The sequence below is a fragment of the Diospyros lotus genome, chromosome 6 (genome assembly GCF_014633365.1).
Source record: "Diospyros lotus cultivar Yz01 chromosome 6, ASM1463336v1, whole genome shotgun sequence".
In the NCBI taxonomy this organism is placed as follows: Eukaryota; Viridiplantae; Streptophyta; class Magnoliopsida; order Ericales; family Ebenaceae; genus Diospyros; species Diospyros lotus.
The window spans coordinates 37357455-37429543 of record NC_068343.1 but is presented as its reverse complement, the minus strand read 5'-3'; the positions used below and the strand labels follow the sequence as shown (position 1 = coordinate 37429543).

At 38.4% G+C, this 72089-nt stretch overlaps 2 protein-coding genes across 13 annotated transcripts; one reads left to right on the top strand and one right to left on the bottom strand.

Annotated features, from left to right (window-relative positions):
* Positions 1-29067: 29067 nt before the first annotated feature.
* Positions 29068-29568, bottom strand: LOC127804504 (uncharacterized). Its single transcript, XM_052341375.1, has one exon. The coding sequence runs from the start codon at positions 29566-29568 to the stop codon at positions 29068-29070; it is 501 nt and encodes a 166-aa protein (XP_052197335.1).
* An 8111-nt stretch (positions 29569-37679) lies between these two features.
* Positions 37680-68526, top strand: LOC127803862 (putative pentatricopeptide repeat-containing protein At4g17915). Of its 12 annotated transcripts, none has more exons than XR_008023588.1 (5): positions 37680-38238; positions 45993-46096; positions 46189-46239; positions 46331-46426; positions 67853-68525. XR_008023588.1 is itself a non-coding variant. In XM_052340442.1 (4 exons), the coding sequence occupies exons 1-4, from the start codon at positions 41767-41769 to the stop codon at positions 67880-67882; spliced, it is 240 nt and encodes a 79-aa protein (XP_052196402.1). In that variant the 5' UTR covers positions 41510-41766; the 3' UTR covers positions 67883-68526. The 12 variants fall into 12 exon arrangements, 3 of the variants coding, with proteins under 3 accessions (XP_052196401.1, XP_052196402.1, XP_052196403.1); XR_008023590.1 differs by lacking the exon at positions 37680-38238 and adding an exon at positions 40332-40457; XR_008023587.1 differs by having other exon boundaries at positions 45993-46239; positions 67853-68526.
* Positions 68527-72089: the final 3563 nt, after the last annotated feature.

The window sequence follows — 72089 nt, the reverse complement described above, 5'->3', positions numbered from 1 at the left end:
AAGCCTAAATTCATTTAAACATTCTTAACTACAATTATTAAGAGGGTCCAAATCCCAAAACGCTCGTTATCCTACCCAAAATGGGCTCACAAGTTATGAGAGTATAGGAGCCCTAATTCCTTTGCTGATTTGGATTCTTTGTTGGGAGATATTTTAAAGTCTTGATCCAAGCTCAAGAGGGGGGACGCCCAGGAAGAAAAAGAGGCAGAGAAGCACATCCAAGAGGGGGAAGAAGTATCCTTTTCATATTTTCTCTTCTTTTTGTGTTCTTTCTCTCATTATGTGTGGCTAAAACTTTGGTTTTTCGATAGAAGGATATTTTGAAGCCATGGTGAAGAACACTGTGAGATCTTTTTGCGTTTATTTGCAATCTGATTTTCTCTTGAATATTCATGTATCTTCTGATTTTAATGTTTATGATTGTGTGTTTTGATTGCATAGACGACCGCTATTCAATTCTTGATGCATGATCTATTGCTAGCTTGAATACCAAATCCGTAATTGTTTGGTCTTTCTTGCATAAGTAGCAACTAGGCTTGATGATTATGGATAAGTTTTCATTCAATTCCTAGGGAGTACATGTGTTGAATTAAATAAACCGAGTTTGTGTGTTTATTGTTCAGATTTGGTCTTGTTTCCATAAAGTTTAATGTTGCCATTGAATTAAATTCTAGAGAGCTTGTTCTAGGGTTGTTTGAAGGTAAGGGTTAATTGAAGAGTTTGTTTTAATTAATTAAAAAGTATGGGAAACATTGAATGAACAAAGCTTGTTGTTCTTTCTAAGGTCAAGTATTCAAGGAAAATTAGTGACTTTGGCATCAATGATCAGTGTTATAACCATTGGTGGATCAATCCTTTCTATCGGAAGCGTTTCTATTAATTACTTTAATTTTGTTACATTATGATTTATCTTATTAATTTAGAATAATATTTTATTTTTAATTGTTTAAATTTCAAAAGACAAACCCCCCAATCATTTCTTCTATTTACTCTAATTTTTCAAAGGAATAGATCTAACCAATCCCTGTGGAAACCATCTTGCTCATCACTATCACAATTCATATTTTTAAGAGCTAGAATTTATTATTTGTTGGATTTGAAACCCATCAGTGTCCGTTATTTTCTGTTGAGTTGTTGTTTAAGCAAGTTTATATATGAGGCGGTAGTTTCCTTTATCGGTTATAAGGATGTATACATATACAGCTTATGTTATGTTCTCAGTGTGTTGTTTTCACAATTAATAAACTTCAGCGCATAAGTTTCTCTCTCTATCTTTGTTTCTTAAGATTCTATGCCCTAGTCCCTAAAATTCTCCTTATATGCTAATACCTTAGGTGGAAACCTCAAAACTTGGAGGAAAACCACAAAACTTACACAGTGATCTGAAGTTTCTACACTATAAGACAACTTTAAAGGTCAATCAAATCCCCACTACCTACACTAGTTATTTATCAAATCTTCTATCACCCTTTTTCATGCAAGGCTAACTGGTAGTGAGTCCACAACACATAAGCAAACTAACTACTGGCTTTATTTTTTGATTTGCCATCATACTATTTTTTGTACTTGTTTCTGTCTTGATACCTCCACATAAAGTAACCATCATAACTTCTTATACCTAAGGTCATAACTCTCTTGGGATGGGGATGTGGGCACACCTACAAATTCAATCAACAATCATAAACAAGCAAGACTCTAAAATAAAGGCCCAACACAAAATAATAGACTCTAAGATAACTAAAAAACTGCATTTTAGTATGAAAGGAAAATTCAAATGGCAAAAAAACATAATCGATGGTTGCAAAGCAACTCATTGCATTCATCTTATCGAGCTCCCCCAAAAGCATATATTATGGGCTGAAATCAGAGTCCGTAAGCGAATTCTATTCCCATTTCTTCGAAGATGCACAATCAAGTTTATACCCTCGTTTGCATCAGGTTTATTGAGTTTATAATTGACTTTGTTTTGTCTTACACTTTCAATGGCCTATTATGCATAGTAGGTTTAACTATTTAACTATTGTTGTTTAAAAATGTTTTAGAATCAGAGCTTGGTTGCCATTACAAACCAGTTTAATTGTCCATAATGTGAAACCAAACCTTCTGGAGGGTTTGATTACATACAAAACAACAAAAATAAATGTTTCATTATGGGATCAGGCTGGGCTAGTTGTGTGCAGCATTTCCCCTTCTATTTTTTAATGTTATCTTGTTGTTCTATTCTTCTATTTTGGGGATTGAAGCACAAAATAGGAACACGTTGCTCGCCTTAAGGTGGCATTGTGGAAGGCCAAGGAACACGTTGCTGGCCCTAAGCTTGATGGGTGTGTTTTATTATTTCAGGTATAACAAGATTCAAAGGTAGAGCTTCCCTTTTGGCTTGCCCATGAGCTGCACCTAAGACAAGCAACCATGAACTTGCCCAACTAACCAGTTGCATTCTCCTAACACGCTCTGAATTGGGACAAAAAGGGGCAACTATTTCAGGTAGTTGCTTTAACATTTTGATTTCTGGATTTAATAATTTCTCTTGTTCCACTATTCTAATTTCAATTTTTACTCTCTGGAATTATGTAGAATCGTCATCAGGATTTCCATTTCATGTTAGAGGAAATGTTCTTGGACGGTTATCAGAAATTCCCAAAGAACAATTTAGAAAGCTTTTACAACAGGCATGTCTTGTTTGTTGGCTTCATATGCTCCTTGTCTGTTTTTTCCCCTTCCCCTACATGAAAAGGAAATAAGGCTTGATACATATTGCCACTGTTGATATGTGATATTGTATTTGATGTTCCCATAGTATTTCTCCTCTTTTATGTGCTCACAGTGATTTTACCTCTACATCCTCTATTTGGGGTATATTTCCTCTTCAGGACCTTAAAAGTAAATGGGACAAACATGTTTGTAGATGCTGAAGAAACTCTGGAATTTGAATTTGAACTACTATTGAAGTTCTTGCTGATCATTTATTATCTAGCCATTTTATAGCGTTGGCAGAAAAAATGGAAAAAAGATCAGTGGATAGTGTTTCCTTGCGTTTCCCCCTCTTTCAAATTTTGTAAATACATTGTGTTTCCTATGAAGCTTTGAGGTGCCATCTTCCAATTATCTGTAGTGGTTAAATATTGAGGATTGCTATTGTGAATAGTACCAGCAATGTCCCTTCTTATATGTATCTTTTGGCACTCATCTGATGTATGATACCTTGAAAGTTATCATCCATAAAAATTCTTCAATTTAGCTCATACCTACTAGAGGAAGTCTCCTGCACAAAGTTAAAAATAAGAAACAATAATTTTTGAAAATTTTGCTACTAGTAGTGTAACTTCTTCTGATATAGCTTTATCTTGAGAGGCAAAATGTTGTTTTATACTAATGCATGTTTCCTTTTAATGGATAGAGTGGGAGATAAAACCATTGCATTGCTACTCTTAGTTGCATTTAGGATCTAAAATAAGGAAGTCCTGATCAGGGTGCAAACTACAGCGTTGGTAGTGGCATGCATGAGTAACAGAGGAAGAGAAGAAAATAAACACTTGAAGATAAATTTTTATATTACGTTAATTTTTAACTATTTTCATTTTAGGATTTATTATTACTATCATTACATATATTGGTATTATGTACTAGTCACATTCAAAACAGTTAGAGATTATGGTTGACATTAGTTTTATTTTATGTGATTAATTGAAAATTTTTAAAGTTATATATTGTGTTTTAAATTTCATCTAAATTGTAAGGGTTGGTGTAGGTTTAGAGAAAAATATTATTCCCAAAAAAGGGGATTTTTTTTTTTTTTTTGCTACGAAATTGAATTTAGTGATATCGTAGTGGTTTATTAGTTGCATATAAAATTAATTATGAAAATTTAATTTTTGATTACAAATATATTGATAGAGAAAATTAATTTGCTATGAAAATTGTTTTGTGAAAATTAATTTACTACGAAAATTTACTACAAAAATTGGTATGTGAATCAATTTGCTACGAAAATTGGTATGATTAGCTATGATTTGATGTAGTTAAAAATAAGTGCTTTCTCTACAATTTGATATTCGTAGAAAAAGTTGTGTTATTTGCTACGAAAATTGCAACCATCAACTATGAAAATTAGTATCATCACCTACGAAAATCAATATAATTAGCTACAATATATGTCGTAGTAAAAAATCAATGCTTTCTCTACGTTTCTTTGATCGTAGCAAAAAGTGTATTATTCTCTATGAAACCTTAAATCATAGCTAAATACTATTAGCTACGAGCCTTTAGCTACGAATAAAATTTCGTAGTTAATTATTTTTTACTACGAAAATTGGATTTTTAACTACGAAGAATTTCATAGATAAAACCAAAATTTGTTGTAGTGTGTTGGCCTTTGATGAACAAAGAGAGGCAGAACAACTATGAAACAATCTAGATTTGATTGACAAGCTCAAGGGATAGGCGTGTATCCTACAGAGGCTGCAAGGGGAAACTATTGCCAAGACCTATAATGAAATGCAGCTGAGGCATTGTTTTTCTTCTTTTTCTATGTAAACTATACTACGCTTGCAGTGTAAGTCCCCCAGAAAAATGCATATATGCGTCCTGTATTCTCGTGGATGTAGGCTAAATGAGCCAAGCCACGTAAAAAGTCTTGGTATATCCTATCATATAGCAACTAGGGGTGCATGCATATACTAACAATTTATCTACTCTACTTACTTGCCCTACTTTGTAGGAAATATGATGAAGGAAGCTACGACACACACCTTGTGCCACAAAGGCCCATGTCCTTTCCACCCAGTCAAATCTTACTCACACATATGGCCCGTCGGGCATATGCCCGTAAGAACAAACACAAAAAGCCCAAGGGTGGCGCCCCCTCCTAATTTTTGTTCTCCTACCCTATGAAACATATATCGGTGGAATGAGTGGGGTGCAAAGAGTAGCGGCTATCATACACCAACATAACCACAACAAACTAGGTACAACACTATACTAATAATTTCTTTATGCATGATGTGTAGGCTCGTAGGTAGTGAGGTGGTATTCAACTCCTACACTGTACTAGGGAGCCTAATAGGCAAGTCCTGTACTTCTCTGTTGGCTTGACCTTAATAAAACCTTAGGGGTCACAGTGTCCTCCTTCCCGTATTCCCACAAACCATGCTTTGGATGGATAATACCCATTACTCCTTCGCGACCACACAAAAGTTCCCTACAACTAAATAACCAGGGCATGTGGCAACATTCTTCAGGCTTCAATAGGATTTGTGAGTATAGGCAACCTAGGATGTCGGGACATGACTCATAACCCTCACCGCGATGAAGGCAGTGATACCATTTGTTGGCCTCATGACGTGGACACTTAACAAGATTCTTCATCTTATAGTACATTCAACAAGTACATTTATTAAAATTATCGTTCATAGAATTATTCCATACTTATGAAAATTTTCATATACAACTGTTTTACGCCTCAAAATTTTGGGCAAGTTGGCATCCCCAAGATAGATAAAATGGGGAGTCAAGTTTTATTTATATATGCACGTAGGTACTCGTAAAACATAAATGTTCCATTTAGGGAAGTCAAGTGCTGCACGGATCCTCATACAGGTAATTATCAATAACCAGGTATTGCTTTTAACAAGCACTTGGTTTCTTTATGTAATCTATTACATCATTTTACTTTTATACATATACAAATGTGCAAAGTGCATACATGCATTCCAAGCTAACCTGGGATTCTAGACAGATGGTCAGCTACAACATTTTCTACTCCCTTTTTGTCCTTAATTTCGATGTGAAACTCTTAGAGGAGCAGAATCCACCTAATGAGACGTGGTTTAGTGTTTTGCTTGGTGAGCAGGTATTTCAAAGTAGCGTGATCTGTGTACACAATCACCTTTGATCCTACCAGGTATGACCTAAACTTATCCAACGCAAATACCACAGCCAACAATTCTTTTTCTGTGGTAGTGTAATTTCTCTGAGCTTCATTTAAGGTTCTGCTAGCATAGTAAATGACATGGGGCTTCTTCTCTTTACTCTATCCTAACACGGGCCCTATGGCATAATCACTTGCATCACACATTAGTTCAAAAGGTAAAGTCCAGTCAGGAGGTTGTATGATGGGTGCAGAGATAAGTGCATGTTTCAACTTCTCAAAGGCACTTTAACAATTTGAAGTCCATTCGAATGGAACGTCCTGAGATAACAGACAACACAAAGGTCTTGCTATTATGCTAAATGAGGCGATAAATCTCCTGCAAAAACCAGCATGACCAAGGAAAGATCTAATGTCCTTGACATTTCTAGGAGCTGGAAGCTTCTGAATGGCTTCAACTTTGGCTTTATCTACTTCTAGACCCCTAGATGAGACTATGTGTCCTAAGACAATGCCCTGGTTAACCATGAAGTGGCATTTTTCCCAATTGAGCACAAGATGAGTCTCCTCACATCGAATTAAAACTTTCTCCAGATTCCTTAAACACTAGTCAAAACTACTTCCATAGACAGAGAAGTCATCCATAAACACCTCCACAATATGTTCAGCCATTTCACTAAAGATGCTTATCATGCACCTTTGAAAGGTGGCATGAGCATTGCACAATCCAAATAGTATACGTTTGTATGAAAATATCCCAAAAGGGCACGTGAAGGTGGTTTTCTCTTGATCTTCTAATGCTACATCAATCTGATTATACCCTGAATATCCATCCAAAAAGCAGTAGTATGCTTGACCTGCTATCCTTTCAAGTGTTTGATCCAGAAATGGGAGAGGAAAATGGTCCTTCCTAATCATGGAATTGAGTTTTCTATAGTCTATACACACACGCCAACCTGTTTGGAGGCGAATTAAGACTAACTCATTTTTCTCATTTTTCACCACAGTAACTCCAGGCCGTTTAGGAATGACCTGAGTTGGACTAACCCATTTTGAATTAGATATTGAATAAATAATACTTGCATCCAGTAATTTGAGCACTTCTTTCCTAACCATTTCTTTCATGTTGGGATTTAGTCTTCTCTACATTTGCCTCACTGGTTTTGCATTTTCTTCTAAGAAAATCCTATGGGTGCAAATTAGAGGGTTAATTCCATGCAAGTCTGATATGGTCCATCCTAAAGCCTTCTTGTGTGCTCTCAATACTTCTATCAATTGCACTTCTTGTTGGGTGGTTAGGCTAGAAGAAATGACTACTAGGTATGTCTCTTCTTCACCTAAAAAGGCATACTTCAGCTCACTTGGTAATGGTCTCCTTTCAGGAATAGGTGGATGACTCATAGAGGTTGATGGTTCTTTATGCAAAGACTCCACAGGTTCTAGCTTAGGGATCCATTGAGTCATGGGCATCTCACTTTCCTTTCTGCTATTCTCCAAATTATTATCTTTTTCCACAGTTCCTCTCACAAATTCTTTCTCAAAATACTCTTCAGACAGAGTTTGAATCAAATCTACCTCTTCTATCTCACTTTCAGTGTTCTGTTGTTTGGAAATTCTGAAAATATTCATCTCCACAGTCATATTTCCAAACGACAGTTTTAAAACTCTATTCCTACAATTAATTATTGCTTTGGAAGTTGCTAGGAATGGTCTACCAGGAATGATTGGGACAAGAGGTTGGGGACCATGGTAGGGTTGAGTGTTTAAAACTATGAAGTCTACTAGAAAGTAGAATTTATCCACCTGAACTAAGACATCTTCCACAATGCCCCTTGGGACTTTGACTGATCTGTCTGCCAGTTGCAGAGTGACTCTGGTAGATTTAAGTTCTCCTAAGCCCAATTGTTGATAAACACTGTAAGGCAATAGATTTATGCTTGCTCCTAAATCTAAGAGTGCTTGATCAACTTTCTAGCTTCCTATTATGCATGAGATGGTTGGACAGCATGGATCCTTGTATTTGGGAGGAGTCTTAAATTGCAAAATGGAACTCACTTGTTCAGTCAAAAATGCCTTTCCATGCACATTTACTTTTCTCTTTACAGTGCAAAGATCTTTCAGGAATTTTGCATATGAGGGTGTTTGTTTGATTGCATCCAAGAGTGGAATGTTGATCCTTACTTGTTTAAACACCTCATATATATCAGCATTTTGTTGTTCTTTTTTTGTAACACTTAGTCTTTGAGGAAAATGAGGTTTAGGATGATATTGACTTTCTCTTTCAATGTTCTTACCTTTTCCACCTTCTTTTTGTTTTTGCTTGATTTTTTCTTCCTTTTCATTATTTTCATTTCTTTCTATGATTGGCTCACGATCTTCTGTTTTCTCTTTCTCATCAACAGTTTGACTTATCCTAAGATTATTTGGTTTTTCAATTATCTTTCCACTTCTTAGGATAGTCACTGATTGTACTTGTTCATGTGTATTATTTTCACCACTAGAAGATTCCACCTGATTTGTTTACCTAACTGGGTTAGGGTTAGTTTGAGAAGGAAACCTTCCAGGTTCTCTCACACTTAGTGTCTGGGTCAACTTTGTTATCTGGCTTCTCATATCTTCCATGGCTCTATTTGTTTGCTCTTGATTTTTTATAAGCTGGGCAACCTAGTTGTTGATGCCTATTTGATTTTGAATGAACTGATGCAAGGTATCTTCCAAAGATCTTCTATGAGGAGGTTGGTAAGTATTGGATGAAGAACCTTGATTTTGTTGGAATGATTGTTGATGTGCAGGAAAGGGAGGTTGAGAATGATTTCCAGAATCATTTCTCCAAGAAAATGGGGTGATTCCTATTATTGGGATGGTATGAATTGTAGTATTGATTGTTCTCGTAATAGGTTCCACTTTGATTTTGATTTGTCTCCCCTCAAAATTGTGTGAATGATTGTTATTAGTCTGCCCATATAATACCTCCTTGAAAACAGGTAGAGTAGGCCATTTTTCAGTTATATGATCTGTTGTATCACACACGACACACTTTACTTCCACTTGATAAACAGTTTGTACCTTTTTGGGCTCCATGTTTTCAACTTTTTTTGTTAAGGCAGTTAATCTTGCATTTAAATTATCATTCTCACTCAACTAGTATCTCCCTCTAGGTTGCGGATTTTCTCTTGAATTAAGAGAAGATGTTGGACCAACTTCCCAGTTTCTTGTATTCTTAGCCAGTGTGTCAAAGAAGTGAAAGGATTCTTCTGGAGTTTTCTCATAGAATTCTCCATTGCACATTGTAGAAAATAGCATTTTCAATTGGGGCGTGAGTGAGTCATAAAAGAAACTGAATACTCTCCATTGCTCAAAAGCATGGTGTGGAAAAGTGTGAAGAAGGTCTTTAAACCTTTCCCATGCTTGAGCAAAGCTTTCATTTGATTTACAGGCAAAGTTCATGATTTGTCTTTGAAGAGTAGCAGTTCTATTGGTAGGGAAGTATGTTTTTAAGAAAGTTGCTTGAATCTCTCTCCAAGTTCCTATAGATCTAGGCGGAAGAGTACCTAACCACATTTTTGCCTTATCTTTCAGTGAGAATGGGAAGAGTTTTAACCTTATAACTTCCTCATTTACTGTATGGTCCATGTAAGTGCTACATACTTCCTCGAATTATTTCATATGAATATATGGATTTTCAGAATCCATGCCATGGAATGTTGGTAACAATTGGATTGTGCCAGGTTTGAAATTGAACTATGGTGATTGATGGGAAGGATGATACACGAGGGTGTTGTCTATCTTAGAGGGTGAAGGTACTCTCTAAGAGGTCTAATCAATTCCTGATCAACAGGATCAGGATCACCATGGTCACTCCCATACTCAGACATGTTATTTGGTTAAGCCATAAATGAGTGCGACAATGACAACTCAAAATTAGATGGAGTATTTTCTGAATGCAACACTCTACCAGATCTAAGTCTCATACACCAAGCCAAACTAATAGAGAGAAGAAACTAAAGAACAGAAATAAAAAACGAACTAGGGATGATTATTTGGCTTACCTCAATCTCCCCGGCAACGAGACCAAAATTTGTTACATCACTCACCCTGCATTTATCACTTTTTATATTCTTTTTGGATTAACTCAACTTATTTAGTAGCTATTTATGTCCACAGAAAGGGTGAGGCGTTTAAACTCGCCCGTGCACGAGTGTGATTGTATAAAAAAAAATTATATATTTTTCTGGGCAAGACCGGGTCGATTCACAGGGAGATTACTCATGGAAGGAGATAACCACACCAGTTCTCTTGATTAATAAGACAATAAGATGAGATCAAACTAAGTGCAATATAACTATAATCTGGATATGGGGAGGTATTGGGTTAAGACAAATTTGGTGCCAAACCCAACTGATTCACCATATGGCTTTCTTTGATGTAACTAAAAGTTCAAATAGCTTGGATATTAACCATAAAATATACTACTGAGATGATGATAACTCTTTGTTCAAGGAACCTCCATACATGGCATGGAGACTCTATGTTAAGTAGCTATCATAAATCAATGTATAAATAAGGTTTTAACAAAATAGTCACTCGGGGCTTGGGTATGAGAACGTTTCCAGGTCAAGCAATTCCTATACGTGGCATGGAAACTCTAAGTTTGGCATACGAACCAATCCAAGCCTGAGATTTTCATTAAGAACATTTCTCAAACTATTTTTTGCTTCTATTACTTGAACATCTGAGATTCTGCTATCTTGTTTCATCAGTGGCTTTGGGCACCGTCCTTGCCTTAACGTAAGAATTGAATTAGCCACACATCTTTATGGGAACTGCATGACTAAAACTAATCTCAATAGATGATTATAGAGAGAATAAACAGGACCAAACAATAAGAACTAGATAAACTACTGTTGTATTGATTACTGAAACGAACTACAACTTGAAAAGAAAATAAATGGACTTGTAATATATTTGGAGCAAAAGCTCAGAACTAGGAACGAAGAACAATAACTGAAGTGCCACAAGTTTAAAATACAAACAAGAACTAAAACAAGCAAAATAGAATAAATACTTTTTAACTTTCCACTGATCCTCTTCCTTTTGTATTTTTCTGAGTACTTTGCTCTCTACCCACACTTGATTCCAAAGAATGTTGGTTCCTTTTCAACCTCTCAATACATTGCCAAAGTATTGCCTTGGCAATGTATTTGGAGGTTGAAGAATCCCGAATGGTCAGCGCAATCACTCATTGTTTGTTGATGAACCTGCTCTAGTATTCGAGAAGCCCGAGGAAAGCGATCTATTTCCTTGGCTTCTACTTCAGTTCATTGAGGAATAACGTCTTCAAGGTGATCTCCAACGTCTTCAACACTAACCTTATTTGTCGTCTTCCAGAATTCTCGCTTGTGTTCTTCTCAAACGTGATGAGAGCCATATTTATATAGCAGTATTTCCTATCTGTGCTAACATTGGGAAGTACAAAGGATAAATATTTAATTTCTTCATTAATCATTTAAGTATCGGTGTCGACATATCGATTAAGTTACTGATATATTCGCATCGATAGTAACATGTACAAAGGATGTCGATTAAACTTATCGGTTGTATCCGATACATTTTAACCGATAACTCTTGGAGACATTGTCAAGTGAACCGTTTTAATCTCTTGGAGACATTGGAAAGTAAATCGATAGTAACATGTACGAAGGATGTCAGTTAAACCATATCGGTTTATCATAGATACATGTTGCCGACATCATTCTATATTGTCATATCGATGATCGATATTTATAGAGCAATCTTTTCCTATCAGTACTGACATTGGGAAGTGCAACGGACAAATACTTAATTTTTCGTCATTAACTATTTAAATATCGGTGTCTACATATCGGTTATGTAACTGATATATTCGCACTGATAGTAACATGTACGAACATAATAACCGATATACATCATATAACGAATGATATATTGATATACTTGTATTGGTTTATATCGGATACAAATTTAATGTATGCCGATACATATTAATCGATATACATCCTATAACAAATACTATATCTATATAACTATATTGGTTGTAATTTTACGTAAATTGATATATAATAACGAACATATCCTTGCGTGATTGATATTATGAAACCGATATAACATGATATAACCGATAACTTTTTTTACTTATGTAACATCCCAGATTTTGAACTCAAATATGATGTAATACCTGAGGTTATTAGGTCCTAATACTTGAGGAAATAGGTCATTTCGAAGGATTATAGAAGTCTTGAGGCAAAGGTTCAGTTTCTGAACTAGTGGCAAAATCGTAAATATTGAAGTTCGGGTAAAAGTGTAATTTACCTAAAATCTTGGGGTGCTAAGTGTAATTTATCCAATTTTCAGGGACCAAAAAGTGTAATTAAAAATGGACCATGGACTAAGTTACAAGGGCCTAAGTGCAAATTACCTGAAAAGTTTGGGCCAAGGTGTAGTTCTTGAAACCTTAAAAATATCTCTTCAAGGTATCATGGATTTCAAATTCAAATCAAATGGAGCTTTGGATTCCAAACTCTATTAAATTCAAATAAGAGATGAGTGGTGCATTTGGGTTGGATGCACATGGGAGAAATAATGAAGCCTTATCTTCAATGACACATGGCAATCAACCATTGGCCACTTAGAAGATAAGATAAGGTCACATGATGTCTCATAATGACCATTTGAGGTGGCATTGCGTGATTGGCTAAGGAAAAGCTTACTTAGCTTCCAAGTTTGCAAAAGTCTCCAAACCTTATCCCTAAGGACATGTGGAAAGCATTCATTGGCCACTTGGAGATAGGATTTGAAGTGTAATGATGAGAAATGTGAAAAATGCAATTAACTGTGTGGGATGTAGTTGTAATGATGGGAAATGTAGAAAATGTAATTTACCATGTAGGATGTAATGATGGGGAATCTTGAAAATCTAATTAAACATGTGGAGGCACAAATCCCTAGGGACACATGGCATATTTTAATTGGATGCTCATGGATGGAATGATGACACGACACGTGGCGCGATTTGGTTCGCTGAAGTTTCCTATAAATAAGGGCTTTGGGGTTATTCATTTTGGGCACCAAGTAAGGAGGAAAAGGAAGGGAGTTTGAGAGAGGAAATGCTGTCAAAAAGAAGGGAGAAAGTCGAGGGAGAATAAGCCTTGACAGAATTTTGAGGTCTTTCTCGAAGTTCGTGCCAAGTAGTAAGAAAACTACGAGAAAACCCATTCCGCTTTTTGTAAACCGTGCTTCCTAAGGTAACCGATCAAGGTGAGTGATTCCTGCATGTTTTGTGACACTTTGAGCATTTGTTGCATCACTTGTGTGTGGATGATGGATTGCATATCATGCCTTCGTGGCTTACATGTCATATTTTCCCTTGGCTATGCATATTCCTTCTGTTTTGTCATATATCATGTTTGTGTTGGTGACTATGGCTAGTTGTTGGGCAATCATGGAAGAACTCGTGCTCTTGCGGTGAGCTAAGGAGTGACTATGATGACCACGAGGGTGATTGCAACACCTTGGCATTGCTACCACAGGGGTGGATTTCGTAATGGCATGAATGCATTTGCACGCATGTACTCTCATTTTCTGAGTCACTCACTTAGATGTCATTATCTAACTTGGGTGTTTCATACCCCTGGAACATTCAACGTCCCAAGTATATTAGCATGCCAAGTACCCCGGAGACAAGCAGGAGAAAAGGCTACGAGGAGGCTGATATTTAGTTTAACTTCATGTTATTCATGTGCTGTGGATCATATGTAACCTTTGAATTTATTTGAGACTTGTGTATAACAATTGTATAAACAGAGGTTATGTAAGGCTTGGATTCACCCAGAGATGGCAAATGGGCCGGGCTAGCCTGGCCCGCCACCAAATGGCCCGCGGGCAGGGCCAAATCAGCCCGCTAAAAAATAGGCCAGCAGATTGCAGGCCCTAGCCCGGCCCTACACGGGCCCACGAGCCAAACAGGCCAGCCCAGCCGACTTAGATTTTTTTTTTTCTGTTTGATACCATTTTTGGCCATTTAGCCCACTTTAACTACGTGGCCTACTTTCGTTTACCTACTTCCTTCTTTAGTTGCAGGCCAATTCCCTTACACCTACCATTTTTTGCCATTTCGGCTTTTTTGATTGTGATTGTGATATGGATTCCTCATTAACATTACTAGGGATTCCTCTCGAAATTTGATCATCACCATCCATTCTAACAAAAAAATCCACACTATAAACAATTATAACAATTCATTTTAAATTATGATCAAATTTAAAAGAATCCACACTGCAAATAATTAACACAAAATTAACACAATTCATTTAAAAGAATCACACTTAGCAGGGGAAGAAAACTTGGACTTACCTTTAGCTAGGCAACAGTAGGCAGGCGGCGTGAGAGCAAGGGCGAGCAGCAGCAGGCAGTGAGCGAGAGAGGGTGAGGGGCGAGACTGGGAGCAAGGGGTGCTGGCGATAGAGGGCGAGCGAGGACGAGCAAGGGCGACTGAGGGGCGAGGGCGGTGAGCGAGGGTAAGACAGAGGGCGAGGGCGAGGGTGAGACAGAGGGCAAGCGAGGGGCGCGGGCGAGGGCGAGACAGAGACAGAGGGCGAGAGGCGAGGCTAAGAGCGAGGGCGAGACAGAGGGTGAGGGCAAGGGCGAGACAGTGGGCGAGAGGCGAGGCTGAGAGTGAGGGGCGCAGGCTGTTTGGGAGCGGGCTGTTTGGGGGTGTGTGGCCGATTAGAGGGCCTGCCCGGCTCGCCGGGCCAAGCGGGCCTGGCCAAATCAGCCCGGCCTTAAATGGGCCAGCAAAATGCTGGCCCTAGCTCAGTGCCGGGCCGGGCCCCAACGGGCCAGCCCGTCGGGCCAAGCCCATTTTGCCATTTCTATATTCACCTTATATGTTGTCGAGGGTGTAAGTCGGGGTTACTATGTATTGAACACGGTAAGAGTTGTTTGTTGGATTTTGGAAGTTTTCGAATGATTCATTGAGAATAACAGCTAGGATACTCAAGGTTATAAGAAGTGTGTGTGCGGGTGTCTTGCAATTGTACCTTCAATAATGTATTGTCTTTTGGAATATTGAAGGTCATGAGCATTTCTAATACTTGTAAAGGAACTATAATGGAAACCCCATTTATTTTGCTTTGATTAAGCTTTCAGGTTTGATCCAACGCTTCCGTTGGCAAGGGTTTTCATAACGCCCTAGGTGATGTCTACTTCTATTTCACGTTGTCATGTATTTGGAAAAGTAGGGCTTTACAACTTACATCCAACCGATGTTTTTTTTCTAATTTACAGGAATGGCAACTCATAGACCTATATTTGTACATGTGATGTATGGAGGTCGGTGGAAATATAATGTTGATAAAGGCGAATATAAGTACATAACCGATAAATGTTGGTAAGTTCCATATATAGAAGGTTCAATTTTAGTCATGTTGAATAGTCGGTTGTGTTGAAGTACAAGTTTAGGATGTTTGATATATTTGCACCTCCAGTATACATTTTATCAGTCTATAACCGATGTAATGGAACCGATAGTATTTTCAATTTCTGTTTACATTATAATTGGAAGTCATCCATAACATCTTCTATACACGTTGCAAGTTTAACTTGATGACAAAGACTAATGTCATATTATACACAAACTTAAACAAACTTCATATTTATACACAAATACCATTACATTGGACTAACAAATCATTAATTCAATAAAAATAAATAAAAAAAATTGGTGTCTCTCTTGTGATGCACCTCTGTTGCAGGTCCCTCTTCTACAAAAGGCATACTGAAACAGACACCAAGAAATAGATTGCTTTCGTGGGACTGCTCAGATGCTAGAGAATGTTCATTCACAAACAGTGATTGCTCTAACCATTCGGGATTATTCAACTTCTCAATACATTACCAAAGTATTGCCTTGGCAATGTATTTGGAGGTTGAAGAATCCCAAATGGTCAAAGCAATCACTCACTGTTTGTTGATGAACCTATTCTAGTATCCGAGAAGCCCGAGGAAAGTAATCTATTTCCTTGGCTTCTGCTTCAGTTCATTGGGGAACAACGTCTTCAAGGTGATCTCCAACGTCTTCAACACTAACCTTATTTTCCGTCTTCCCAAATTCTCGCTTATGTTCTTCTCAAACGTGATGAGAGCCATATTTATAGAGCAGTCCTTCCTATTAGTGCTGACATTGGGAAGTGCAAAGGATAAATATTTAATTTCTTCATTAACCATTTAAGTATCGGTGTCGACATATCGATTAAGTTACCGATATATTCACACTGATAGTAACATGTACAAAGGATGTTGGTTAAACCATATCGGTTTATCATCGATACAAGTTGCCGACATCATTCAATATTGTCATATCGGTGATCGATATTTATAGAGTAATCATTTCCTATCGGTGCTGACATTAGAAAGTGCAATGGACAAATATTTAATTTTTCATCATTCACCATTTAAATATCGGTGTATATATATCAGTTAAGTAACCGATATATTCACACCGATAGTAACATGTATGAACATAGTGACTGATATACATCAAGGAACCGATATATCGGTTACTGTGTATCGATTTAAATCCAATACAAGGAACCAATATTATATTGGATATATATTATATATTAGGAAGTCTGCAACAGACATCATTATTCATATTTGTTGAGTGTCTAGAATACATTTAATTCTAGTCGCCAACGTGTCCTACCGGTGCAGACATTGGGAAGTAAACCGTTTTAATATCAAATTCACTTAAATATTTCAATATCGATTAAATCATATCGGTTGGTAATCGATACACGTTGCCGACATCGCTCGACTTTGTCATATCGGTGTACAAATATCAGTGAACTACATCGATTTTTACCGATAGATCGTAACCGATATCCTAATAGCCACATTGATTTATATTATATCGGTCAAGACAATTCAGTTTGGATATCGATACATTTTACCAATATCAATAAAAAATTTGAATTTTTTTTGACATATGCACTGCCCAATGTACGCATCGATTGAACTATTTTTTTACTAGACACAAATGCCATTCCTACTAAAACGGGACTCTTGTTCTTGCTTACACTTTAATCAACTGCTCCATTACGATTACATCGACGTTGCTCTTGCTTCCCATTTTCATTGAAGGCGCCTGATATTGAAGTTCTGAAGAGGTTACATCGACGTTGCTCATTACTAGCTTATTATTTGCTTCTGATGGCGCGCTCATGTCTTGTGTCGTTCGAGAAGAATAATAGTGATAAGATGGAAACGTCGACGAATAACACGGAGAAAAAGATAGCAAGGGATAAGGACTTGGAGATCAACAAGTATTTCACCGTCAGAATCACGAGACTTGATCATTTTGAAGGCACCGTTGAAGGCATTCAGAGTATACTAAAGTAGAAGACTCGCTTGGAGGAATAGTTTAAGGCATCTACTTTTGGTTAGATTGTCTATGGGGTAGATGGACTAACTTGAAGCATTTAGTTAGTCCACAGACTATTGTTAAGCCTATTGCAGCAGACAGATGAGGAAGGATCATTATTCTTCAGGCTCAGAGGTCAGGATATAAAATTTGGGAGGGAGGAGTTTGCGCTGATCACGGGGTTGAAGTTTGGCAACAGTGAAGCAGTGAAGCGAAAAATCATATTGAAGGAGCCTCCACAAATGTTTGCCAGGTTTTTCCCCGAATGCAACCTAAAGATGGGGGTTTTAGGGTCTAGGTTAATTAAGGTGTTTTATCAGGATATTGTCAGCGGAAAAGTGGAATGTTCTGATGACGAACTCCTATCCATGTCATATTTAATGATGATATGGGAAATCAATTCCAAGGCTCCTGGCATGAGGGTGGATATCAAGTATTTTCACCTGGCCTCTCACTAGGATGAGTTGAACCGATTCCCTTGGGTAACCGACTCCTTTATCACAACTACAGAGAGTGCTAGAAAAGGCATATTGAATGGGTTCAATCAGAACACTAAAAAGAAGATGTATTCCATTGGAGGTTTTCCACTTATCATATAGGTATGGATTTATTATGTGATATAGAGATATAGAGATTTAGTGTCGTTGTCATTGCAGACTTATCGGTTAATAACAGACATTTTGTTTCACATCATCCATTTTTTATACATATCGGTAATTCAATATTAGGTTAATAACCGATGATGTGAACCGATATGTCTATTATTAACCGATATAGTATAACTGATATGTCTACTTTTAAACATTATGCTTACTATATATAGGTGGAACACCGATGTGGACTAACCGATACGAACGTGGATATCGCTTATACTATATCGGTAATTAGTCAATTCTTTTAACCGATATGTCTTTGATTAACCGATATTTATAACAGATATGTATATTTTACAACATTATGCTTAATATATATCTGTCGAAAATCGATGTGGACTAACCGATACGAATGTCGATATCGGTTATATAATATCGGTAATTGACCGATTGATTTAACTGACATGTATGTTATTAACTGATATTTATAATCGATATGTCTAATTTAAATCGATTTTCTTTTTCAATTGCAGATCTTTTGTTTGAGGTCGTGCCACATTTGGTTAACTTAAAAATATTGAAAAGAATAAGAGAATGCCCTCAAGCTCCAAGAATAAAGAAATATAGACTTTATACTCCTAAGATCTCCCAAGAACAAATTACGGAGCAGGGAATTTTTAAAAATAATGTTATCCATATGGTGCCAACAGAAGAGGAGATGTGTGTAGATTATTTTTACAATGTACATGATGTGGTGGTTGTAGAAGAAGAAGAAGAAGAAGAAGAAGAAGAAGAAGAAGGAGGAGGAGGAGGAGAAAATATGGTTGAAGGAGAAGGAAGGGGTGAAAATGTGGTTGAAGCAGAAGAAAAAGAAGAACGAAGTGGTGAATCAAAGAAAATGAGTGTGGAGTAGAAGAAAATAAAAACTTTAAAGAAGTATTTACAAGGTATAAAGAATGAAGTTGGGGAAGTTAGTAGGGAAGTTCAGGAGTTGAAAATGGAGATCGAAATGATGAAAATGGAGGTGAATAGAGAGATCGGAATGATAAAGATGGAGGTGAAGGGGGATCTAAGTAACATTATGAACCTTTTAAAAATATTCTGGGGGAAGGTGGAGATTATGGGGGAGAGGAAGGATGGGGATGGGGAGGGGAATGGGGAAGATGTTAAGGGGGGAAGGATGTGGAGGTGGGGATGGAAATAGAGGTGGGGATTGAAATGGAGGTGGAGGAAGGCAGGAAGATGGAGGATGGAAATACGATGGAGGAGGGGAAGAAGGTGGAGGTGGGGAAGTATGTGGAGGGGGCGAAGGTGGAGGAGGTAGGGATGGATGTGGAGGGGGCGAAGGTGGAGGAGATGGGGATGGAAATGGAAATGGATGGGGCGAAGGTAGAGGAGGGGGGAAGGTAGAGGATGGGGATAAGGTGGCGAAGGGGAAGGATGTGGAGACGGAGAAGGTGAAGAATGAGAGGGAGAATATAGAGGAGAAAATGGATGAGATGAAGTATGGGGAGGGTATGACGGATGTGTCCTTAGAATTAGTCAATGCGACAAGTCCTATGAAGGAGATGTACACAGAAGGGGCAGAAAAGAAAAATGCTAATTGAATCAATATTGAAGCCCGCTTCTGAAACAGAGGACAAAGGACCATCCACATACACCTCCAATCTTCACAAGCTCAACCCCCTAGACATAAGTGCTCCAACTGGTATTATTTGGGAGTCTTTCGAAAAATATATGAAAAAGCTAAATAGTCAGACATCAACTGTAATAGCAAGTTGTTGTTCAATGAATAAGGACTTTTTTGAGACATTCACCACACCGGACACGTGGCTTCAATATGAGGTAAGTAATTCTCTAATTGTATAGTAATTCTGTTATTGGTATTTATACATCGGTATTCATATATCGGTTTATTGGTATATGTAACCGATAGTGTTTTTGTAACGACCCATTAGAGGGCCCAGTATTTATTCAAGAATTATTTAATTAATTATTGAAGCATTGATTAAGAGATTTTGTCAATTAATTATTTAATGTGGCAATTTAGAGATTTTAAAGGAAAAGAATAGCATTTATTTCTTTTTAATGTTGGAGTTAAAGGAATTTGCCAAGGTGGCAATTTAGATTTTTAATGGAGAGAATAGTATTTAAATAGCATTTAAATGGCATTTATTTTGTGGAAATTAAATGCAAGGGCATGAAGGTAATTTTGGAGTTTTATTATTATTTGAGAGTTTTAATAATAATTTTTGTATTATTATTAATTAAGTGGAACTATGTATTTAAAGGAGAATGAGAATCCATGTATGAGATGGAATTGGATTAAGAGTCTCCTAGTCCCAATAGGAGAAGGTTTTGAGAGTCTCCAAGTTCAATTGGGAGAAGGATTCCAAGTTATAAAAGGAAAGGGATCTAGGACTTTATGTCTATATATAGAGCCCATTAGCTTAGCTTTTCTTCACATCGTGTGAAGAACAGAAAGGCCAAAAGATAGCAGAGGCTTGCTAGAGTCTTCAGGATCGCTCTAGGGTTCGATCAAAGAGTTCTATCAGGCAAGTATTCTTCCTGTAATCCCTTCCATTACAGGTTTATATCAGTTTTCCAGATTATTCCAGTTCTTCATTGAGTTCTTAGATTTTATATCAGTAAGCAGAGACATATATATATATACGTATAACAGTGAAGTTATGAGCAAGTTTCATTAATCCTCATCCATTTGGGATTGCAAGTTCCAGTAATCCTAATCCATTTTGGATTGCAAGTTCTATTAATCCTTATCCATTTTGGATTGCAAGTTCCATTAATCCTTATCCATTTTGGATTGCAAGTTCTATTAATCCTCATCCATTTTGGATTGCAAGTTCTAGTAATCCTTATCCATTTTGGATTGCAAGTTCCAATAATCCTTATCCATTTTGGATTGCAAGTTCTATAAATCCTTATCCTATTTGGATTGCAAGTTCTATTAATCCTCATCCATTTTGGATTGCAAGTTCCAGTAATCCTTATCCATTTTGGATTGCAAGTTCTATTAATCCTTATCCATTTTGGATTGCAAGTTCTATTACTCTAAGTTCTAATATCCGGATACCTTGTATCGTATCCGGATGTATCTAAAGTTCTTCAAGTATGATATCCGAATGGCTTGTTTAAACATTCGAAAAGGTCAAGATAATATCCAGATGTCTCGCCTGATATCCGGATGCCTCCCTCAAAAGTTGAATTTTTCATTCGAATAGTCCCCAGTTATATCTGAATGCATCAGTGAGATATCCGGAGGACCAAAATCATATCCGGATGTCCTAGTTCATATCCGAATACTTCCCAGCATATCGGAATAACTTCTTCTTTGAATGTCAGTGTATCTAGATGAGCCTTCTTCATATTCGGATGTCTTTCATCATATCCAGATATCCTTCCTAATATCCGGATGACTTTTTCAGAAATCCAATTTAGCTTTCAGTGAGTCCTAATTCAAGTTTAATTCAATCAATGTATTCAATACCTTCCAACATTGAATTCATAAGCCAGAACATGACAAGTTAATCATACCCATACCATAAATCATAATTCATAGAATCTTTGTATTCCAATATATAGATGAAGATCATATCAAGTTCAGCATTATTTTATTATAACATGATCAGCATTATTTTGTGAGATTATGTGCATACATTTTGGTATGAGCATTGAGCATGACTTTATATGGAGCACTACATATCGTGTGCCAGCATTTATGTGAGCATTGCATTGCATTATGCGCGCTAGGCGGCTTGTCCGCGGGGATCCCATCAGTTTCAGTTTCAGCTCAGTTTATGAGTTGCTTGCCTGGTGGCAACCAGGGGGCTAGGGGCTTTACCCACAGTATGTGCTTACAGTTTTTATGTATGCAGGTTTCAGATCAGACAGGTATGTATTATCAGATTATGTGGGCCTATGAGCCAAAGTTGCATACCTGCATTTAGTTTACAATTTATGTGCATTACATTTTTATGAATGCAAACAGACAGTGATTATTCAATACAAGTTCAGTAAGTTATTTATCAGTATCGATATTCTTCGATTCAGCTTCAGTATTCTTTCCAGCTTATTACTTGCTGAGCTTTTGTAGCTCACCTTGTACTCTTCCCCCCTCCAGGTTCTAGCAGGGGAGTACCAGATGTGGGGCCTAGCAGCAGTGGTTTATAGTGTGTGTACGTGGAGCCGCTCAAGATAAAAGATGTCTGGGAGTCTGTTGAGTTCTATAGAGTTTTCTTAGATTAGATCTTATTTTATATTTCAGTTGAGGGATTGTCCTTCAATAAGAGTTTATGCATTTCAGTTTGTATTGACTAAGAGTTTTTATTCCAATTGATTGAGATGTTCAGTCATGGTATCAGATTTCAGATTATCAGTTAGTTTATTTTATTTTCCCCGTAGCACCTCTTCTCGGGCAGTTCTAGGAGAGGGGGTGTTACAGTTTTTGTGATTATATATTGGTTATGAAACCTTTATCGACATTCATATATCGGTAGTCATATATCGGTGTGTGACCGATATATGTTACCGACAGTTGTATTAGTAATTATATATCGATTATGACACCTTTATCGACATTCATATATCAGTATTCATACATCCGTTAATGACCGATATATGTTACCGATGGTTGTATTGCTATTTATATATTGGTTATGAAACCTTTATCGACATTCATATATCGGTATTTATATATTGATTAATGACCGATTTATGTTACCGAAAGTTGTATTGGTATTTATATATCGATATTCGATGTCGGTTACAATCATTTATTTATAATCGATAGGTATTTATGACATTTTGTTTAAATCCTTGCAGCACATGGACGCCTTCGTGTACATGCTTAACAAGAGAATAAAGGAATCGCAAACTTACAATAAAGAGTTAACGTTGGTTGATACAACATTTGCCGCAAGTTATACAGCAATCAATATATATAAAAATATTTATATTGAATTAACTGTATATTTTGGAAATTAACTATTTATCATTTTGACCTCACACAGCAAGCCTTGAAAAGTGATTGGGAACTTTATAAGGCAGGCAAATGGAAGATGTGGGATGATCACGATATCCTTGTTGTATTTTTTTGGGCTGAGACAAGTTACTCTAACCCATTTTTGAACGCGGATAACCTGCTTTGTCCTGCAAACATCAATAATAATCACTGGGTTCTGGTTAGGGTTGATTTGGGCTCTCAACTTGTTCATGTTTACTCCTCTACCAAACCCATTGGTTATGAAAAGAAGTTTCAATATATGGTAGAGATGATACAAAAACTTCTAACAAAATGTGGATATGGAGATTTGAAACCTGGATTTATTGTGAAGGATAAATGGGAATTAAAGATTGAGGACACTCCGCAGCAAACTAGGTAAGCAACATTTATTTTATTTTTATTAGTTAGAGTTGTTTTGATTGTGATGCCTATTAATTTTTGCAACTTACTTATAATTGGTAGGGGTGGTGATTGTGGGATTTTTGTTCTGAAATGGATGGAATTAATGGCCCATAACAAACCAATTGTAGAAATAACCCAGTCAAAAGCTTCACAATTCAGAACTCAAATGGCTTGGGTGTAACGCCCCATGTTTTTAATACATTGAGAAGCTAAACACCATTGTTACATGCTATGTACATCACTCAGGCGTTTTAGGAAATCCTTTATCAGCGGAAGTAAGGATCAAACCTACCAAGCTTAAGAGCTAGGATTTCCACTAGATCTTCTTATTACAAGTTCAAGTAGGATTTAGAATCCATGATATCTCCATTACACGCCTTTAACGCATGATATCTCTATTACACTCCTTTAATGCAAGCATGGATTAATATTCTCACAACCCCAAAAGCTAAGGAAAGGAAAGCAATCCACACTTTACATAGGGGAAATAGAAATAGATTTAAGACTCCCAGTAGTTCTTGTTACACCGTACTTGAAATACAAAGTTTTAGATATATAATATTGACCACAAGGATTTTGTGCTGAGCCTTGATCACTTCTTTTTCAATTCTCCTGCTTGTCTCTCCAGAACCTAGCACTTCTATTATACCTGGAACGTTGAATGTTTCAGGGGTATGAAACACCTAAGTTAGACAGTTATATCTAAGCAAGATGGTTCATGGAGTGAATGAAAGTGCATGGAAAGGTAGAAAATAAGATGTTATGCAGTTATAGAAATATCCCATGTGGTAACAATGCCAGTGTGTAGCAATCACCCCCGCAATCATCATGGTAATTCCTTGGCCCATTGTAAGGAACATAAGGGCATGTGATCACCGCAAGATCACCCATGATATGCCAAGGTGTTGCAATCACCCCCGTAGTCATCATGTTAATTCCTTGGCCCACCGTAAGGAACACAAGGGCATGTGATCACCGCAAGATCATTCATGATGTCCCAATAACTAGCCATAGTCACCAAACGCCATAAAAACATGACAAAACATAAGAGATATGCACAAACTGAGAGAAATATGTCATGTAAGCCACAAGCCATTCACAAATGAACCAACAAATGTCCAACATGAAACAAGTATATGAAGGAACCACTCACGCCATGACACGTGCAAAATAGGGAGGATATGCTCGGAAATAAGGAAACCATGAAACGCAAGCCACAACCACTTATAAATGAAGTCAAGAGTGATCAAGTTGAAGCAAGAGACATGCAAGAATAGTTTACATTCACAAGAACCACTCACCGAAGCTTCTTACTTCTCGGTTGCAAAGTTTAAGGCTATACGTCGCCCCAAGTGAGCTGTTTCTGTAAAAATCGAGACCTTTTGGTAACCAAACCCAAAATATTTTTGGATAGATAGATAGTCATTAAAAATAGGAGTTTACATGAAAAATTTCAAGCACATAGGAACTCTCACGCACGGCCACAAGGGGATGCCATGCGCCTGAACGTGCAGCCCTGCTGGGCGCGTGTGGCGCACACGTGGCACGGACTCCCGACCCCAAAAATTAAAATGGGCATAACTCTCTCATTTTAACTCTGGTTCGAGAGCCGTTTGAACCTATGGACTCCTCTTTCGACCCTCTACGTGATTACAAAAAAAAAAGAGCTTACCTAAAAAATTTGGTGATTGTTTGCACGGATTTCGAGATGAGTTCGTATCTTCTAGCTGCTTGATTCCGGCTTCCACTCCAGCAGAGCTTCCTCCCCTTCTTTCCAGTAGAGTTTCCCCTCTTTTATATGCTACCTACCCCCTTTAAAGTGGTGCCCAAAAGTTTTCTAAATGGTTAGTATATATAAGCATCTTAAACCAATAAGAGCTTGCCACTTGGCTCCATGGATTTGTGCCATTTGTCCTCCTAATTATGAGAGTTCCTTCCTCTTGACAAGTGTCTCTTGAGATTAGTGCTCAATCATTACTCTTGATTTTTATTTTCAAAGAGCAAATGGAGGGTTTCCATGTGTCCCAAGTTTGATTTAATTGGGTTTTGAAATCCAAAGCCACTTTTAATAACTTTTGGAATCCAAAGTTAGTTTCAATAAAACTTTGAAGTCCATTTCACTTAGGTCCCCCAAAGTTATCCTTGAATCTCACAAATTCTCAAGTCTTTGAGTCAATTACACTTTTACCCGGTCTCAATATTTACAATCTCGCCACTAGCTCTGAAATTTAACTTTTATCTCAAAATTTCTATTATCTCTTGGAATGTCCTTTTTCCTCCCATATTTGGGTTTAAATATCTTGGATATTACATTGGGAGCTTTATGGGTTTGCAGTATTGGATGCAAGGGATTTTGTAGCCAAGATTGCAGATAAACCAGCCAACAAGAGAAATAAAAATTGAATAATTATATTTGTAATCATTTGTAAATTTACATTCTTTGCATAGTTGTAATTCTTTTTGTACATATTGTGTACATGTAGGCGGAATAGTTGCAATGATTGTTGTCATTATTTGAACATAGTTGTAATATAACTGTAAATTTACCTTATTATAATAAACATTTAAATTTAAAATAATTTATACATGCATTTAGATTATTGTAATATGATTGGAGTATTTAAATTTACATGCACTGATATCGTTCATGAAACCGAAGTAGGTAATAAACATCTAAACCGATATCGGTACAACATATCGACCGTATATTGACATAAATTATCGATATCCTTTGTATTCGATTTCATCAGTTTACATACGTTGGTTATATGCACTGATATCCTAATACAAAGGTTCTTCGTGTGAAAAATATCGGCCGATGACCGATTCAAACAAATCGATATCCTCTTCATTTATTGTAATCAGTTTTTGTATGTCAGTTACATGACCAATATATATGAACCGATACCCTATTACAGATACTGTGTTGCATACGTCGGTTATATAACCGATATCGATTTTTTAATTATAAATTAAACTTATGGTCCTTGTTAGATCGGTTTCTTAAAATCGATAGTGTTAGGATATGGATATGTCGGTTAATATAGATTGAATATTATTAATGCTGATTCCATATACATATCGGATATTATTAATGCTAATATATCGGATTCCATATACATTGTGTCGGTTACCGATTGTCAGATTCCATACACATTGTTGTTTCATTGGTTTACATACATGGTGATAATAACCGATATGTCCAAACTAATATCGATCACCAAACAATTTCTTTTTAAAAACTGCAATGATACCTGTTCCATGATTGTTACCATATTTGAATATATATTTAAATATTTATTACAACATTGGTGAAAGAAGCAAATATATGGGTTCAATACAAGCATATGTGTCAGACGAGTCAGACATGATCCACTCTTGCACCTTTTCTACTGCCTTCCTTTTTTTCTTCCAAACTTATTAGATTTGAGCAAGTTTAGCGATTGTGGCCAATTTAACCACAACGACCATATTTTACCCTCCTCTTTTCTTCACCGGCTGAAGAAATTTGCATGTCTTGCGTCTTCCACATAGGTGCCTAGTCGCCGGAGGTAGTAAATTAATATATGCTATAATACCCCATATTTTCGTGAAGATGCCACGTATTTTAAGTGAGTTTAAAATACCAAAAAATATGTTTGAAATTGCAATGAGTGACCAAATCAGTCGTAGGGAGTGCCCTAGATCTTAGATACCTGAGGATAAAGGTATATTTTTTTCGAGCGTCTCGAGGCGAGATTTATGACGCTGAAAGAAATTAAATCAAGAGACGATTTTTCGGTTAAGCTAAGTTGTAGCCTAAAATAGCCGAATGATGGTAAGAAGTTTTGAGAAATCATACATATCGAGTAATTTTGAGTTATTAATTTTATAATTTTAAGTATCTCGATAAATTTGATGTTTGAGGGTGTAATTGTAATTAGAGAATTATCCAAATGGAATAAGGATAAAATTAAGAGCTTATGTGGCAAAATATTAAAGTTGAGGACTTGAAATATGGGCCAAAATGTTATTCGAAAGAACTTTGGGGAATTAGCTTGGATTTAAAAAGTTAAATTCATTCTAGTTTTGGATTTCAAAATCCATTCAATTATAAGTTTGAGTTTTTGGAGTCCATGGCTAAGATTGTGACAAGTGACATAATGTGAATGGTTGAAGAAATCTATAAATAGGCACCATGGGTTGTTCTCAAATCATTCCAAACAAGCTTGAGAGTTGAGGCACTCTAAGAGGAGGATCTTGCTCTATAAAGAGAGTATGAAGTTTGGCAAGAAGGCAGGAAGGAATCGAAAGAGAAGCTGGGGAGAACGAGCCTCGTCGGAGTTACGAGCCTTCTCTAAAGTTCACCAAAATTAGTAAAAAAAAAAAAAAGCAAGATAAGTTCCATTTTTTCTTATAATCTTGTAGAGGGAGAAAAGAGGGTCGCGTAGGTTCAAACAGGGGTCAAATCGGAGTTCAAATGAGGAAGATATGGCTGAAATACGAAAATGACGCAATGCAGTCTGAAACTACTATGCAGCGCGTGAGATACACGTGCCGGAAAATAGCTGCGCGTGAGGGCGCGTGGCCCACTTTTCTAGGGTGCGTGAAGGGTTCATTTTTCTTCAAATTTTTTAGTTTTTTCCCTACTTTAATACCCTTCAACTCTATGTAAAAATATTTGAGATTAGGTTTATCAAAATGTGTGTTTTCTGCAGAAACCTAAGCCGTTTGCTGTGAAATTATACCGTCCAAGAGATAAACCAATAAGGTGAGACTCCTATACTCCAAATCCTATTTTTTATTCTCTTATGAGAGACTTCTATTGCATGAGACGTGTTTCTTGAAGTTCTTATACGTAAACTCTTATTATTCTCTTACGTGAAATCATGTTGTATATACGAAATGTACTTTTCTGAAAAATATATGCTATTGATTTTTTAACTGTTGCATTTATAAAATTCGTGTGGCCATACTATTGTACCTATTTGTTGTTGGCCGAGGGAAAAAGTCAGATATCCCCCGAGAGGCACTATGCGTGCGCCATTGAGAAAGCTCTCGTGGGGAAGACTGTGAGTCTAAGGAACAACAGATGTGGTGCTTACATGAGTTCTATGAGGTCGGACCGAAGTGACATAGTTAGGGACCTCCCGAGAGGCGCTATGCGTGCGCCATTGAGAAAGCTCTCATTGGAGGAGGCTGATATGTTCACGAGGCACTTCGGAGTAGTTCTCGTTATTTTTCTCATACATTTTATACCTGATCATACATTGATATAAACTGTTTTTGTAGTTTCTCACTAGAAGATTCATCTTCCAATTGGACTATGTCCCTGGAATATTCAAACATTCCAGGTTCAACGAACGGCTCTAAGGGAAATGAGGTAGCTGAAGAATTAACTTAAATTACTGTTTATAGCATGATTAGCATATTTTTGTTTATGTGTTAACCTATGTAATTGTGGATATGTTTAAGATGTTCAGTTATCACTTGATGGTGTCCATGTAATATATTTTGTAGACGTCTTGAACAATTTTATGATAAATAAAGTATTATGGTTGTGAACCATATCAGGTTCAATCTAGCTTCCGCATTTGAAATTTTAACATCTATCTTAGCTATTCAATTATTGGGTTTGTTAAGCTGAGAAGGTAAAAATTAGGGTTTTTGGGATATTGTGTGATGTATGTCAACTATTGTGATATGAAAACTTTTTATATTCCCAAAATCCTAAGTTATAACACGCTCAAGAAATTTGGGGTGTTACATATGCACTTTCATCCGGTACGATCCAATCGGCCTGACTGCCCACCGACATAATCAGATCGACATAGACACACAACAGAGCCTCTGTTTGGTAGTATGCAGACGACAAAGTGTATGGGTCAATATTTTGTGAACGTGCAGCATCCAGGGCATGTCCACATGGAAATTTGTCAGAATCAAACACTCGACATGTGCAAGTTTTCGCCTTCAAGTCTACTATGCCACCGGAGTTACCATCTTTGACATTAAATCTATACATATCAATTGATTCTGACTGCCAATATTGGGATAATGTAAATCTTTTAGCTATTTCTCCTTCAGCCCAAGAGGTAAGATGTCTACCCATCTTACTAGCGTGACCCCGTCTCTCATAAAACCATTGTTGCAGCATATTCCTAATATACTCCATCAAACATTGAATAGGCAATTTACGTGCATCCTCCAAAGCTGCATTGAGGCATTCTGCAATGTTTGTCGTCATTATATCAAACCACTTCCCATCCGAATAGGCATATGCCCAACGACTAAAGCCGGCCTCTCTAAGATAGGCCCCAACGGCTGGATCATATCGCTCGAGCTCGTTAAACAATTCATGGAATTCTGATTCTCAATAAGCCTTCGCTGCCTTGTAGAACAAAGCATGCACATTTTCATGCTTGAATTTAGCCTTAACGTTCTGGCCAATGTGATATATATAATATACATGTAGTGCATTAGGAAAAACTGTCCGTACAGCCTTACTGATGCTTTTATGCCTGTCAAACACAAATACCAAATCAGGTATCTCATGGCCAATTGCTGATCACAATTTAGTGAAAAACCATTCTAATGAGGCATCATTCTCGGAATCTCCAACTCCCCATGCTATAGGATATACATTGTTGTTACTATCTTTGCATGTGGCAACAAACAAACTACTAAGATATTTACCCTTGAGAAAGCAAGCGTCAACTGCAATTACGGGCCGCATTTGGCTACGAAATCCGGCAAGGCATGCACCAATTGTTATAAATAGGTACTTGAATCTGCTCTCACTGTCACTCTCGATTTTAGCAATCGTCCTAGGGTTTTTCAACTTCAACATGTACAGATAAGATGACAACAACTGGAATGATTCCTCCGCACCCCCCCGGATCATGTCCAAAGCCTTTTCCCCACGATCGTCATGCCTTTAAATAACTTATGTTGACCCCAAATTCCTTGCAAACATCGTTGATAATATTCTTAGGCTTATGAATACACTTCACATCCTCGTAATAAGGTTTTACATGAGAACCAATTACTCTGCTCTTGGCTTAGCAATGACCAGGCCGCATTATTGAAGATGAACATGAATGAGTATTTACATATTTTCTAACTACCCAACCAAAAGAAGTGCCAAGCGTTGTTGCCCTCAACCGCCATTGACACTGATCGTGCTTACACTTCATGTACAATACCTTCGTAGTTGACTTTACCACCTTGTATTCATAATTCTTTCTCAATACCAACAAACTCATCCTTTGATGCAATTCAGATTTTGAAGCAAAAATTTGGTTTAACTCAACTTTTGACACCTCGAATGATGTTCCCAAACTAACCCTTGATAATCTCGAAGATGGGAGAAAAGTAGGCTGCTCAACGCCATCACCAACTTGTACATTGATATGGACCAATTTTTCAACATCAATCCCATGAAAAGCTTGTACTTCTTCAGACCTTGCTCTTGCATCATCACAATTAAAAACATCTTCAGCACCACGTCCAGCATCATCACAATTGACTTCTTCAAACCCATTCCCATCCACAGGATCATCACAATTAACATCGTCGTGCAAACCATCCATATTCATGTTCCTTGTGGCCTCATTGTTCAACCATATTGGACTATCGCTGCCCAACCGTATCACCGGCAAATTACTGCATCATTGATTCTCTACAACCTCTTCATTCGGCTGTGTACTCAATTTTAATTTGCCCACAAAATCAACACATAATGAGCTTCTAGATTCTATCCGAGAGCATTCCACTATAAAGCACTCAACATCCATATCACTTTGAATCTCCATTGGTGGTGTCGATATATCTAGAGTCCTAAACTTGTACTTCATCACAACCGACTTCTCAGCAAGACTAAAATTGAACCTTCTATATACAGAACTTACCAATTGGTCGAATGTGAAGGCTAGATGCACACGTATTACACAACAACATTTATCTATCACGTACTTATATTCACCTCTATCAACATCCCACCGACCTCCATACATCACAGGTACAAATATAGGTCTATGAGCTGTCATTCTAGTAAATTATAAAAAAACATCGATTGGATGTAAGTAAAAAAGTTATCAGTTATATAAGGTTATATCGGTTTCATAATATCGGTCGTGTAAAGATATGTCGGTTATTATATATCGGTTTAAGTAAAATTACAACCGATACAATTATATCGATATAGTAGTTGTAATAGGAAGTATATTGATTACTATGTATCGGTTTACATTAAATTAAAACTGATACAATTATACCGATATAGGATGTATATCAGTTACTATGTATCGGTTTACATTAAATTAAAACTGATACAATTATACCGATATATGATGTCGGTACATAAAACATTTTTGGGTACCGATATATAAAATGAATGAATATAAAACATTTTTGGGTATTGTTGTTGCCAAAATACAACAATTAGAATTTTTAGGAGTGGGATGAATGTGGATGCCGTTGGTCTCGGGACTCGATTGAAGATTTGGCTGCGAAACTAAGGGGGGCTTCCAAAAGGTTCTTTCCGAATGATGCTTCCAAAGGGTTCCTTCCGAATGACGCTTCCAAAGGGTTCCTTCCGAAGGGTGACTCGCGATAGGCTTCCGAAGGGTGGCTCGCGATAGGCTTCCGAAGGGTGACTCGCAATAGGTTTCCGAAGGGTGGCTCGCGATAGGCTTCCGAAGGATGACTCACAATAAGCTTCCGAAGGGATCCTTAATACTGCTTCCGAAGCCTACTTCCGAAGATTGCTTTCGTAGACTCCCTTCAAAATGAGGCTTCCGAAGGAACTGAAGTGGACAAACAAGGATTAGAAGGCTCGTGGGATTTTCCTCCCGCGAAGACCCTCCGATGCTTAAGTCAGTAACAGAAGGAAAATAATCGCGAGGAATGGAAAAGAAGACTAAATTTCGAAGGGAAAGTGAGAGAGAAATACCGATGTCCGAATCCCTTTTTGAGGATTAAACCTGGCCTTTTATAGAGATCGAGCAGGGAGCACATGTGGCCCTTCTGAAGAAGGCTTCCGAAGGGTTCCTCCCGAATGAACCTTCCCCAGCCGCTTCCAAAACCTTCCGAAGATCTTCCCCAGCAGCTTCTGAAGGTCCTTCCCCAATAGCTTCCGAAAGTCTTCCCCAGCAGCTTCCGAAGGTCCTTGCCCAGAAGCTTCCGAAGGTCTTCCCCTGCAGCTTCCGAAGGTCCTTCCCCTGCAGCTTCCGAAGGTCTTCCCCAGCAGCTTCTGAAGGTCCTTCGCCTATAGCTTCCAAAGGTCCTTCCCCAGCAACTTTCGAAGGGTTCCTTCCCCGCAATGCTTAGACTTCTCCCTCCCGATTATTGGGGCAAAACAATTGTCCTCCACTCTTTGTTTCGTTCTTGTTAAATACAAAATGAAGAGTATTTTCTAAGCATAGGGCACTAATAATCAAAAATGGTTCTTACCCAAGAACGCTTCTGAAAGCCCCTTCCGAATGACCTTCATCTCCTCAAGAATTTTCCTTCCTCAGGCTCTTTCTCGGATGTAACTTTTGACAATGCTATGTCTGTCGAGACCCCTCCAAACTGGAGAAAGTATGAATTGAACGATCATGTGCCCGAGGAATGCATAAGGCAGGCTCTAGAGGATGACCTCAGCAACCTGTAGTGTCCTTGGAGCCCTTACGCTCTTGAGCTCGAGGAGGGTGAAGTAGGTGTCAGCACTTCTAGCACCACTCAGATGATTAAGAGGGGCTTAGAGATGGACCTTGTCGCTGATGCTCCTCATAATCTTCTTCTTGGAGAGGGTTCAGGTCGCGTGGATCGTCTTTCCGCCAAAGATTAGTGTAGACTTTATAATTTTTATTATTTTTTAACTAGCTGTATGGAACGATCATTTTGCTAGTTTCATCTCAAAGCATTCTTCTTAGAATTTTTGACACATTTATTTGATTGTTGCGTTTTATTTTGTCAATTTTGGATGAATGTAGTTTCATGGCAGTCGTTTCAACGTGCCTCATGTAATTACCTTATTTACATCACTACATAATTTGATTGTACTTCTATCTTTTGCTTGTTGGTTATGCGACTTGCATTCATGCCTCTTGAAGCTTTAGGCTATTAGCCTCAGCAGTTTAGTTTTTATTTTTTCTTCAAGGCTCTTCGACCCTAGGAAATTCGGGATAGGTTTCGCGCCCCTGACTTGATTAAGAGACTCATGCAACATTCATCGAGCTCTCGGCTTTTGTCAAGATTGGGGATTGTCAGGCTTTCACAAACATTTTCGAGAGGGGCCTTCGTTTGCCATAGGGAAGCTGGATTGGGCTAAGGATCCAACATGGGATTCATCCCGAGCGTTTGAGTTTTGTCGGGAGACCTAAGCGCCAGATCGACCGAGGAGTCAGGTCTAGCTTAGGAGCATAGAACCAGACTCAATCGAGTAATCTAGGTGAGTTTGCAGGCATAGGCGTCGGAGCATCTAATGATCCTAAGTTGACCTATTATCATAGGTGTTAAATTGAGTCCTGGTAGTCGGGTCTTCGAGGGTTGCATCTTGTCTCCTACTTTCTTCGCCCATCACTTTAAGGTCCGGTCTATCCTAAGGGATCTGGCTTTGACTAATGATTCAATATGAGATTCCTTCTAGGTGTCTGAGCTCGCCGGGAGACCTAGGCGCTAGATCAATTGAGGAGTCGGGTCTAGCTCAAGGGCATAGCATCGGACTCAATCGAGGGATCTAGGTGAGTCTACAGGCACAATCATCGGAGCATCCGATGATCCCGAGTTGGTTTTAGGTCATAAGCACTAGATCGCAACTAAGCAACATAAACCTCGCATGAGGGCGTCTTTCGACTTACCATATAGTGACGCACCACTTTGAGGTCCGATTTGTCCTAGGGGATCTGGCTTTGATCAATGATTCAATCTGAGATTCCTTCTAGGTGTCCGAGCTTACCGAGAGACCTAGGCACTAGATTAACCGAGGAGTCAGGTCTAGCTCAGGGGCATAGCACCGAACTCAATCGAGGGATTTAGGTGAGTCTGCGAGCACAAGTGTCGGAGCATTCGATGATCCTGAGTTGGTTTCAGGTCATAAGCACCAAATCGCAACTGGGCGACCCACGCCTCGTGCGGCAAGGGCGTCTTTCAACTTACCATATAACGGCTTCATCACCTTCTGCCCCTCATAAGTGTCAGTCTACCCTCGGTGAATCTAGGCTAGATCGCTAGTCTGGTTTGGGATTCCTTCTAGGTGTAGGCACCAGATCAACTAAGGAGCTAGGTCTAGCTTAAGGGCATAACACCGGACTTGATTGAGGGATCCAGGTGAGTTTGCAGGCACAGGCGTTGGAGCATCCGATGATCCCGACCCAACCTGGGGTCATATGCGCCTGATTTCTATCGAGCCACCCTGATCTCATCGGGGCCATCGCCGAGCTATTGCACCTGCATTACAATTTATTGTACATACAACTGCTCAAGGCATAGGTTATGTGGTTCGGCTTATAGTTTTGCCTACTCCATGGGAATACATGGGGTATATTCTTTTATGTATTGGGGATATTATTACAATAGAAATTTTAAAAATAATTTTGGCTCATAGCGGAGTCGGGTCATGCCTCTTGCAATGAACGCATCTCCATGTCTTGTGCTTCAAATCTTTCATAGCTAGCCCTGACTGATAGAGCAAGGAAATACCTTTGATGGTGCATAATGTTCTAGGTCTTGCTCTTCACATCTCCTCTGATTGTTTCTCCTATACCTTTTCCCCCGGCCTTGATGGTTTTTTTGGTTTATCTAGTATGAATCGATTGAGTTTCCCATCTTTGATTAGCTGTTCAATCTGGTTTCATAGCTCCTGACACTATTCTATAGTGTGCCCTGGGGACTCGTGAAATTTTGTAGAAAAAGTCCATGTCCCTGCCCATGTGCAATGGAGGAAAGGATAGCGACTCTTAGCTTAGTGAGGGGAGCAAAGGTTTAGAATTGAATCTTTTGGGGGCTCTTCTTTTCTTGGCAACTTCACTGATGTGTCTGACCCAACGTCGTTCGGCCTTTCTCTTCTTTTCCCTTCCTATGCTTATAAAATTTCCATTTGAACTATGAATTGTTCGGCTCAAGCAAACAATTCGGCCATTGAGTCTGGTTCGAAAAATGCTAGGGATCTTCTGAGCGGGGTATGGGTGGTTCCATTAAGCAAGGTTGAGGCTGCCAAACTGATCGGGAGGTCCCTTACCTCTTGTGTTGCAGCCTTAAACCGCTCAATGTATCGCTTCAGGGATTCATTTGGCCTTTGTTACAAGCTCATCAAATACATGACACTCTTCTTCTTCGGGACATAGGCAGCGAACACCTCTAGAAACCTTTTCTTCAGCTGTTCAAATGATCGGACATGTCTGGCTGGTAACTTAGTGAACCACTGTTGAGCCTATCCTACCAGGGAGAGCGGGAAGGCTCTGCACCTAGTGACCTCATTCCACCCATGTAACACGACCACTGCGACGAAATGTTATAAGTGCTTCTCTAGGTCCTCCGTTCCCGAGTATACCGAAAGATGCGGTAGCTCAAACCCTTGTTGCACTGATTGCCTTTGGAGTTCTTCAGATAAAGGGAACCCCTCCGGGGGCGTTTCCTTTGGTGTCATCATTACCTGCTTCTGCTCTAGCACCTCTTCTATGATGCGCTCAATGTCAGACGCTTTGAGTGTTTCCTGTTCTGCTTTGTTTTTGCAAGGAGGTGGGACATAAAGAGCTCGTGAGTAGGTGCTCCCCGTTGTCTCTTTATACATGGGAGCTTTCCCTGTCCTCCTATCACGTTCCTTTTTCAAGTTTGTCATTTCTAGGACTTGGTCATTCGGCCATGGAGTTCTAACTCTTTCCCCTTGCCGTGTGGTCCTTGGAAAGGTTTCTAGGGATCTCCAGTGCTCTCCCCCCTTATCGGCTTGTCTCATGTGGGGAATTAGTTCATGCAGCAAAGCGGTGATTCCCTGTAGTCTTCTCATATTCTTCTCATTGTTTATCTTGAGTTCATCATTTTGTTATTTTAGTTCCTCAAAATTCTTCTGTAGTTATTCATAATCTAATAGTGGGACCGTGCGTGGAGCTATCATGGAGGGTACTGGAGGTACTGAAGTTATCGCAGAATTCCCTCTTGGGATTGAGGACTGTCCCAAGGAGTGTTGTTCTTGGTTTGCTAGCATTGTGGGTGGAGTTTGCCTCCCTTGCATTGCCACTTGTCTCCTTATTCTGGTGGCATGCACCTCCCCCTGTTCTAAATGCTCCATACCTCCCAATCCAGTAGTCTGATGGTCTTCAAGTCTTGGAATGCTTCTTGAATGTACCTCATAGTCGAGGTGATATTCCAAATGTCTTGGTATTGTAGGGTGTAACTGGCTAGGGTCTTCTGTCCTAATACGAGCGCTCATTCGGGTTGGGTTAGGCGTGTTTGCCAAACCAGTTGATTTTGTCTCTCTTGGCATCTTATGTTAAGATTGGCCTTTTGTAGCGTTTTCCACAAACGGCGCCAAATTGTTGTTGGCAAAATACAACAATTAGAATTTTTAGGAGTGGGATACACGTGGATATCGTTGGCCTCGGGACTCGATCGAAGACTTGGCTGTAAAACTAAGGAGGGCTTTCGAAGGGTTCCTTCCGAAGGACACTTTCGAAGGGTTCATTTCAAAGGGTGACTCGCAATAGGCTTTTGAAGGGTGACTCGCAATATGCTTCTGAAAGATGGCTCGCGATAGGCTTCTGAAGGATGACTCGTAATAGGCTTTTGAATGGATCCTTAATGTTGCTTTCGAATGGATCCTTAATGTTACTTCTGAAGTTCCTTCCCCTATAGCTTCCAAAGGTCCTTCCTCAACAGCTTTCGAAGGGTTCCTTCCCCGCAATGCTTAGACTTCTCCCTCCCGATTATTAGAGCACAACATGTATGCTTCTAGTTTGAACCTATAGTAAAATGCATAACTTTCACTCAATCGAGATTTAGAATACAGAATTAGAACGAGGTTAATTTGCATACTTATTACGTAGTCATTAAAAAAATCGTATCAAAGAGGATAAAACATTCTGAAATTACCTGTAATGACTTTGAAGGCAAAGATCGACGAAGAAACAACAATCGACGAGCGAAAGAGATAACGAAGAGGACGAGCGAGAGGGATGTTCTGGTCGACGGACGATTGAGGATGTGCGTGCGAGAGAAAGAAGATGAAGGGATCATAGACTAATTTAAGTTGGGGGTATTTTAGTCCATTTAATTTTCAAAAATTCTAATTTTGCAAAAAAAAAATTAAAAGTACTATTTTTGCAAAGTTATTTTCCAACATTCCTATTTTTGCAAATTTCCTGAACCCGCCCTCCGCCGTCTGCTTCTCCCTTTTTGGCATCCTCCGCCAGGGCTGAAGCCGGCGACCTCCAAGCGCCATCATCATCTCCGACAACCACCATCCCCGTCACCTCCTTGTAGCTCTGGCCGACCCCCTGCTCACCGCCGTCGCCAACAGCCCTTAGATTTGCCACCATCTCGGTCCCTCTCTTTGGTTTTCGAACGCTGTATATTTGGTCGATCTTCCATCATCTTCGACCTTCAATCTGGCTTCGGACCACCGTGAGGCTACCGAGATCTGCCCCCTCGTCATCACAGCCACCGGTGACCACCCTGTTACCTACTGCTCCTCCTCCATCACTGTCTCCCTTAATCTCTCTCTCGTTCATTCTCTCCGTCTTGGCCCTGCCGGCGCATGAAGCCGTTGGCCTCCATCGCAGGAAACCGGCTTCTGCTAGCACCACCTCGCCACTGCTCACCGCCTTGACCACAATGACATTGGCCATCGCCGACACGGTTCCTCTGTTGCTGGCGCCGCCACCACCTGTTGGCAAGAAACCGTATTGGGTTTAGGGTTTGCTTGGGCTTTGGGTAACAGGTATAGCCCTGTCCCAATCTCGGTTAATTTTAGGGGGAAAAAAAGAGAATTGTTAGAACATTAGCTATTTTATTAATATGATTGTATACTGATTAGAAAAATCAATTGCATAACCCTAAATTTTTGGTGGGCTTCTTTTGTAATAAATATTTTTGAGCCTATCATTCCTATCCTGTTCTCTCTTTTTAGTGGTCATAATTTTTCAAGAAATAATAATATATATAGGAATACAAACCATCAGTGATGAGACCCAAATGTTTTAAATGAATTGGAGTCTTATTTACCTTTAAGTGGTCATCCATAAACTGTAATTTATTCGTAAACTTGTTGGATTTGTTTATTTATAACATACTAGAGATAATGTTGTATTGTAACTAAATAATCTAAGTAATTGCGCATATACTTTAATATAATTGTTTGCTGATATAATTGGCTATAACAGATGCCACGAATATTTTCTCTATTTTGAGCAAACTAATCACAATTCACAACCTCTTAGTTGAACATCTGTTTCCTCTGCTCACTGGTTCTATTCTGAAAGTTCCTTTTCATCAAAGAGAACCGGAATGGAGCTAGTGAGGTAGATTATGTTCTTTCTCTTTCACTCCATGTTCTATTTTCCTCTTCAAATCTTAATTCATGAAAATTAAGTAGATTCCCAATCAACATGGCTATGCAGCGTGTATTGTCATTGAACAATGCAAATCTCCTAGTATTTGTGGTAGACTTCTGTTGACTTATTAGAATATGGGACAATGCTGTAAAAGCCTACCTATATTGTCTCAACTAGAAGGCAGGCCCCCTTTCTCGTGCCTTCTTTCATTCACCGATTTAGGCATTGATTGCTGATGATCCTACTTCATAAACTTGTATTAATAGATAATGCTTTTTATGCTATGGTATTTCTTAATCAATTCTCTGAATTAATTTGAGCATTTTATATGTTTCTTAAAAATCAGAGTTGTGGGGAAGGGAATGCTTACCATCTCAACTGTAATAATAGACATTTAATTATTTGAAGTTTTGTGGTCATTTTTCTTACTATGCACTTTAGTATCAAGTGAAAATGTTGCCTTGGGCTTACTTCATTCAACAAGACAGTGGTTTTGTTTTTTAGCTTCCTAGCAGACACCAAATGGGTTTTCCTCAAAGACCGTGAACTTTGTGTGTGGTAGGTGATAAAATTATAAAACTGCTATTTTCGGAGTATTTCCTCATTTTGACCAGGCTTTAGTACTTAATACTAAGGATAATGATAAATGTGATGATGAAACAGTCCGGTCAAATTTGCCCACCTTGCAAAATGACCTTTTTAATGCTTTTCTCTTTAGTTCTTTCTTTTTTAACAAAGCAAGGAAGGTTAACAAGGTCATTTCGCTTGGTGGGAAAATTTGGCTGGACTGGTTCATTGTCACATTTATCATGATCCTAAATTCCTAATACTAATCAATGTGTATGGTTTGTGGATTTGGATGGTGTTTTCTATGGTGGATTCTGATGGGGAAATGGTGAAGTTATCTGCATGTCATTCTTGCATTTTGCAGGTTTGGGTTCTTAGAATTCATGATATCCACTTTATACTTTGCACTTAGCATAAGAAGTATAGAAATTGCTTTGGGTTTACTTCATTCAACAAGATGTGGTCTTGTGGTTTCCTATGCCTATGAATTTTGCTTATGATTTTACAATATTGTTTTGTAATCTTATATTTGATGTGTTTTACTTTTTAATGTCTAATACCTTTCAATTGTGCTGGCTGTGGATTTTAACAGCATTTTCTGCTATTGATTGTGACTGAGACAGTGTGCAAAGTTATCTGACATGATATTTACCCCTTTTTTCAGGTTGGAATTTTAGTTGGGATGTTGCTGGGAATTTAAAAAATGGTTTAATTTAAAGAATGATTTACAGATTTTCCACCAAGTTACTGAATATATGCATAGCTTCTCTATGTAGAGTGGAACAACTAGAGAAAGCAGAAGCAGTTGTTATTGATGGTATAAGATTAGGGGTCCTTCCGGATGTGGTAACATACAATACACTGATTGCTGCCTATTGTCGTTTTGTTGGCTTTGATGCAGCTTATTCAGTTCTTCATAGAATGAGAGAAGCAAGCATAGACCCAAATGTAGTTACATATAATTCTTTGATCGCTGGCGCCACTAAGCGTAACTTACTATCAAGATCCCTGGATCTGTTTGAAGAAATGCTTCAGATAGGTATCCCTCCTGATGTATGGAGCTACAATAATTTAATGCATTGCTTATTTAAATCAGGAAAGCCTATTGAGGCAAACCAGGTTTTTATGGACCTTTTGAACAATACTTCTCCTACTCCAACCACAGTTAATATCATTATCAGCGGTCTTTGTGGAAGTGGATATACTGATAATGCTCTCATGTTATTCAGGAACTTTCAACGTCATGGGTTTACTCCCCAGCTAATAACATATAACATTCTAATTAATGGACTTTATAAATCAGGTAGGTTAAGGGCAGCCAGAAAAATCTTTCAGGAGCTTGGAGAATCTGGTCATACGCCAAATTCTATAACTTACACTACTGTGATGAAATGCTGCTTTAGATCTGGGCAGTTTGAACAAGGGCTTCATATCTTCTCAGAAATGAAGGAGAAAGGGTTTGCCATTGATGCCTTTGCATACTGCACAGTGGTTGGTGCTTTAGTCAAGATGCGTCGGATAAAAGAGGCAAATGAATGCATGGAAGAGATGGTTAAGAATGGCCTTGAACTTGATATAGTGTTTTACAACACCTTAATTAATTTATACTGTAAGGAGGGTAACTTCGAAGCTGTATATGACTTGTTGGCCGAGATTGAGAAGGGAGAGATAGGATGTGACAAGTATACACATGCAATTTTGATTGATGGATTATGCAAGGCAGGTAATATGGAAAGGGCTGAGCGACATTTGAATTATATAAATATGGTGGGCTTTGATTCAAACTTGGTTGCTTTCAACTCCTTCCTTGATGGTTTGTGTAAAGCTGGTGGAGTTGATAATGCAATGAAGATGTTTGAGTCTATGGAGTTAAAGGATTCCTTTACCTACACTTGCTTGATTCACAACCTTTGTAAAGCTGGTAAAATCCGTAGTGCAGCTAAGCTCTTGTTGTCTTGTTTTAGAGGTGGTACGAAAGTACTTCGGTCTGCCCAAAGAGCTGTTTTTGATGGTTTTCGTTCTTCAGGATTGAAACAAGAGGCAAGAAAACTCAAGGCAAAAATCCAGTTGGCTAAGATTTTGAATGGTTGATGTGTTTTTGTTGTTATATTTATTTTGCTAGAAGTTGGAATACCTTTGTTGAGCAATCAGTTTTGTTCTGTGGGTCATTCTTTATTGTGGAGATCAACAAGTCTAATTTACCTTGATCTTGTGAACTTCGGTTCATTGGTAGTTACAAAGCCTTGAGTCAAGCAGGAGGCTTAAAATTTTATGAAGCAGAGTGAAGGACTTCCATTTTCTCTTTGTGCAAGAGATTCCACTCCATATTTGGGGGAACTTGCCTCATTATGCCCAGATTATTTGACATGATTAGACTCATCTTTGAGAACGTGCTAGAACTGTGAGTTTTCCCTCTTTGGTTGATGTATTTGTTTGAAATATCAATCTAGTTCATGCATGTTGTGCTAAATTTTGGAGAAACTGATACCGGAATAGTTGAATTCACCATTTAAAATACTGAATCTGGGGTAGCACTTCACTCGATAGGAATATGATGGAATCCCTTTTCAATTTTTAAGATACTGAAGTAGTTGACATTGTTCAGCATGGACTGTATGTCAGGCCATTTTATTTATTAGCAGGTTGAAACCATTACAGTAGTTAATGTTATCATTATTATTTTTATTTTTTTAGATACCTTGACAAAGCCATCTTGTTGAGATTCTTCAACAATAGTTTGTGATAGACAAAACATTTGTCTCACATGATATGCTTTGACATCATTCATGGACAAGAAGATGGTTGATTGACTCATTGCTCAACTTGCACGTGAAACACTGTTCACAATTGTTTGTCTCCTCCTCCTCAGGTTATCAGCTGCAAGAATGGACCCAAGTGTTGCAGTCCAAGCAAAGAAGATTGTTTTGAAAGTTAGTTGTCCATATAGTTTTTCAGTGGAAACAAGTATTTCCTTGCTCATACAAGTTTGATAGAATCACTCAAAAAAAAAAAAGTTTGATAGAATGAATGAACAGAGAACATCCCTTCTCTCAATGAGCAACAAAACTGATTGTCCTGTGCATGTCTGGGTGGGTTGGGGTGTCTTGGAGCAAACTGGTGCTAACTTTTTGCTTCAAATGAGAGGAGCAGATAATCTATTGTGTTGGAATATGGTTTGTCAGAGATGTATGTACATTGCTAGTGTCCTCTTTGTAGTACTCATGACAACAACTTTGTTATGTTCTTCCATCTTTTCCATTACATTCGTCCCATAGAGAAAATGATCGCATGTGTAACTATCTCAGATAAGACCAAACAAGCGATAAGTTTGCATACAAATTTGCTTTCTTAGAATGATTTGACTAGTGTTGCATGTTTTTGTTTTCTCTGCTCGTAAAACAATTAGATTAATGATAGAACTTTATCCTTATGGAATATATATGAAGTCTCTCTCTCTCTCTCTCTCTCAAGAAACACAGTCTTGGAAACCCTTATGCTGCTTTCTTAAAGTTTAACTACTTCTGGAGCGTTTCCATAGCAGACAGCAATTGGGAGATTTTTCTGTGGGTGGGAGACATCATTTTTTATGTTAGCGGTTTAGGAATGCAGGACAAACTGCTGGGAAATGTCTAGAGCAACCTCTAGAAACCTTACACAAACATCTTTGCTTGAAGGAGCTTTCCTAATGCCCTTGGAAACTTTATGAAGGTCATGAGATATGTATTCCTTGCACAACTTTCTTTCTTTTTTATGCCTTAAACCTTTCTTCAATTTTAATATGCACTCCCTTTGTAACTTCCCAAAACCTAAAGCTTACATAATGATGTATCATTCAATTTTTTGGGAAGTCAATTGGTTAGTTCACCTTGAATTCTTGCTTACTTTTAAATCACTTAATTATTCATGTTGTCTAGTAATTTTGAAGAGCATTCTTCACTTCCATTTGGATTTTGATTTCCTACCTTGCATTTTTTATATAAATTAGCATATCACAACTGAGTGCACTTATTCATGAAACAGTATGTTGTGTACCAATTTCCTACAATACCTTCAATATGCTTCCCCTCATGTTAATCATTGTAACGCCCCGTTTTTCAAATATACAGCGATGCTAAATACAATCTAATATCACACACGGGTGTTATGGAAATCCTTACCAACGGAAGCGAATGATTGAACTTGAAAGCTAACTAAAAGCTAAATAACAAGGATTTCCACTCTATATAGTCTTGGTACAAGTACAATTGTAATATACATCCCCAAGAATTTAACAAATAAACTCCTATCATGGCAGTTTTCTTATACAACGTCCATAGTGCATCATTTGAGATATATACATAGTAATTACAACACACAACCCTCACTAGAATAAAGATGAACCCCAGCCTTACCGTAACCCTTGTTTATACAATTGTGATACACAAGTCCCAAAAGAAACCCATAGTAGTAGCCTCTTTATATTGTGTCTAATTTAGAAATAGACAGAAAAACCCAAAGCTTTACTATAGTTCTTTCCATACAAAATTTGTAAAACATGTTTAACAGAAAATTAAACTAAACTTCAGCCACCTCTTTGCCTTTTCTTTTACTTAGTCTTCGGGGTACTTGGCACGTTTGAATATGCTGATATGAGATATAAAACATCTCAGTGAGTGGTTTAGAAAAAGGATTTCGTGCGTGCAAATGCAATATGCAAGTATGTCATGAGATTCCCCTCTCTGTGGCAGTGAGGCAGGATGTTGCAATTATCCCTACTGATCATCATGTCCAAACTCCTTAGCGCCACCGCATGGGCATGTGATCCTTCTCAATCACACATGATGACCCTGAAGTCACTAGCCACAACCACAAATGTCGCGATGTATGACGAACGAAAATAATATGCTTTACCAAGGAAACACATGATATGCAAGCCACAAACCACACAAATGAACCAACAAATGTATGAGATGTTACAAATAGTATACAAGAATCACTCACCTTGCTGTTTTACCTTGAGAAGCACTGTTCATAGTTGTCGGGTTTGGGTTTCTTGTAGAAAACACGAGTTTTCATAAACCAAACACCAAATATTTTTACATAAACATATTTTATTTATTTTAATTTATTTTTCTAAAAAATTACAGGGGAAAATGAGCAGCCACGCGCACGCATGCGCCCTGGGAAGACGAGCCATGCGCCTGCACGTGCAGGTAGAACCGGCGCGTGTAGTGAAAAGGAGTAGCCATGCGCCCGCACGCGCCTTGGGAATACAAGCCACGCGCCTGCACGTGAAGGCACACGCGCCGATCGTGTTCTCCAACGACGATGCAGCAGTCTCTCGATTTTTTGTTGTTTTCTCCCTCGTTTTAGCTCTGATTCGACTTTCGTTTGTTCCTATGGCTTCCTCTCTCTCCCTTCTACCCAATTATAAACTTAGATCGGACTTACCTTGTTGTTTTTTGGCAGCTTCGGACCAGATTTGAACGAAGCTTTAAATTTTCCGGCAAGGCCTATTCCTCCCTCGTTTTTTCACCGATTTCACTCTTTCTTCTTCTAGAATTTCTCCCTCACTCTCAAGAACATATCCCTCACCTCTAACCCTTTCAATATGGCCTAGTTTTGGCTCAAATTCCAATGGTATGCTTTGGGTTAAACTTGAGACCTATTTATAGAGTTTTCTGGCCAATCTCGTGTCGCCACCTCGGGGTCATTAATGAGGCTTCATCATGACTTCAATTTGCCAATAGTTTTCTGCCACACGCCTCGCCACCTATGCGCCTTGATTTGTGAACCTCATTATGACTTCCAATGGTTCGTTTCTCTAGCAACCCAATTACGGGTTTACAAAAATTATACCTCGGCCCAAAACTTTATACTATTACACTTTGGCTTGAGCCTTTGTGCTATCGCACTTTGACCCGATTCTTTCAAATGTTGCACTCTTGCCCCAGACTGTTTAGAAGTTGCACTTTTTCCCTAGTTCAAAAACTGCACTTTTACTTTAAGACTTTCATAATCCTTTGGAAAATATCCTATTTCCTCAAATATATGATTTTATAAAATTCTCACGTATTCTAATCAGGTTTAGAAATCATAATTGAATTGAATTTAATGTTGAGTCACTGAAAATTTTCCTCTAAATGCAGCCACTTTTGACACATAACATACAAACAAAAAGAAAAAGATGAATACAAAAGCCAATTAGGTTAACAGAGATTAATGTAATGGATTAAGATTCATGAAGAGAGTTGAAAATTGACTGTCCAAGTGCTCGTCATGACAATTTATCCTTTGCATTAACCACATATATATTTAATAACCATAGGAGAGGATTGGAATGTGGAAATGCTTTTCTATTTTATTTCATCAGGAGCCTCCTACGCTGAAACTACTGGTCTGGTCACTTGCATTGAAGCTACTATCATTGTTGATAACACTAAAGTCTATTTACTTACTGTTTCTGCTTATATGTCTGCATTTTAATGCACAATTATTTCTAGAAGTTATTTTCTACAATTTGTTTCTTCTTATTTATTTGTCTTTTGGGTGAAGAGGCTTTCATATATATGCTCTTGTTGCTATTGTGCTCCAGAACTCATACTTGGTGCATATATGATGTCAATTGATACCTGGTCAACTGGCTGCGCCCTTGCCAAGCTTTTCTTGAGACTAGTTCGTGATTTTCATAGCATCTAGGTAGTTTCAACTATTAGCGGTTCCCTGGAAAGTATGCCACATTTATTTGATCCACTTTATTCTGCTTACTTCATGTTCTTCCATTTTTATAGCCCTTGTTTATCATGGAAAATGCAGTGGACCAACTTGTAGATATTATCAAGGTGTTTTTTTTGTCCTTTGTACTCAATATTTTGTGTGAATCAAAACTTTGTTAATCATTTACTGTTTAATTGATTCCATACTGTCTTACAGGTACTTGGTACTCCAACTCGCAAAGAAATTCAATGCATGAATCCAAATTACACAGGTTTTAAGTTTCCACAGGTTAAAGCTCATCCTTGGCACAAGGTATGCAAGTTTCCTTTTCCTTATATGTGGTTTCTTATTGGTTATTTTCACTTTTTTGATATGCGTCTTTTTTTATCATCTTTTGTTGAAATCTTGAAAATAACTATGTTTTTGTAGATATACGGGAACTAGGAATTTTGCATTTGACTTTTGGTTGCTTCACATGGAGGCTTAAGTTGAAATTGGTCATGTGGTTCTTCCTTGGGGTCTTCCAGAAATGGATGCCCTTGAATACATCTTTTTTTTAAACATTTATATCTTAGACACTGGTGTGATAGGCTTATTTTATTAAATCTTGTATAATATTTATCAAATATCCTAAACTTATATATCTGGTTGGAATTGTATTAAACTGACAGCCTTTTCAAACTTAAAATAATTAATTTTAGCCCAATTTTGATAGAAATCTGTATAGATTAATACCTCACAAACAGCCACTAGATCCAAACATTACGGTGAAGAAAACAGCAAAAACAATAAGTAAAAAACTCAACGAACAGTAAACTGAAAACCAAGAACAGTAAAACTCCCTATTGATGCTCGACAATGGAGAAGAAGAAGGTGAATTTGCAAGGCTTAGCGTTGATTGGTCCGACACCCACAAAAGGTACCCTAGAATCGGTTCCTAGCACAACCCAAGAACCTCACTCAATCGACACCCACAATAGCCTCAATAGCAAAACCCACAATCGAGAATAATACACCCACACAAGGACGAAGAAACCCCACCAAGGAGAACACTCTTCTCACTCTCGGCTCTCTCTCTCTGTTCTCGTATTTTTTGCCTATTTGGCGCCCCTTATTTTCCCCCAATCTATGGATCAAAATAATGTCCCAAGAACCAAATAGATATGTCCAAGGATGAGGATAACCATCAAGTTATCTGAAATATTGAGATAAAGAAAGAATGAAAAACAAACCTTCGTTGGAATTGGCTGGGAGAACAAACCTGTGTAGGAATCGGCCAAAGAACAGAAATGAAGGAGACTAGGTCAAACTCAAGAATATATATGTGGGCTTTTAGATAAGGCATTGTGGGCCTAGACTAATGGGCTTGGTCCTTGGTTTGAGCAGCTGGGCCAAGCCTAGTTTTCATCAAACACAAGGCAAATGTGCTTTGGCCATCTTCTTATTAGACCACCTCTTTGTGGGATTGGACATCTCAAAAAACACTATCAATCCTGGGTCGAATCCTATGATAGATAACTTACCCAACCAAACACATCATCGCCTTGGACTTGTTGGGTATCACACCTCAACAGATCTCCACCTTGATACCTAATAAGACCTACACACAAGCAAATAAATTTCTTAGTTGACACAAGTACCAAAGCAAATTGAAAGTTCACTTACCTTTACCAACGTTTAGAAGTGTAAGACAGATTCTAAACTTGGCCAACGTGAGAACCTTAGTTCCCATATCCGAAGGATTATACTCGGACAATATTTTCTCAAGTTTAATAATATCTTGAGACACAATGTCACGTATAAAATGGAGTCTGACATTTATGTGTTTAGTGCGTTTGTGAAACACAGGATTTTTGCACAAATGAATAGCAGATTGACTATCTGAATATACAATCACGTCATTACTTAAAACACTTAATTCTTTAAGTAAACTCTTAAACCACAATGCTTCTTTAATTGCTTCAGTGGCAGCTATATATTCAGATTCGGTAGTAGAAAGTGTAACTATGTGTTGAAGTTATGACTTCCAACTAATGCAAGTATCACATAAAGTAAACACATAGGATGACATGGACTTTCTATTATCTCTATCACTAGCATAGTCAAAATCTGTAAATCCTTTTAGTTTCACTCCTTCTGTTTTATGTTTATACACTAAGCCAATGTCACAAGAACCTTTCAGATATCTTAACAACCATTTCAGAGCTTTCCAGTGTTTAGGACCAGGATTAGACATAAACCTGCTAAGTGTACTAATTGAGTGAGCTAAATCAAGTCTAGTACACACCATTAGATACATTATGGATCCAATGACATTAGAGTACGGTATTCTACTCATGTATTCTTTTTCTTCTTCATTAGTAGGTGACTGTTCTTTAGACAATATGAAATGGCTAACCAAAGGTAAGGAAACAGGTTTACAATCATGCATACCAAATTTTTTCAATATTTTCAAAACATAAGATGATTGGTGTAGAAATAAACATGAATTTGACCTATTCCTCTCAATTTCCATTCCTAAGATTTTTCTAGCATTTTCTAGGTCTTTCATGTCAAATTCTTTATCTAGAGTTATTTTTGTTTCATTTATCACCTTCAAGTTTAAGCCAATTAAAAGCATGTCATCAACACATAACAATAAGAACACAGTTATTATCATGTTGTTGAAAGTATAGGCAGTGATCAAATTCACTCCTCTTAAACCCAATGGAATGCACAAAAGAGTCAAAGCGCTTGTACCATTGCCTAGGGGACTGTTTCAAGCCATATAAAGATTTCTTAAGGTAACACACATGATTAGGTTTATCTTTATCTTCAAAACCCCTAGGTTGAGACATATAAATCTTTTCTTCAAGGTCCCTATGCAAGAATGTAGTTTTTACGTCTAGTTGTTCAAGTTCCCAATTAAAATGTGCAACTAAGGCAAGCATTACTCTTATTGGTATACTTGACAACGAGAGAAAAGATTTCATTATAGTCTACCCCCTTCTTTTGTGTGAACTCCTTAGCTACCAACCTAGCTTTAAATCTTATTGGTTCATTCCCACTAGTACCCTCTTTCACTTTATAAATCAATTTGCAACCCACTAAGGATTTGTCTTTAGGCTTGGGCACTAATTCTCACGTTTGATTTTTATAAAGTGAATTTATTTCTTCTTTCATTGTTTTGACCCATTCCTTAGAGTTTTCACTTTTAATTGCTTCATCATATGTATTTGGCTCTTTGTCAACTAATTCTGGATAACTGGCATAAGCAAGACTATAGTCAGTTCCTAATTTTTGAGGAATCTTATGTGGTCTTCGCTCTCTATCTCTAGTCAATGGGTAATCGGTTAAAGGGTCTTGGTCAACAGGATGTTCTTCTTCTACATCCTCACTACTCTCTTCCTCAGTACTAGGCTGATCTTGAATGTGATTCTCCACCTCACTAGGGGTAACGGGAATGTGGGTACTCACTCTCTCCACCTCAACCTCAAGCTCTTCACTATCTTACTGTTTCTCACTCACCAAATCAGACTCATCCTTAAGACATGGCATATCCATTTCATTAAATGTGACATCCCGACTAATAATGATTTTAATACCCTTTTGGCTTTTATCCCATAACCTGTATCCCTTAACACCTTCAGGATACCCTAAGAAGACACACTTCCTAGCTCTAGAATCTAGCTTTCCCTCACTTTGATGAGAGAAAGCGGCACAACCAAAAGTTCTCAACACAGAGTAGTCTGCACATTTACCATACCAACGTTCATAAGGAGTATCACCATTCAAAACAACGGAATGAGTCAAATTGGTTAAATAGCAAGCAGTCATAATAGCCTCACCTCATAATGACTTAGGTACACCAGAACTCAACATCATACACCTAACTTTGTCAAGTAAGGTCCTATTCATTGACACGACTCTTAGGTTTAGCTAGGGTCTAGGAAGGAATTGGGAAGAATTTGGGAGAGAAATGAATAAGAATTGGAGGGAGATATATAACAGAAATTAAGAGAAATGGAGGGAAAACAAGGAAGAACTAGAGAGAGAAAGTAAGGAGGGAAATATGAATTCACTAAATCATTCCAACATACATGTCATGACCCAAGGAATAATAGAAGGGTACTATTGTAATAAGGTAGAATAGTTTGTTAGGGATATTTTGGCTAGTGGTTAGAAGCACATGGGAGCATGTGCTAGGCTGTTAGAAGGCAAATATGCCTATAAAAGATTGTTGTAATGGTTTGTTTCATTATCCAAGAAATTAATGAATTGAATCTGTTTTTCTCCTCTTCCAAATTCTCTCCCCTTTCTTGATTTTCATCTCCCTCTTTTCTGTTCTTCTAATCCCCCTAATACTTCTTCTAATCTCTCCCTCATTCTTCCTCTTCCACTTCTTCCTCAAAGTTGGACTGCTCTTGTTGCAGAATCCCAAAAACATCACCATCGAGAACTTCTTTTCCCTTTTGTTGGCCACAATTCCCCTTTATTTGGACTTCTTTTTCAGCAATATCAGATGATCCCTCTACATTGGCTGCCTTATCAATCTGTTCATTACAGGTTCCCTTTGAAGGATGTAATCCATCGCCAATATCCTCTCTAATGCTGCTAACATCCTTCTTGATATTGCTGCCTAATTCAAAATACCCAAGCACATACTCGGAAGTCAATGACGAATCAGTTTCCCACCTTCTTGTCTTCTCCTTTGACTTCTCCATTTTAAGAAACTCCTTATTGTTAGAACTTTCATGAGAGTCATCAAAGTATTCGGCGGGAAAACTGTAATGATACTCTTTAGATAGTATCATTGCAAACTCTTGCAACTTCTCGCGGAACATTCGGCCAAATTCCTTGCACTCTTCATGAATCCCATTGCTTGTTCCTTTGTCCCCGTTGTTGCCCACTGAAAATGCAGCCTTCTTTGGCTGCCATTGAGGCTCCATTTTTGCTGAAAATGAAACATTCTTTTGCTGCAATTTAGGGCTCATCTGCTCCATGTATGCACTGCTCCCAATGGCCTCACCATCAGGTTGTCCCCCTGAAAATGCAGCACCCTTTTGCTACGACTGAGACTCCCATGTCCTCATGCTTGCACTACTACCCCTAGCAAACTTCTCACGCGCAGGACAACCACTGAATTTCAGAACTCACAGCCGAGGAACGACTGCTCTGATACCATTTGTCATGATCCTAGGGCTTAACCTAGGATCAGTTTGGGAATCGGAAGAATCCGATTCAGCTAAAACCAAGAACAGAAGGAAATTAGGAGGAAATTGGAAGAATGAGGGAGAGATTAGAAGAAGTATTAGGGGGAGGAGCTGGTCGTTTCTGGAAGCTAATCGTAGAGCGGAGAATCTCGAAAGAGAAGCAGGCCAGCGATTAACGAAAGCTGGAGTTGGAGTTGCGAGCTAGTTTAAAAGTTGTGCATCTTGTCCAGTGAATTCAAATAGCAATGACGGGAGTGAGTTAGGTTGCAGGTCCATAGCGATTGGTTGCAGTGAGTGCCACCGGAAGGAGGTTTAGGCAATAATCAGAATTCGCAGTCGAAAAGACGAGGCAGGGGCGACGCAGACGAGGAAGGTGTCGCAACCATTATCAAACGCAACTAGTGTGTAGGCAGTATTAGAGGAAGGATTCAAGGCGAGTCCACCAGTCCAGTGAACTTTCCTTGTCGTGACGGAATCTGGGATTTCGGCTATTGCAGACGTGGTTCAGGGAGGTGACCACAAGGCATTCTGTGATCCGAAAGCAGATCGGAGTGGGTGAGCATCTCTCAAATTAAATTTCGAAGGAGAGCTAGTGTCCTCCAGCCGTGGTTGGTGATTGGGTGAGAAGGATTCGGCCGGAGAATATTGTTGAATCCGCAGCAATCGCGAGCAAAGTTGATTCTGGCTAGCGACAACAGAGACAGTGGTGTTGGCCGGTGATTGGGCGGTAGCTGCATGGCTGTGGTTTCAATTTGAGAAGACTGGCAGGCGATCCTGGCTGTTGCTCCTTAGCAGCGGATCTAGGCCACTGCCCAGCTTCCGAGTCCTCTTACTGCCGTTGAATTTATTCCTTGGGTCATGACAATACAGTTCTCTATATGCTATGTGTAATATCCCAAAATTTGAAAATAAATGATAATTATTCAAACCGATGTTTGAGAACATTATTGAATATTTGGGAATTTAAGAGGAATTATTTATTTATGTGGTTTTCAGGAAAAATAAGAAAGTAAAGGTAATTAATTAAATTATTTGAAAGTGGTTAATCATTATTATTTATTGTATTTGTGGGTTTAAAGGAAATATTAATTTATTTGGGTATTTGGAGATTTAAGAAAATGTTTATTGATGTTATTTTGAGAAAATAATTAGGTTAATTGGGAGTATTTAGGAAAATAATAAAATAAATTAATTTAGTGGGTTTTATGGAAATTATAGGGTGAAAGTGTAATAAAGAGAAAAAGTAATGTGGGGGGGGGGGTGAGTGGCATTTTCAGAAACTTTGGGGTGCTAGTGCAAATTTCGGAAATGGGCTAAGGTTCACCTTAAATTTAATGGAAAGCATATTATGGTTGAAGGTGAGCACGGGCGCGAGCGGTCGCGGGCGAGGGCGGTGTGCGGCAGGTCGGGGGTTCGATCCGTGTGGGCGCGTGCGAGGCTGAGGGATTTTGCTGATTTTATTAGGCCAAGGGAGGGCCGAAACGACGTCGTTTCGGCCCAAGGCAGTGGCAGCTTGCGCGGCTTCTGGTTGCGCCACGTGGCCGCTTTCTGGCCACCCATTTTTGCTCTATTTTAAGCCCGATTTCGAGCGCTTTTGCTGCAACAGAAGCAGCAAACAAATTGGGAAAAAACAGAACGCGCGCGAACGAGAAATTGGTGAGGAAATTCAGATTAAATCAAGTTTAATTGAAGATTTAATTTTCCAGGTATGTAAAGAAGCTAGTAATAAATATTCTGTGCGGTTGGAATTTCGTTTAGAGGCCAATTTTATTAATTTTGGCAAATTATTGCGATATTGCAGTTTGTATAATTTTTACCGCTTTAGAATAGAACAAGCCTAAGGATATCTTTGTTAAGGCAAGTTCTTTATTCCCTCTGCGATGTTCTTTTCGTTGTCAATTTATTTACCCTCCCTTCGTCTGTTTTGGCGTCTGTTTTGGCCTGTTTATTAATTATGAAATTTTGAGTTGTTTGATTTAAATTTAAATTATTAAGCTGGCTTCAAGGATTTTATTAGCGTGATTTAATTTAAAATAAATATGAGACTTATTGGGATTTTATTTGCGATTCGCCTACGTGGGATTTTAGACGATTGAATTATTTATATTACACGGTTAGATTTAATTAATGTGAGCCATGGTTTTATTAATCGCTATTAAACGTTTTATTTCGCAGCGGGAATGCAAGAAAAGCAAGAAATGATCGTGTAAAGACAAGCTCCTAACCCTCTCCTCCTGTTCTTTAATTTCCGTGAGAGACTCCGTGGTTTCTCGTATTTTACGCATTCTCTTACTCTAATTCGGCGCCTAGCATTATTTATTGAGATATTATTCAATTGTTTTAATTTAAATTAAATCCATAACTTCTAGAATTTTATTCGTTGTGTGCCTACGGAGGTTTGTACTGCCCCCATTCCTTTTGGAATGATGCTGAACCCAACTTGGGGACTAGGTTCTTAGATGTGCGAGTTTATTTATGGTTCAGTTAAGGCTATTGAGCAGTGGGGCAGTGGTCGGCTGTTTGGTGACGTGGAGTAGAGTATCGTATGGCCTTGATGTGGACTGTCGGGTGGACACTCATAGTCACTGACCATTGACCAGTGCCGAACACTATCGACTAGCCTTGCCATTATGTGATTATTGCATGATTTGATATATTGTATTACCATTCATAACTTGATATGCACATGGGTACGGGTTGCATGTGGGGATATTCATTTATTGAGTATGCTTGGACACGGACATTCTAGCTTGGTTAGGTTGCATCCAGTACGGGCATATGCATCGCGTGTGGTTTACTATGTGGGCGGAGCATGGCCTGATGCCTGGATGTATGGGCGCCAGTGTATCACGTTGATGCTCACTACGCCATTGCATTTCTATGTGCATTGCATGGTTACTGGTAGTTATTAGTTCTCGAACGGGAGGATCATTTCGAGGGAGCCTATGGCTCGGGTGTCGGGAGTACTGACACGGACACACGGGTGACGGGAGCACCGACCTGGGATGGCGCGCATAGGTTTGTGGATATATATGTTGCCTTTCAGGGCAACGACAGGTTGGTATGAGACTTGGGTGCCGTGTGTCTTGTGTGGGCCCCAAGGACCGGTATGTGTTTTCATTATGCTATGCTATTGTGTTGTAGCATCTCATGGCTTGTGTGTACTTTGGGGTTGGTGTTCTGGGGAGAGTTTATTGGATTTATACAGCCTTCAACATTTATTTTCTTATGCTTGCTGAGTCTCTCGACTCACCTTGCTTTCCATCATTCCAGGTAGTGGCAGCGTGGGTCCGGGCAAGGGAGTCAGCTTTTAGCGGCAAAGTCTATATGGTGTACAAGTAGTCCCGGCAATCCCTGTTAACTCTGATGTCTGAGTAGGATTTACTCGATTATTTTTACTGTGCCAGGTTTTTCCTTGAGTCTCGTGTATGTCGGCACAGGAGTCTGTGTTCATTTATTTATCATGTGACCGCTGTGTTAACGGGGTACCCGTAGTGCATGCATATATTTAGCTTTGCTTCCGCTGTTCTTATTTTTGTGTATGCATGTCAGGGTAATTTCTGTTTTATGTTTCATTCTTTCTCCTTCTGTAGGCGCTCCCGTTCGGATAGTTTGGGTGTTTAGGGATATCCGGGCAGGGGTGCTTACACTATGGCCTATTTATAGGCTATTCAATTGATAGAATATTGTAGAACAGCACCCGTGTGCACTTTAATAGAATGGATAGCATCTCCTAACCAACAATTGTAACTAATGGCAACATTGCCTCTCTAATTCCTCTTGGGTCATGACAATTCTCCCTCCTTGAAAGGTTTCTTGTCCCCAAGAAACTTATTATCATTGAATTGTTGTTATTCATCCAATGCCCATCTTCACCAATTGGTTTCTTCTTCGCCTTTTCTTGTTCTCCTCTCGTATTACCCTTTTCTTTTGCTTTCTTTTTCGTTCTTCCTTAATAGAACTATGACTATCGGCAAGCCCAAGTCCAGCCATCCACCTCTTCCTTATTGCCATTGAAAATGGTTCCAATGGAGTTGTCAATCCTGTAACCATCTCATTTCCAGTCATCCTCTAAGGATCCCTTCGGAAACTCCTCCTTGTATTAAAATTCAGCAAACCTTAATCCCCAAAATCTAATTCAGCCCTGTAATGGTTGCTTCCAGTTCAACAACCTCAATTCTTGCTACTGAACAAGATCCAACTCAGATTCTCCAAAATCCAACAGTGATTGCAATGGTTGTAATTGCTCAATTTCACTTCTCACCACTTCCCAATCTGAGTTGAGAATCACAACTGAAATCAAAGTGATTCAAGGATCACCCCAGTCTCACCCACTCACCGAAGTGGTAGCCACAGTAGTGCACCCAGATTTGAATCTCAACACCTTTAATCTGAGTCCTCTCCTTGGATCGCCTTAATAGCGTGGCCTTGCTTGCTGCCAAAACTCTGCTCTTGAAGAATCACTTCAGATTGCCCAGATAGCAGTCGCTTACAATTTGCTTCCCAATTCGCAATTGGTTGCTCTGGATCCACCTCATTTGTTGATCGATTCCGAGGCAGCCAATAAAATCTGCTGGAATCTAGTTAGAAATAACCTAGAACTCGCCTCCCTCAGCTTCCAGAGAACCAAGCAAATCCACTTCACTAGGATCACTTCTAATCAACAATTCGCTGATGTTCCACAATCACACAAGAGATTGTTTCTTGTCGTTGCCTTCCTCAAAATCCAAATTCAGTAGTACTAAGCTCACCTCAATCAACTGCACATGATCGTGTATGTTCGTAGTCACCGTCGGAATCGCCTTTCGAGTTTTGAACAGAATTTACCAGAATTCACAATTGGAATCAACTCCTAACTCCGCCTTTAAGATCTGTTTCCGATCCAAAATCCGCTGCGCCACTCTAATAACAATGTTTCTGCTATGCACATACTTTCGGAACTTGATTGAATCAGTTCAGCCTCTAGATTCACGTCACGAAATCCACTGCACATGCAACGATTAGACCTGGAATCACACAATTGGAATCGCTGGTCTATTTCACCTTTAAAATTGCAACCACCACATATTGATCGGCTCTGCTTCAATTCGCCTCAGGCCTGCATACTTGCTTACCCAATCACCGACCAAGCTCCATAACCACTGGAATTCCTTATCTCTGCCTTGGCTCAAATCGAAAAACTTCGCTTCCAGATTACAGCTAAGATCAAGGTCGGTTGCGTTAGATTCCTCTTTGAGGAATGTCGCCTCCAATTTCAAGTCAGATCAGATTGCGGAACTAGCTCCGCCTACGCAATTCAAATTTGAGACGAAATTTACAGCCGCAAGACTACCTTACCTCTCGACTGAATCAAGTCAGAGATCACCTGGCCACAATTTGCCCTTCCAACTTGAGTAAGACTTACCGAAATTCGCGGCCAGACGTCCTCCTCTTGCTTCGCCTTCCAAGATCGACCAATAGTTGCTTGCTCGCTTGGTTACAATTGGCCCTTCGTTCCTTCTCTCCTTAACTTCAATTCGCAACCGAAGATCGAATTTGGGTGGCCTTCAAGTTCACCCACTCACAGCTTCCAACTTCACTAGAATTTCCGTCGCTAAAACCTCACGAAGCAGCCTCGATCAGCCCTATCCTGATTCGCTTAACTCACAAGCAGCAACCAAGATCTGAATTTCCACTCCCGACCGCACCTGCCTTCTCCACCCAATCATCGTCCAATGTCTTTGGAATCCTCGGAATTTGCTGCTCCTTGAATTGCCTGACTAAATTATTGTCGGAATCAAATCGGAAATGTTGGCTGATCCGTCAAGCTCTTTGAGAGTTTGACTGTATCGCTGGAAATTCACCGCTAAGGATTGATCGGCCTTCTTCGCCTTCAGTTCCGAGCCAACACTCACCTCCTTGTGCGTGGAATCAAATTCTGAGATTTAACCAGAAGTCGGAATTGCCTAGCCAAGACGCCTTCAAATCCTGAACTAGAATTACAGCTAATAGTCGATCGGAATTCACTAGCGGATTTCGGTTTTGATCAATCCTTGTTTCCTTCCTACTTGGATCTGAAATGCAGACAAAATCATTGCTCGAACTCGCCTGAACTACCGATTTCCGTAATCGCCTCTGCCTCGTCTTCTAGATTGATTGAAATCACAACCGACAAACGACGACTCTGATATCACATGACACGACCCTTAGGTTTAGCTAGGGTCTAGGAAGGAATTGGGAAGAATTTGGAAGAGAAACGAAGAAGAATTGGAGGGAGATATATATCAGAAATTAAGAGAAAGGGAGGGAAAACAAGGAAGAACTAGAGAGAGAAAGTAAGGGAAGTATGAATTCACTAAATCATTCAAACATACATTTCTCTACATGTTGTGGCCTGTTTATAGCCTGTTCAACTGATAGAATATTATAGAATAGCACCTGTGTGCACTTTAACAAAATGAATAACATCTCCTGACCAACAATTGTAACTAATGCCAGCATTGCCTCTCTAATTCCTCTTGGGTCATTACATTCATCCTCTCAGCAACTCCATTCTGTTGTGGAGTATAAGGGACTCTTTTATGTTTAGTGATGCCATTCTCAATGCACATATTATCAAAATCGGCATTACAAAATTCAAGACCATTATCCGTTCTCAAAAATTTTATTTTATTGCCAGTTTGATTTTCAAATTGAATTTTCCTATTTTTAAATTTTTGAAAAGTATTAGATTTTTCTTTTAACAAATAAACCCATACACGCCTAGAGAAGTCGTCAATAATGGACACAAAATACTTATTGCCTCCAAAAGTGGGATTGCTCCCAGTACCCCACAAGTCTGTATGAATATACTCTAATACTCCAGACATCTTATGACTGCTAGATGAGAAAGAAAGCCTATGGTGTTTTCCAAGCATCTAGTGGTCATAAAATGGCAAATCTGACACCTGATCCTTACCAAACACACCTTTATCGTTAAGAAATTTAAGTCCCTTAACACTTACCTGAGCTAACCTATTATGCCACTTTTGTGTGTGATCAGTGTCAACTGATGCAATAGTGGGAGTAATGCGACTAATTACTTCAACATAGGTGATATATATGCCATTTTTCCTAATTGCCTTAAAGGCTCTAAGAGCGCCTTTAAACATTTTAATCATGTCACCGCCAACCCCACTCGTGAAACTTATCTTTTCTAATTCCCCTACAGAAATTAGATTTCTACTTCCCCTACATAAATTAGATTTCTACCCATTTGTGGAATGTACCTAACTCCATTTTGTGTATGCACAAAGCTATTTTCAAATCTAACAGTTATGTCACCAACACCAACAACTTTATAAGTCACATTATCACACGTAATGACATGCCCATGATCAGACTCATGCTAGTTTTCAAACTAGTGTTTATGAGATGTGACATGAAAAGATGCACCGGAGTCTAGTTTTCAAACTCATGCTAGTTTTCTGTATAACAATCTTTTATAAAATGCTCTAGTTTTCCACAACCATGGCATTTTTACCTTTTGCTTTCCCTTGTGACTAAACCTACTTCTACCCTTTTTATTGCCACTCTTATTTTGTCCCTCATCACCCCTAGTTTGAGGCCTTCCCCTCACAAGATGTATGTCTCCACCTTTTCTCTCGTTTTTTTCAGCTTTCATTTCTCTTTCCTTACACTTAAGAGATTCAACTACAATATTTGGGGTAAGGGTTTCCCTCCCATATTTAATTGCATTCTTGACCTCCTTATATATGTCAGGAATAGCATTTAAAAGAATAATAGCTTTATATTCTTTGGTAATTTTTTCCCCACAATTAGTGATATGTTGAACAATTTTATTGAAAATATCAAGATTATCATCCATATCTTTTGAGGGATCAATTTTAAAGCTAAAGAAACTTTCAAGTAAGAAGAGTTTGTTAGGAGTGGACTGGGTTAAATAGAGTTTCTCTAGTTTTTTTCAAAGTTCTTGAATAGTGTCATGTTTACCAACTTTGCGTAAAACTGAGTTAGATAAATGCAAAATGACAGAAGTATATGCTAACTCATCACTTGCTTGTTTTTCTTCTTTAGTGAGAGATTTGTCAAAAGTATTATCAATTGCTTTTGAAACTTTTTGTTGAACCAATATTCCTTTCATTTTCTGTTGTCAAATTGCAAAATCACCTTTTCCATTAAACACACCTAACTCAAAGTGATGTGCAGCCATGATATGCATAAAGCACACAAAAATGCAACACAAAAACAAGATAAAAAACAGATTCAAGTAGACTGTTTTTGGGTCCTCTTAATTTCAATTGAAACAAATTCTAAAGACACACAAGGGACTAATTATTAGGGTGCAAGTTTTGCAGCAATTTAAACAAACAGGAAATCAACAAAAAATAGCAACCACATAGAGGATTAAATCACAGTTAATGAGTAAGTAAACACATATTGGTTACCACCACAGGGCCACCCCCAACCTAATGGCCTGCTAGTTGCTGAAAATTTAAAGTTGGATTACAAAAATTCTTACCGAGCAGACTGATAAATCAATCCGTAAATGGAAATGAGAATCGAAAAAGACCGACCACACAGGAGTGATGTGCTCCTCGGTAGAGTATGCTATTAGGAGTCGTAGTCGCAATCGCCGAAGCCGCCACACACCGTTGCTGCAGTCACCACGCGCTGCCAGTGCTGTTGAGTGACGTGCCGCACCCACTGGTGTGCTTCAACGTCGGGAAACCCATGGAAGGTCTCATGCGTTGAGATTTGAATGGTGCGGGGAGATCTAGCCTAATATTCAAATTTGGGTTACGTTTTGCAAAATGTCCCAGATCTGAAATAAGCCAAGAAAATGCTGATTTCTTCCACCCACGAAGCCACCAAGGCTTTGATACCACTTTGTAGAGATTAATACCTCGCAAACAGCCACAAGATCCAAATGTTAGGGTGAAGAAAACAACAAAAACAGTAAGTAAAAAACTCAACAAACAGCAAACTGAAAATCAAGAACAATAATCTCCCTGTTGATGCTCGACAATGGAGAAGAAGAAGGTGGATTTGCAAGGCTCGGCGTTGATTGGTCTGACACCCATTAAAGGTACCCTAGAATCGGTTCCAAGCACAACCTAAGAACCGCATTCAATTGACACCCACTACAACCTCAATAGCAAAACCCATAATCGAGAATAGCACACCCACACAAGGACGAAGAAACCCCACCAAGGAGAGCACTCTTCTCACTCTTGGCTCTCTCTCTCTCTCTCTTCTCGTATTTTCTGCCTATTCGGTGCCCCCTATTTTTCCCTAATCTATGGATCAAAATAACCTCCCAACCAGATAGATATCTCCAAGGATGAGGATTGTTAAGTTTTGGAAAAAAAAATAACCTTACTGTCTTACTTTTTTATTCACTAGAAAAGCTTGATTTATACAAGCTTGATTTATACAAGCTTCTTTACAAAAATAGGAAACAACTAACTTTAGGAAAGAATCCTAGGATCTATACAATTTAGGATACAACCAAGATAGGAAACATAATCTAATATAGAAGATATAATTTTACTTTTAGGAAATAATATATACAGTCAATCAATCTAAGAAACATATATAATCAATCACCAATCAATCAATTACCAATCAATCATCAATTAATCAATCACCAATCAATGATTGAATCATTCCATATCAGCTGCCATCTTTCCCAATATAGAAACATTACTCTTGCTGCTGTTTCTTGTTACTTAGGGAAATCCTAGCTATTGACACTCCCCCTCAAGATTGAGCGTGTATATCTTGCATCCCAATCTTGCTTATCATCCTGTTAAACACTGGTGCAGGCAGGCCCTTAGTTAGCATGTCTGCTAACTGATCTTGTGATGAGATGTATGGTGTGCATATCAGCCCACTATCCAATTTCTCCTTGATAAAGTGCCTATCTACTTCAATGTGCTTTGTCCTGTCATGTTGAACAGGATTATGAGCGATACTGATTGCCAATTTGTTGTCACAATAGAGCTTCATAGGTGTAGTTCACTCAATCTTGAGATCATTTAGAAGAATTTTTAGCCACAATAATTCACACATACCTAGAGCCATGGAACAAAATTCTGCCTTAACACTTGACCTAGCCACCACATTTTGTTTTTTGCTCCTCAACGTTACCAAATTGCCTCCCAACATAATACAATATCTGGAAGTGGATCTTCTATCTACAACAGGGCCTGCATAGTCCGCATTTGTGTAGGCCCCAAGGGTCATAGCTTTTCCCTTTTTGAACAAAATGCCTCTTCCAGGTGCTCCTTTTAGATAGTGGAGTATTCGATACACAGCTTTAAGATGGACTTCCCTTGGGTTATGCATGAATTGACTAACCACCCCCACAGCATAGGCTATATCTGGCCGAGTATGGGCCAAATATATCAGCTTTCCAACCAGCCTTTGGTAAACTCCCTTGTCAGCGTTATCTTCTTCTAGAGCTTCTCCCAACTTATGATTTGGGTCAATGGGTGTGTCACTTGCTTTGCAGCCTAGCAATTCGGTCTCCTTTAAAAGGTCTACCACATATTTTTGCTGAGATATGAATATGCCCTCTTCAAAATGATCCACCTCTATTCCCAAGAAATATTTTAATCTCCCCAAATCTTTGATTTCAAACTCCTTTAACAAGCACTCTTTTAATTGAGTCATCCCTTATTTGTCATTGCCGGTAACAACAATATCATCTACATACACAATTAACACAGTTACTCTCCCTGTGGCCGAATGTTGAATAAAAAGAGTATGGTCTCCTTAGCTTTGTCTATACCCCATGCCAAGCATAACAATCTCCCAAACCAAGCCCGTGGGGATTGTTTCAGTCCATACAGGGCTTTTTTTACTTTGCACACAGCCGGCCCTTGTGTGGCTATTTCATAACCTGGGGGTATTTCCATATATACCTCCTCCTCTATGTTACCATGTAAAAATGCATTTTTCACATCAAACTGATGCAATGGCCAACCTAGATTAGCAGCTAACGAAAGGACTCTAACTGTATTTAGTTTAGTCATTGGTGCAAAAGTGTTCAAGTCTACCCCATACACTTGTGTATATCCCTTGGCAACCAATCTTGCTTTGTACCGATCTCGAGATCCATCAGACCTATATTTCACAATATAGATCCATTTACAACCCACTGGATGTTTTCCTTTAGGCAATTTTACCACTTCCCAGATCTGATTTTTTTCCAAGGCTGTCATCTCAGCTTCCATGGCATCCTTCCAATTCTTATTCCCTATAGCTTTAGAAAAACTTTTTGGAATACGGATGGTATGTAGGCTGGTAAGAAAGGCTTTATGGGTAGGAGATAACTTAGAAAAGAAAATAAATAGGTGTAATGGATGCTTGGTACAAGTTCTTTTCCCTTTTCTTAGAGCAATGTGCCAATCAAGGTCATAGGTATTTGGTTGGATAATAGCTTCAGCAGATTTTGTAGAGCTCATATGAGTCATATCAAGAAAATTGGTTGCGGGAATACCAGGTGATGACTCTAAAATGGCAGGATTGTCAGTGCTATTCCTGCTTGTAGAGACCGTAGGGCTAGGAGTTGTAGAGGACGTAGGAGCTTGTATAGGACTAGATTTGGTTTTATTCCTCCTTGAGTATACCTGCATAGGCCGAGGAGTAGAAGGTGAAGCTTTCTCAGGTGTCATGTTTTTTGAGTCTTTTTGTTTAGGAGATGGGTTCAAGGATAGCAGATTAGGGTTATGAAGAAAGGAGGAATCCCTATTAATCAAGGTCTGATTTTATTCTAAAATAGTTGATGCTCTGAAGTACGACTCATTTTCAGCAAAGGTAACATCGGCAGATACAAAATATTTCTTTGAAAGAGGATGATAGCATCGATAGCCTTTTTGTGTAGATGAATATCCAATAAATACACATTTTAAGGTACGAGGATCTAGTTTCCCTCTATTGGCTGTTGGAATATGAACATAGGTCGTGCACCCGAATATCTTTGGCTGCCAATTACTAGTCACATGGAAGTCAGGAAAATGACTCATCAATAGTTGAATAGGACTTTGAGATTCTAGGGTTTTAAATGGCAATCTGTTGATAAGAGTGGTGGCAGTTAGGGCTGCTTCTCCCCAATAATGTTGAGGGACATTATGGTGAAAAAGAAGTGCTTGAATAACAGGTAGAAGATGACCATTTTTCCTCTTGGCCACCCCATTTTGTTGAAGGGTGTAAGGACAAGAAGACTCATGAATAATACCTTTTTGTTGAAAGAAAATAGATAAAGTGTGATTGAAGAAATATCTACCATTATCAGATCTAAACCGCTTTACATTTATCCCAAATTGAGTCTTAACCATGTTGTAAAAATTGGGGAAAACATGGCTTACTTCTGACTTGGCTTTCAACGAATATAACCACACTACTCTAGTACAATCATCAATAAATAAGACAAACCATCTTGTCCCAGAAATATTGGGAATACTTGATGGATCCCAAATGTCACTATGGATTAAAGAGAAGGGGAAATCAGTCCTTTTATTAGAAAGAGGGAAAGAAACCCTTTTATGTTTGGCAAGTTCACAATCAGCACAATGAAAGTGACTAAAATCCAGACCTTTAGCTAAATTAGGAAACATTAATTTGAGAGTAAGAAAGGAGAGATGACCCATTCTATAATGTTGTAACCACATCTCATCCTCGTTGGATTGAGCTAGGCATGACATAAGAGGAAGAGACTCCTTGTTCGGCCTTACTGATTCCTCGAGGTAATAAAGCCCCTCTTTAGCCTTAGCAAGCCCAATCATCCTCTTCTTGCCCTGTTCCTGTATCTCACAGACATTGAAATAAAAAGATACACTGCAATTAGTATCCTCAATAAGTTTTTGAACAGATATAAGATTAGTAAATAATTTGGGGACATGAAGGACATTCTTGAGGGTTAGGTGATCATTGAGAAGAATATCTCATTGACTAGCAACGGTAATGAGTGAGTCATCTGCCATTGTAATTTTTCTAGAGCTAGGACAAGGATTATAGGAAGTAAACAATTGTGGATGGGATGTCATGTGGTTTGAAGCACCTGAGTCTAGGATCCAACAATGTTGGTGTAAAGTTTCTGAAGCATGTAGGGAAAAAGTGTAGGAAGCAATACTTGTGAGAGCAAGAGAGCTACCTTTTTTTGCCTTTTTGTCTAGAGATCCCAGAAAATTTTTTAGTCTTTCAATTTCTGCCTTGTTAAGTTCAAGAGACTGTCCCCCATGCTCCAATCCTCTCGGTTTCAGTTGTTGCTGACTGTTGGCTGCTGCTATATGCACTTGACTCCTTGCTGGTCCCCCTCTAGATCACTAAACATATCTAGGTAGAGGTGCCTTCATGCATGCTATTTTGCATATGACATCGTGTTGGCTGCTGCTATATGCACTTGACTCTTTGCTGGTCCCCCTCTAGATGGCTTTCCATGGAGCTTCCAGCACTTCTCTATGGTGTGCTTAGGTTTTTTACAAAAGGTACACCATAAAGAATCCCTATCCACTGGTTTCTTTTCATCCCTAAGGCCTTTGTTTTGATTATGAGTTTTTAAAGACACTAGGGCAGAACTCTCACCGGAGATAGCTTCTAGCATCACACCCCTTCTCCCTTCTTCTACCCTTATTAAGAAGATTACCTCATTCAAGGAAAGTAAATCCTCCTTGCCAAGAATTTGCACTCTGACCGCATCAAATTCACTGTTGAGGCCAGCCAAGAAGTCATATATCTGCTCCTTTTCAACAAATCTCTTATGGAGTGCAGCATCCTCACTACATTTCATCTTCAAACATTGGTAGTGATCTAGCTCTTGCCATAAAGTTTGCAACATATTTGCATACTCCGTGATGGTCTTCGAGCCTTATTTGGTTGCTGCCATCCTTGCCCATATTTCATAGATTTGGGCTACATCTTTAACCTTGGAATAGGTCAAGTTTATGGCCTCCCAAATATCCTTGGCTGTGGTAAAAAACATAATAGTGTCACTAATCTCTGGAACCATGGAATTCCAAAGGCAGGACATTACCAAGGAATCTTCCTCGTCCCATGCTGTGAACGCTGGATCACCTTCTTTTGGGCCTGTTCTTAACAAGTGGCTAAGCTTCCCCTTCCCTTTAAGAAAGGTCCGGATCAGCTGTGACCACTTTAGGTAGTTTTTTTCGTTCAAACGATAGGCTGCCTGGAGAGACTGCAATTCTCCTCCCAAGGTCCCATTTTGAGTTCCAACAATTGAACTTCTGAGGTATGGCAGGAATTGGCTATAATATGTACAGTCAATCAATTTAGGAAACATATATAATCAATCACCAATCAATGATTGAATCATTCCATATCAGTTGCCATCTTTCCCAATACAGAAACATTATTCTTGTTGCTGTTTCTTGTTATTTAGGGAAACCCTAGCTGCTGACAAGGATAACCATCAAGTTATCCGAAAAATTGAGATAAGATTAGGAAAGAATGAAAAACAAACCTTCGTTGGAATCGGCTAGGAGAACAAACCTGCGTAGGAATCAGCCAAAGATCATAAATGAAGGAGACTAGGTCAAACTCGAGAATATATATGTGGGCTTTTAGATAAGGCATTGTGGGCTTAGACCAATGGGCTTAGTCCTTGGCTTAAGTAGCTAGGCCAAGCCCAACTTTCCTCAAACACAAGGCAAATGTGCTTGGACCATCTTCTTATTGGGCCACCTCTTTGTGGGATTAGACCTCTCAAAAAACACTATCAATCCTCGGCTAAAGCCTATGATAGATAACTTACTCGACCAAATACATCATCACCTTGGACTTGTTGGGTATCACACCTCAACAATCAAATTTCAAACATTCTCCCACCTGAGCAACATTAATTGAACATGTAGAGACTAGTTAATCCAAATGTGGGCACATAAATACAATTCAAAGTCAGTGTTCTAAAACATGTTAGGTGTTAGTTGAGCGCCAGACTGGGGCCTAGCGCCTAGGACACTTAGGTAGATTGCTTTTTTTTAGTTTTTAATATAATTTCATGTTATTTTTGGATAAATCAAAATTAAAAAGACAAATAAAACTTATATATATAAATCAAAAACTTATATATATTTATATATATAAATAGATCTGATATAAAAGCAGAAACTTGTATATATATGTAAAACTGGGGTATTAGGCTAGGGTGGAGGAAGAATAGCGAGAGAGATGATTGACGGTGATAGCCAAAGGAAATTGGGGCCAAGGGAGACGACTGGAGTGACTTCACAAGAGATGGCGGCAACATGCGACAAGATAGGCTAAGACAGAAAGGGCAAGCGGTGACGGTGACTCCGCAAGAGATGGTTAGCGGTGGTGCGCGAGAGAGAAAAGAGAAAAGCGATGAGAGAGATAAGGGGTAAGGGGAAACAAAAACCCTAACTATCAATTTATACAAAATGGATTAGTTAGCCTAGGAGGTTCATGCCTTGACCGACTAGGCGCCGCCCGATACTAATTAGCTGGGCCGATGCCTAAAGGGGTCGATTAGGCCATAATCGTGGCGGCTAGCGGCTGCGAAGCTCCTCAGTGGCGCCTAAGCAACCGCCTAGGCCGATTTTTAGAACACTGTTCAAAGTACACCATTAACGCAATTTGTTAGCCACTATTTCTAATTTCGAACTATGGGGGTATGTATATGTCAATCTATCAATGGTTCCATGATTACAACCCTTAACGATAATGCCAACATGAATCAGATGTAGAAGTGCAGCAAAGAATAACACCCGCATATGATGTAATATCCGTGCCATCAATGATCCCATGCATTTTCTTCTCAATCAAAGTTGTACAGGTCTCTATTAACTGAATGAGGCAATCATATCTTTCATGTCTCTATAAACCAAATAAAACACAATAAATCTGGCATGTTTCCAAATGAGACTATTAATCTTTGCATGTCTCTAGTAACCAAATAAGACATGATAAAATCCGCATATCTTTAACAACTGAATAAAACACGATATACCTTTCATGTCCAACAACCAATGAAACACGTCATATCTTGCATGTCTTGAATGAGATACACTAAAATGAAACAGACCACTGAGGTAACCTTGATATAAGAGAGAGACATATATCCCAAATGCACATTAAATAACTACAATAATGAAGAATAAATAACTTTATTATTAATGTGATTACAATGTTTCCTAATGTGCATAAAATATCAAAACTCTCCCACTAGTTCAATACATCAAAAGATTGTAAAACTACTCGTATCGTGTACACATCATACTAAAAATCATAGGCCTTAGCTCCTTGGGTAATGCATCAACAATCATGATTTTCTGTATGGATATGTTCATACTTGCCATGTCTTATTTAAACTACAATGGGTTTGGTCTCTCTCTCTGGGATGTAATCGGTTTTCTCTTCATGTAAATCCCCACTATTTGCATTCTTACTGGTGAGTGGAGTAAAACTTTATCCTTCCAAGTGTCTTCCACTGTATTGGTCTTTGCTCTTTGATTTTTAAAATCATGATATACTAATACAAGTAGTCATTTTGAACTGACTTGGGTAACAGTTTTTCTCATTGCAGTTGTCAGGACGTGAGCTTCCATTCTTTTGATGAATTTCGGGATTCTTGTGTCTGTCTTCCAAATGATTGCCCTCAAATTAAACTACTACATTCATCATTTGGCTACAAGTTTTCCTTAATCGAAATCAGATTCACACAATTTTTAAAGCACTTTGGTCACAAAATTTAGAGGAAAGATGAGATTAATTTTGTCGACAACAGAGAATGATGGTGGGTATAATGGTCAAATACTGATTCGGATAATAAACTTGGTGGTTTAATGGATCATTATATGGTTTCTGTCCTTATTGTCTGTGTGTTTGACGCAGAGAACCAATGATAAATATTGGATTCTACATTGTAGTGATCGTTTCCTTCGATCTTGTATTTATTCTCAAGGGAAAGGTTGAATATTATTATATCATCTATAACCATTCCGAACGAAATTGTGGATTGTTTTTCATATGTTTACTCCACCCATTTTGTTGCAGTTGGTTGGAGGCAAGAGTATTCTTGGGAGGTGACAAAAGTGTTCTGAACTTCTCACATCATTATACTGAGACGTAAACATCGATTAAACACCGAATGCAATATTTCATTATTCGTTTGCCCGACGATTTCGTGTAAGATATCAAAGGATACAAAATTTAGTGCGACTTTGACGCCCTTTGAAAAGCTCTCTTTGAAGTGATATTTGTCTTCATTAGGGGTGAGCACCTAACTGATCGAAATGATGAAAACGAATAGACCAAATTGTAAAAAATTAAATCAAACTGATCAAACAAATTAAAAAAAATCAAACAACTTGAAGATCAAAAAAATTGAACCCGCTAGTCTTATTGTTGCTATGGGCCACTAAGTGGACTTGTGATTTCAATAATTGAAATCAATTACTAATTTTTTTTAATTATAGTGGTTCATATATTAAAAAATGAGTTTGATATAACAGTTGATTTTTTGTAAGAAGTGAATCAATTGAAATGGTGAAATTAAATAGAATGAAATTGTGTAAAAAATCAAACTAAACTGAATGTAATGAACAAACTAACAAATTGAAAATCAAAAAAATTGAACAAATACAAAAAAACCAAATCGAGTGAAAAAATTAAAAAATGGAACAAAGAAAAAATAAAAAAATTGACAAAATAAAAAAAATAAATAAAAAAATTGAAATAATTTTTGGCCTTTCTGTTGCCACCAACCACTAAGCTAGCTTGTGATTTCAATTATCGAAATTGATCATTGAATTCCCACAATTATTATGATTCATATATCCAAAAATGAGTTTGATCTAATGGTTGATTTGTATTTTTAGAAAAATGTTGCTAACCATTGTCCACAACAGATCCTAATGATCGGAATTGACTATTAAATTAACTTGGCTCAACAATTCACATAGTTGAAAATTAAAAGGATCTAACGATTAAATTTCAGTAGATCTAAGTTTTAATGTCCTTAATACCCACCCATTCTCGTGTGTGTGTATTAGAAAACTAAGAATGTCGTCAAAAACTTTACCAAAGGGGTTGTAACCCATATGTCGTAAATTGTTGAAGGAAGCCGAGATGGCATTGATGGTCGAGCATAGTGGTGCTATAGAGCCAATGGCTTGTGGTGGGAGGAAAAAGTCAGGGAGAGAGAGAGAGAGAGAAATGGTAGTGGGGACAAGGCTTGTTGTCATCAGTGTCGGAGGGAGAGAGGAAGGGTCAGTATTGGTTCGAGACAGCGACAGGAGACTCAGATCAGGGTTGCAATCTTGTAATTGTAGAGGAATGACTGAAGGTGAAGGGAAAGGCAGAAGGATCAATTCAATCCTTTTGTTCTTATTTCCTTTTTCAGTTCAAGTAAAAAATAACGTCATTTGATAATTTTAGTCAGTTCAGTTATTTCTGTTTTTTTAACACGAAAACTAAAGCGAACCAAAATAACGAAAATTGTCAAATTTTAAAACTAAATCGAACCAACCCCCCAACAAAAATCGAATCAAACCAATAATTTCGGCCGATTTGGTGTAGTTATTTTAGTTCAAGAGAAATTTTTCACACCCCTAGTCTCTATTAAGTTTGTTGCAAGGTTAAGATAAATCACTTTTAGAATACAACAAAATTACTAACACTCGAAGACAAGCTCTAAAGATTTCTAAAAATTTTTGTAGAAAAAATTGTGTTTGTTTTGAAAGAAAAGTATAGACATTGGATCGGCATTGCTCCTAGAACTTGTTTATGGATAGACCCAACTGTTGAATTATAAGTAATTAACAATCTCATAAATTTTTTTGAAAGGATACAATCCTAAGTCATTTTCATAAGAGACAACCCTTTACATGTAAAATAATTATATTTTTGAAATGTTATTTCCTTTTAAAAATAACTAACTCAAATAGTTATATTCTTGAAATAATTATTTGCAAGGAAAATAACAATATTTATTCCTTGAAGTATATTTATATAAAATTACAAAAAATTGGTTATTCCTCCTATGTTTCCCCCTAACAATATATTTCTCGAGTCATTATGCTTACATGCTCGTCTTTTTGTAAATATAGTTCTTGTCATTTGACTAGTCGATGTAGACATATCCCTTAACATACATTACAAGAAATTGAGGTTTGACAATAAGCTACCTCTGAATAAATATTTTTCTTGCCATTTCACTAATGAATGTAGGCATACCTCTTAACATTACAAGAAACAAAGGTTTAACCATAACCTACCTCTAACATTAGAATTGACAAGTCATCTTTGGTCATCCTTGTTTTGATGACACAATTTTGTCGCGTTGGACCTTCTTCCTTCTCAGTTGCTAATTTTCAAAACTACCTAAAAATGGGTGTTGTCTCAATAGTCGCCCAAACACAATTGTTGCTCTAATAACCACTCAAACATGGGTACTGTGACAAAGACTTGATCTTGATTAATCACAACCTTGGTTGCAATTACTATTTTAACTATGTTTTTCTCTTAATCTATAACAACCTACGTGACATGCACACGCCAATTAAATGAATGGACTAGTGATCGACTAGTTAGCAACTGACCATGTGGATATGGTACTTGCCTTAACATACCACATTCCCCTTTGAGATTGAACTAATAATTGGCTAGCAAGTGCCAGCCCACACATCTAAGGGTGTGAGGATTGGTAGTCTGCACAAGAAAAGTATACGACAAACAAAGACCAACAATAGCTAAGGCATTCGAACATCCTTGACTTCTTGTTTTCTCAATTCAACCCAAATGATGCCATCTATTTTCCCAATTCAGGCCTTAATCCCTTAATGAAACGTCTGCACTTCTACGCCTTAGTAGCCACCATGTGTGGTGCAAATCGAGAAAGCAACATGATTTCTCCTCAAACTAGGTGACTTTTTTTCCTTTGCTAAAGTAGAAGGAACTCCTCTTCCTTGGCCTCTCTTAACATGGTAGGGAATACTGTTTGTCAAATAAGTCCTTGAATTACTCCTAAGTTATTGCAATCCATTTAATAGTGTATTATTGTTCCATCTGTTTCAACCAATGCTCGCCTTCTCACTGTAGGTAAAAGTAGCGAGCTCTACCTTTCAAGTGTCAATTCAATGTGCAGAGTATGTTATCTTAAGAGGGGAGGTGAATTATGCCCTTTTCACCCTTCTTAAAAATAAGAACTGAAATCAAAAGGAATTAAAAGTTGTAGCACGCAAGATAATATAGTGGTTCAGCTTATGCCTAGTCCATTATATTGGCTCTTCACCAAAGATTTAGTCAAACCAATCTTACTTGGGTAGCTTTTGAAGCAGAATCAACTACTAACCTTTAGACTATAGTTTTTCACTTGGTTCATCCACAATCAATGCTTTTTACCAAGGTAAGGCTTAACTTTTACAAATTGGCAAAGAGATGTGAAGAACAAAATTCAAGAGAAGAAGAAAATATTACAGTTTACAAATGGCTTCTCTTGATGATACAAAGAAATAAGATAATTTTAGAAAAATAAACACTATCCCTTTTGAATGGATAAAGTAAAATGATCTTTGAAAGCTCTTGAGGTCACGAGAGTAGGATGTTTGGAGTTCAAAAAGTTCTTCTTTCTTATTAGGCTTTGATCCCTTTTATACTCTTCTGGTATTCTAGTATTCAATGTTTCAATCCCTTTTATACCTATCCTTAAACAAATAAAATGTTCTTTTTGTTTTTAAGTCACAAATGTCACTTTTTGTCTCTACAAAGCTTAAGCAATCAGTTAGAAATTCATAAAATATGCACATGTTGCCTAAAGATCA

What these genes read in the sequence shown, in the direction of transcription:
- LOC127804504 (XM_052341375.1), bottom strand. Translation starts at nt 29,568, where the DNA reads ATGACGACAAACATTGCAGAATGCCTCAATGCAGCTTTGGAGGATGCA.
- LOC127803862 (XM_052340441.1), top strand. Translation starts at nt 40,139, where the DNA reads ATGATTTACAGATTTTCCACCAAGTTACTGAATATATGCATAGCTTCT.